Here is a 72089-nt window from a genome sequence, read left to right as displayed (position 1 = left end):
TGGTTTCTGTGTGTATTTGAAGAGAAGTGTTGGAGGTAGACCTCGTGGACCACAGCCAGAGTGCATGGTGAGGGGGTATATATATATATATATATATATATATATATATATATATATATATATATATATATATATATATATATATATATATATATATATATATATATATATATATATATATATATGAAGATGTATTCCTTCTGAATTCCACTCCTTCTGTATTCCACTCCTTCTGAAGATGTATTAATATACGAAAGTACTTAAGGAAATTCCTGTTTCATTTTTCCTCCGTGGGCTGACATTGTCACATTTTTAATCACGTGTTTATTTTCGTGATATACACACACACACACACATATATATATATATATATATATATATATATATATATATATATATATATATATATATATATATATATATATATATATATATATATATATATATATATATATATATATATGAAGACTAGAGACCCAAGAGCGGCCAGTTTTATGTTCCAGCGCCTCAGTGTCGCTGTTCAGAGGGGTAATGCGTGTTGTATCTTGGGTACGCACCCGACCCCCGAGGAACTGGACGAGGTCTTCGAACACTGATTGGTATATTGTTATATAAGTGTGTGCATTGCAATAAAATCAAATAAAAAAAATAATAGGGGTGGTAGGAGAGGAAAAGATTAAAGTATTCAGTGAGAATCCACAAAGTCTTCTCTGAACACTATTTATTTTCTTCTTCGAGGATGTGGGTCCCTTTAATTAAACCAGTGGTGGTACCCCTAAATATATATATATATATATATATATATATATATATATATATATATATATATATATATATATATATATATATATATATATATATACAAATATGAGCGATGTGTTCCTAAGACTCGTTTATGGCAAGAGCGGGAGAGAGTCATAGAGACATAGAGGGGGAGAGAGTAAAAGGGAGAGATAAGATAAAATAGAAGAGGGTGAGAAGGGGGAGAGAGAGACGTAACACAAGCAACGCGTTATCTTTAAATGAGAATTCCGTCTGACCAGGTAATCTCTCGCTTAATTACCGGTGTACGGGGAAGGACCCCTCAGATTAAAATATGGTCCGCATATTCTGGTATATTGCGGGTGTAGTATGCTGTGCTATGCTGCCAGTGTATAACTTTTTTTATATATCGTTGGGTAAGGGATTATTACCCCTCTCCCTGTCTTCTGTCGGCTGCTGGGTGTACAGGCTGGGGCGTGGATGTTGTCTGTCTATGATGTGTGTACTCACCTATTTGTGCTTGCGGGGGTTGAGCTCTGGGTTTTTGGTCCCGCTTCTCAACTGTCAATCAACTGATGTACAGGTTCCTGAGCCTACTTGGCTCTATCGTATCTACACTTGAAACTGTGTATGGAGTCAGCCTCCGCCACATCACTGCCTAATGCATTCCATTTATTAACTACTCTGACACTGAACAAATTCTTTCTAACATCTCTGTGGCTCATCTGGGTACTAAGTTTCCACCTGTGTCCCCGTGTTCGTGTCCCAACCGTGTTGAAGAGTTTGTCTTTGTCCACCCTGTCAATTCCCCTGAGAATTTTGTAGGTGGTTATCATGTCTCCCCTTACTCTTCTGTTTTCCAGGGATGTGAGGTTCAGCTCCTTTAGCCTTTCCTCGTAGCTCAATCCTCTCAGTTCCGGGACGAGCCTGGTGGCATACCGCTGAATCTTCTCTAACTTTGTCTTGTGTTAACTAGGTATGGACTCCAGGCTGGAGCTGCATACTCCAGGATTGGTCTGACATAAGTGGTATACAGGGTCCTGAACGATTCCTTACACAAGTTTCTAAAGGCAGTTCTTATGTTGACCAGTGGAGCATATGCTGCTGATGATATCCTTTTAATGTGGGCCTCTGGGGACAGGTTCGGTGTGATATCAACCCCCAGATCTTTCTCTCTATTTGACTATTGCAAGATTTCACCTCCAAGATGGTACCTTGTGTTCAGCCTCCTGCTTCCTTCGCCTAATTTCATTACCTTACACTTTCCTGAGTGCGGCCTCCTCCTCCTCCTCCTCTTCCTCCTCCTCCTCTTTGTGCAGTTTTGATTACTTTATCATCCACCGATCATCTTCCTGCTAGTGTGGCTATACAGTTGTTTGGGCTGATCCTTGGCCTTAGGGGCTATGTCACTCTCAAACTGTTGCTTATGGGAATTCCTGTGTGTTCATTCCTCACTCTGGCTTGTATGTTGCGGTTCTCTTCTGTTCTGTGCTCCCTGTATTTCCCCCCCCCCATGTTCTTTTACTTATATTTCTTGCCTCTAAGCATTGTCTCGTTAAACCACAGATCAGTTTATTTCGTGGGTCCTTTATCTCTTAAGAGCTGCCACTACGGGCTCACCATAGCCGGTGCTACTTGCCCCGCTCCTGTGCCAGGTAAGTTACGGGCTCACCATAGCCCGTGCTACTTGGAACTTGTTCCGAGTAGCTTAATCTATAACAACAACAACATCTTAAGAGCTGTATATAAAAAAATCAGATTCTTTGCATTTGGTAGTTATGAGAATTTTTTTTCATGGTATTCTCTCTAAGAATTTCCTTAAGATCTAAGAATCTTTAAGATCTTCTGGTACTTAGCTTTGTGGAGATCTGGTCTTCTTGTGCTCCCGCCTCCACTACCCGGTCGCAGGTTAAGGGAGCCGGTCGGCCGAGCGGACAGCACGCTGGCTTGTGATCCTGTGGTCCTGGGTTCGATTCCGGGCGCCGGCGAGAAACAATGGGCAGAGTTTCTTTCACCCTATGCCTCTGTTACCTAGCAGTAAAATAGGTACCTGGGTGTTAGTCAGCTGTCACGGGCTGCTTCCTGGTGGTGGAGGCCTGGTCGAGGACCGGGCCGCGGGGACACTAAAAAAGCCCCAAAATCATCTCAAGATAACCTCAAGATAACCACTCCTTCTCATCTTCCTTCTCAATCACTCTTTTTCCCTTATTTCTGCACCTTCTCTCTGTGCCTCCATCCCATCTCCATCATTCTTTCTCACTATTCCCTCACTGTATCATGGCCTTGTGATCATCATATTGTCTCCCTTGACATATTTATTCCCTCTCACCATCCTCTCTCTCCTCATTCGTCCCTTCCCCCACTCCCTCGTTCCTCACGTCCTCTCTATCCCCCCCTCCTCCCCCTCACCATCCCTCCTCTCCTCACCCTCTTCACGCCCTCACTTCTCCCTCTCTCCCCTCCCTCTCTCTCTCCCCTCCCTCTCTCACTCCCTCCCTATCACTGCTAGGCAGGTCACGATTGTACATTAACATAGAGATAGAGGATTGGAGGGCATGGGTAATCCCTCCCAATCCTCCGTGAATCCTGCCTTAATCCCACATCTCACCGCCTTAATCCCTACACCTCACCACATAAATTAATCTCCACGGTGGGAATGTGCTTACCTTGAGTTCTGAACCCTTCTCTGACGGAAGAGAGGGGTTCGAATCTCTTTAATGACGGTGGATCTGTGTTCGAACCTCTCCAGTGACAGAGCAGCCCATCCTCACAAACAAAGGCCAAAGTCTATTCCATGCACCCGCCAAACCCTTTCTTTATAAATGAAAAACGGTTTACACACGACTCACAACTGATGACGTCCGAACACTTCCGGAACAAGTGCTTCGCTGACGACTTTTGTTCGAACCACAACGCTGTAAATGCTTCACCCACGTACTAGTAATACAAATAATCGCCAACAGAACTTAAACACCTAACCTAATCAATGCCTAAATATGCACAATATGTTAATATATAATAATAATATTAATTTATATTTGAGAAAATTCCTGTTTTGAATGAACAGCATGTTAAAATTGATGAATGTGTCTTTGGGGTTGACCGCTGGATGGAATGGACTTGGTCTGACGACAGGTTTGCCTCAGACCAAGTCTCTTCAGATCCACACCAACACCCATGTGTGGGTGTTGGTGTTGGGGAATGTGTTGGTGAAGGTGTTGGTGAAGGTGTTGGTGAAGATGTTGGAGGTGGTGGTGAGGGTGTTGGTGAAGGTGTTGGTGAAGGTGTTGGTGAAGGTGTTGGTGAAGATGTTGGAGGTGGTGGTGAGGGTGTTGGTGAAGGTGTTGGTGAAGGTGTTGGTGAAGATGTTGGAGGTGGTGGTGAGGGTGTTGGTGAAGGTGTTGGTGAAGGTGTTGGTGAAGATGTTGGAGGTGGTGGTGAGGGTGTTGGTGAAGGTGGTGTGACAGTGGTGGTTGTGTATGTGGCGGGTGTTTATAACGTGTAAGTGTATGAGAGTGAAGAGCATGGAGGCAGGTGTTGGAGGGTGTTGGAGGGTGTTGGCGGGTGTTGGCGGGAAGGACGTCAGTGATGGAGATTGTTGGTGTTGCCTCACTTGTAGGTACTGGTGGAGAAGGTCCTGTGAGGTGTTGGAGTTACTACAACCATCACTAGTGGTGGAGAGAGGCGTGTTGGAGGTACTACAACCTTCACTAGTGGTGGAGAGAGGCGTGTTGGAGGTACCACAACCATCACTAGTGGTGGAGAGAGGCGTGTTGGAGGTACCAGCGACCTAAATAATACCAATACCTTATTATGGTCCCAGGTAACTTAGTATCTATTATCCAGGTCTTATTATTCACCCAGTGGTCAGTGTGTACACGGACCACTCCGCGTTATTATGTAGCTGGTACATGTGTGTGTGTGGAAATATGTAGGGGTGTGTAGCTGTGTATGTAAGTAGGTTTGTAATACGTACTACTCACCTAGTTGTGGTTGCGGGGGTTGAGCTCTGGCTCTCTGGGCCCGCCTGTCAACTGTCAATCAGTCAACTGATTTTTTTTCACACACACACACACACACACACACACACACACACACACACACACACACACACACACACACACACACACACACACACACACACACACACACATACAGGAAGCAGCCCGTAACAGCTGTCTAACTCCCAGGTACCTATTTACTGCTAGCTGAACAGAGGCATCAGAGCTTAAAGAAACTCAGCCCCGTTTGTTTCCGTCTCCGCCAGGGATCGAACCCGGACCCTTAGGGCTACGAATCCCAAGCGTTGTCCACGCAGGCCCCCCCCCCCAGTATGTATGTATCTATGTATCTGTATGAAAATACGTGAGTGGCGGCGGTGTGAGATGAGAAAGTGGAGGCCGTGAGAGGTGGTAACACTCGGGGAGGGGGGGGGGAGAGAAGGGGAAGAGGATCGAACGAGGGTTCCCCAGGTGCTGGAGACGTGTGTTGATCTGATTACCAAGTACTGGCCGGCATCACTCACAAGAAGTCTGGTCCTCATTGCCTCCAGCTTCCTCACTGATACCTCCTACCCCCCCCCCCCTCACCTACCTCACACCCTCCTCTCTACCCCTCACACCCTCCCCTCACCCCACTCACAACACCCATTCCCCCCACAACCGTGCAGTTGAGCCTCGGAAATGGTGATTAGCGGTGCCAGTCATCCTGGTACGGTAACAGCGAAGAAAATTCGAATTCTCGAACCTTGAGGCTTTCATGGGCGTGAAAATGGCTGTGCTGGAGCTCTCTCTGTGGCAATAATAACCTAAATGAGTAAATAAGTTTTTTTTTCGTATTTAGTTAATGTGATTCCCTTGGGTATCTGAAGAGAAGCGTAGGAGGTAGAATTCCTAGACAATAGGCCAGAGCTCATGGGGAAGGGGGGAGGCAGATTGTGTGAAACCCATATTAGGCTTCACTGGAAGCCTCATGAACCCTAGAGAGGATTCAGTTGAAGTCCAGGCTGCAATGCTTTTGACCATGTGGTGATGTAGTGGTCTAGAGCGTGCCTGGGAGTAAACCAACACATAGGTTCGAATCCTCCTCATGGCTCCTACAGATTTCCTCAATAATAATAATAATAGTAACAGCAACAGAGATGAGAAAAAAACAGAAAGAATAGAAACTTCAACGACGCCAGAAATGGTGGCGGCAGCAACGTAAGGTAGAACAAGCAGAACACATTAACCAATCAGGGGCCAGATTCACGAAGCAGTTACGCAAGCACTTACAAACCTGTACATCTTTTCTCCATCTTTGGCGGCTTTGTTTACAAATATTAAGCAGTTCGTGAGCTCCAAAGCACCAGGAGGCTGTTTATAATAATAACAACAGTTGATTGGAAAGTTTTCATGCTTGTAAACTGTTTAATAAATGTAACCAACGCCGTCAAAGATTGAGGAAAGATGTACACGTTCGTAAGTACTTGCGTAACTGCTTCGTGAATCTGGCCCCAGAACGACAGCGACAGTCACAGTATAAACAATGACGGGATCACACAGATACTTTAACCACTAATACCTTACAACCTTCCTCTTGGGTGTACCTTACAACCTTCCTCTTGGGTGTACCTTACAACCTTCCTCTTGGGTGTACCTTACAACCTTCCTCTTGGGTCTACCCTACAACCTTCCTCCTGGGTGTACCTTACAACCTTCCTCTTGGGTCTACCCTACAACCTTCCTCCTGGGTGTACCTTACAACCTTCCTCTTGGGTCTACCCTACAACCTTCCTCCTGGGTGTACCTTACAACCTTCCTCTTGGGTCTACCCTACAACCTTCCTCTTGGGTGTACCTTACAACCTTCCTCCTGGGTGTACCTTACAACCTTCCTCTTGGGTTTTTAAGACAGTGTGAATTACTAAGATGAAGAAATTGTGTTTGTATTTTGATCGGCATCCGCTTCTTACTTACAAGAACGTCAACAAGAGGAGTCGAGTCGCCGGCTGGTACAAAAACGCGGCCGCGCCTCCTGACTGACACTTCTCCCTTGACACCCTAATGAGGGGCCCGCTCCCTTAACACCCTGATGAGGCCCCTTTCTTTCCTTACTGCTGAAAAGAGGGCCCCCTTTCCTTACTGCTGAAGAAAGGGGCCCCCTTCCTTTACTGTTGAAAAGAGGGGCCCGCCTTTCCCATAACATCCTAATTTGGGTCCCCTTTCCCCTAAGACCCTTAATGAGGGGCCCCACAATACCCTAATGAGGGCACGCCCCGCCCTTAGCACACAATAACGCCGCCTCACCCTCCCCCAAGCACCCATATACGCAGCGTTCCACCTGCACCCCAAAATGGCTCCACCCGCCACCAACACAAATCATACGAGCGTTCCTTTAGCTCTGTCATTTACTCGTGACAGTCTCAACGTTCTCTTACGTAAACATTTCAATATTAGTTGAGTATATAAATAGACCAGCCTCTATTGACCAAGGTAATGGTAATTTAGGGTTGTTTAATTTTAACTTTTGTTGCCAGAGAGAGAGAGTGGAAACGAGACTAAACGAATAGGCGGATTATAAATATGGCGCCGTTAGAGAGGAGCCTTGGTGCAGCAGCCAGGCGTGCCCCCTGCCCCATGTCTGTCTGGGGCACACATACACCCACTCCCCGGGCACTCCTCTGTACCCACTTGCTCTATAGTGCACCTCCACCCACAAGTACCCACTGTTTTATTATACCTATGCCCATCCAAGACCCCCACAGCAACCCCACCTGTCTCTACTCATTATATTACCCCTTCCCCCATCACTACCCATACCCCTTCCCCCATTACTACCCATACACCCCCCCCATCACTACCCATACCCCTCCCCCCATCACTACCCATACCCCTTCCCCCATTACTACCCATACCCCTTCCCCCATTACTACCCATACCCCTTCCCCCATTACTACCCATACACCCCCCCATCACTACCTATACCCCTCCCCCCATCACTACCCATACCCCCTCCCCCATCACTACCCATACCCCCTCCCCCATCACTACCCATGCCTCTACCCCACTTCTTCCCTCCCGATATATCCAAGCCATTCGTTACAAGATTATATATAGCCAGATGAGCCACCACTGTTTCTTGGCAACCATGGTTCGATCCCCGGAGACAGACAGGTATGGTAAACCGTCCTCTGGAGTACAGTAAACCGCCCTATGGCCTGGAGTGTGTTGACGTTGAGCTCAACATACTCAAGAGGCGGGGGTTGAGCTCTGGCTCTTTGGGCCCGCCTCTCAGCTGTCAATCAATCAACTAATTTTGGTTTTTTTCCACACACACCCCAGGAAGCAGCCCGCAGCAGCTGTCTAACTCCCAGGTATCTATTTACTGCTTGGTGAACAGGACCATCAGGGTGAAAGAAACTCTTCCCATTTGTTTCCGCCATCACCGGGGATCAATCCCCGGATCTTTGAACTACGAATACGGAGCGCTGTCCACTCAGCCGTCAGGTCCTCGCTCGCTGCTTGTAGTGCGGGATCCTGCACTCTGCGTGGTGTGTACTGTTGTTGTTGTTGTTGTTATAGATTCAGCTACTCGGAACAAGTTCCAAGTAGCACGGGCTATGGTGAACCCCTAGTTTCCTGGCACAGATGTGCCCTCGTCGCTGGCGCTCTTTCTCGGGAAATGGAGATTGATTGATAAAGATTGCCCATGCTCATGCCAACCGAGAGGTGGCATGGGCATGAATAACCCGTAAGGGAAATGGAGTGGGGGGTGGAGTAGCCTTGTGTGTGGAGTCTGCCTCCACCATGTTACTTCCTAGTGCATTCCATTTGTTAATTACTCTGACACTTAAATTCTTTTTTAACGTCTGTGTGGGTCATTTTGGTTAGCACCAGAGTCCCCAATTGTCAGTACCACCCAGGTTAAATAGTCTTCTTTATCTACCTTATTCATTTCCTTGTAATTAGCTAAGTGTAATTACCTAAGTGTAGTTACAGGATTAGAGTGGTGGCTTATGGTGTCCCGTCTTCCAAGTACTCTTTGTCATGTGACGCTTTGAAACTAATGACAGTTTCGGCCTCCACCACCTTGCTTCATGCAGTTTGGCGTTCAATCCCCGACCGTCCAAGTAGTTGGGGCACCATTCCTTCCTCACCCCCCCCTCACCCCCCTCACCCCCCCTCCCCCCCCCTTCCCCCCCCCCCCCCGTCCTATCCCAAATCCTTATCCTGACCCCTTCCAAGTGCTATATAGTCGTAATGGCTGGGCGCTTTCCCCTGATAGTTCCCTTCCCTTCTATTTCTGTAAAAGAACTTTCTAATAACTTTTCGGCACCTTTGTTTAATTAGCTTTTACCCATGAATGTTTGCTTTTGAAGTTGCAGGTTTCACCATCACAACCATGATGGCCATGGTTGTGGTGGTGGTGATGGTGGTGGTGGTGGTGGTGGTGGTGGTGGTGGTGGTGGTGGTGGTGGTGGCTGAAACACCTGAGGTGGTAAACAAGTGACGAGGCTGTGAGACCCAGTCACTGAGGAAGGGCGCGAGATGGCATCCTTTTTGTGTGTGACTATTATTATTACTCCCCTGACGCCCGTGTGTGTGTGTGTGTGTGTGTACTCACCTAATTGTACTCACCTAATTGTGCTTGCGGGGGTTGAGCTCTGGCTCTTTGGTCCCGCCTCTCAACCGTCAATCAACTGGTGTACAGATTCCTGAGCCTATTGGGCTCTATCATATCTACATTTGAAACTGTGTATGGAGTCAGCCTCCACCACATCACTTCCTAATGCATTCCATTTACTAACTACTCTGACACTGAAAAAGTTCTTTCTAACGTCTCTGTGGCTCATTTGGGTACTCAGCTTCCACCTGTGTCCCCTTGTTCGCGTCCCACCAGTGTTGAATAGTTCATCCTTGTTTACCCGGTCGATTCCCCTGAGGATTTTGTAGGTTGTGATCATGTCCCCCCTTACTCTTCTGTCTTCCAGTGTCGTGAGGTGCATTTCCCGCAGCCTTTCCTCATAACTCATGCCTCTTAGTTCTGGGACTAGTCTAGTAGCATACCTTTGGACTTTTTCCAGCTTCGTCTTGTGCTTGGCAAGGTACGGGCTCCATGCTGGGGCCGCATACTCCAGGATTGGTCTTACATATGTGGTGTACAAGATTCTGAATGATTCCTTACACAGGTTCCTGAACGCCGTTCTGATGTTAGCCAGCCTCGCATATGCCGCAGACGTTATTCTCTTTATGTGGGCTTCAGGAGACAGGTTTGGTGTGATATCAACTCCTAGATCTTTCTCTCTGTCTGTTTCATTAAGTACTTCATCTCCTATTCTGTATCCTGTGCCTGGCCTCCTGTTTCCACTGCCTAGTTTCATTACTTTGCATTTACTCGGGTTGAACTTCAACAGCCATTTGTTGGACCATTCACTCAGTCTATCCAGGTCATCTTGTAGCCTCCTACTATCATCCTCTGTTTCAATCCTCCTCATAATTTTTGCATCGTCGGCAAACATTGAGAGGAACGAATCTATACCCTCTGGGAGATCATTTACATATACCAGAAACAGTATAGGTCCAAGGACTGACCCCTGCGGGACTCCACTTGTGACGTCTCGCCAATCTGAGACCTCACCCCTCACACAGACTCGTTGTCTCCTGTTGCTTAGGTATTCCTCTATCCACCGGAGTACCTTCCCTCTCACTCCAGCCTGCATCTCCAACTTTCGCACTAGCCTCTTGTGTGGCACTGTATCACTGTATCACTCTGTGTGTGTGTGTGTGTGTGTGTGTGTGTGTGTGTGTGTGTGTGTGTGTGTGTGTGTGTGTGTGTGTGTGTGTGTGTGTGTGTGTGTGTGTGTGTTTTTCTTCAGACGCCATACTTCGCTTCACACACACACACACACACTCTCTCTCTCTCTCTCTCTCTCTCTCTCTCTCTCTCTCTCTCTCTCTCTCTCTCTCTCTCTCTCTCTCTCTCTCTCTCTCTCTCTCTCTCTCTCTCTCTCCCTCCCTCCCTCCCTCTCTCTCTCTCTCTCTCTCTCTCTCTCTCTCTCTCTCTCTCTCTCTCTCTCTCTCTCTCTCTCTCTCTCTCTCTCTCTCTCTCTCTCTCTCTCTCTCTCTCTCTCTCTCTCTCTCTCTCTCTCTCTCTCTCTCTCCCTCCCTCTCTCTCTCTCTCTCTCTCTCTCTCTCTCTCTCTCTCTCTCTCTCTCTCTCTCTCTCTCTCTCTCTCTCTCTCTCTCTCTCTCTCTCTCTCTCTCTCTCTCTCCCTCCCTCCCTCCCTCCCTCCCTCTCTCTCTCTCTCTCTCTCTCTCTCTCTCTCTCTCTCTCTCTCTCTCTCTCTCTCTCTCTCTCTCTCTCTCTCTCTCTCTCTCTCTCTCTCTCTCTCTCTCTCTCCCTCCCTCCCTCCCTCCCTCTCTCTCTGTCTCTCTGTCTCTCTCTCTCTCTCTCTCTCTCTCTCTCTCTCTCTCTCTCTCTCTCTCTCTCTCTCTCTCTCTCTCTCTCTCTCTCTCTCTCTCCCTCCCTCCCTCCCTCCCTCCCTCCCTCTCTCTCTCTCTCTCTCTCTCTCTCTCTCTCTCTCTCTCTCTCTCTCTCTCTCTCTCTCTCTCTCTCTCTCTCTCTCTCTCTCTCTCTCTCTCTCTCCCTCCCTCCCTCCCTCCCTCCCTCTCTCTCTCTCTCTCTCTCTCTCTCTCTCTCTCTCTCTCTCTCTCTCTCTCTCTCTCTCTCTCTCTCTCTCTCTCTCTCTCTCTCTCTCGCAGAAGAAGAAAAAGAGGAAAAGAAACAAATTTTAGTGAGGAACGAGACAAAAAAACAACAATTCTCAGTGCGATAGGAAGATTTCGTCCCCCCCCCCCCCCAGCTTCCGCTCAACACAACATTCAACACATTTCCCGCAGCACACATCACAACACAACAGCTCCCCGGGGGCCACGCTTCTGGCACATTCAGCAGTATTTACACGCAAGATGGCAAGACTTCCAGGCAAAGTTGTGGTGTGTAACTTTGTGTTTGACCGGTCGGCTACGACGGTGTGTGTGTGTACTTATTACGTGTGCCTGCAGGATCGAGCTGTTAGCTCTTGGGCCCCACCTTTCCAGCTTCTGGTTGCCTAATGTAGCGAATCCAGAGATATTTTCTCTGTGATTTATACTGTACTAGGACAACTACTTATCATACCCCAGGATGCAACACATACACACACGAGTTTAGGATAGATTTAGGATATTTTGGATAGATTTCCTCTCATTTAGGATAGATTTTGTGGCCACGAATGAACCAATCATGAGAGATTACGTGGTGGTGAATGAACCAATCAGCACCCGGGCACTATAAGAGCCTGGAAACACCGACCACCAGAATGGTAAGCCACCGCGCTAACCACTAGGCTACTGAACACACCACAATGAGAAAGGATCTCAGAGATACGCAGCGGATATGCAGTTGGGACTGTGCATCCCCCGGTGAGCCGCTGATGTTGTCACAGCTCGTATAAGACTTGGCTACAAGTATCTCTGGCAGTTCGGCTTGTATAGGGATCTAGATGAAGTAAAGTGTAAAGTGTGTGGACATAGGCAGGGACACACACTCGAACACTATATCTTGGATTGTTGTAAAATTGAGCCTTTTAGAGATAAGTCTAAGCTCACTCTGTATGATATGGCAACCTATCTTATTACCATGGATAAATTACCTGAAATCCTTGCACTGTACTCACATTTTGCTTCCAGTAGATGAACGACATATGAGATTCAGAAACAAGTAGTGTATTGTGAGGACTAATAATAAACAGAAGCTCCCCTATGACTCTGTAATATCCCCATTGGCCAAACTATTATGTATTAACGATAAGACCTACCATTAATGTATGATGACTTACTGTAAATATGTAGCTCTTGTAATAGCACTTTCTCTGTAACTAGCTGACATTGTATCTATAAGGTGTGAAGGATTGAAGAAATTGTTTATGTAATAATCTAAGATGAGGTCTGATAAAGACCTTTTGTGCCCTCTGTAATGCTTTTGCGCTACCGCTCACAGGATGAGTATGGGGTGCACAATAAACTAGCCGCCTTCAGCGGCAACAATAAAAAAACCGGTGAGCCGCCTGAGCACTCAGGTGTTAGGTGATCCACGACCCGGTCATATAAATTGATAACCACAACAAACGTGGATAATAACATGTTTAATGTGTTTTTATCCACAATACATTCATGTATTAACACATACTGTATGGATCAAAGAGCCAGAGCTCATCACCCGCAAGCACAATTAGGTGAGTACATACATCTATGTATATATTATATATATACTTTCACAACGGTGTCTTGCTAACACTCTTTCTTGTTTATAGGTGTTATTGAACACCACCAAATGGGTTTGATTAATGATTTTGGAACTAATCTTGAAAACACTCAACAAATCTTATTTTCCAATGTTATTTGGCTTAACTCATGACGTTGGAGGACACGTTTCGTTGAAGCTCACTTCGGCATCTTCGGAGGCAGGGGTGAAAGTAGACAAATAGCATAATGTTGTTTTAGATTTAACTACTCAGAATGAAGTGTCCATGTAGCACGGACTATAGTGAGCCCGTAATTGAGTTCGGTTATTCAGGATAACCTTGTTACTGTGATATTTGGATCAAAGTTTTAAATGGAGGTGGGGTTTCCTCCTTTTTCCCTGTTTCTTTCTCCTCTTCTGTTTTAGCGCACCGGTTTTAGTCTTGTTTTAATAACATTATCTTGGTGGCGGATATAGATGCACAGTGTTCACTAGTGTGGCCCACTGTTGTGAGCCGTTGTTTGTTGTTGTTATAGATTCAGCTACTCGGAACAAGTTCCCAGTAGCACGGGCTATGGTGAGCCCGTAACTTACCTGGCACAGGAGCGGGGCAAGTAGCACGGGCTATGGTGAGCCCGTAGTGTACTTACCTGGCACAGGAGCGGTGCTGAGCCGATAGCACCAGACTATATGGGACAAGTTTACACCTTGCCCTCTTACGGGGCTACTCATACCCGTGCCACCTCTTGGGTGGCCTAATCTTCATCAATCAATCAATCAATCACCTTGCACTCGCTGTCATGCTGCAGCTCCTCGACTTAGTTGTGACGGGCACCATCCCCTTCCTGGGCTAGGTTCCGTTCCGTCCCCTCAGGTGAGGGAAGTGAGGGAGGGAGGGAGGGAGGGGGATAGCAGTGGAGGCTGACTAAGGGCAGAAGTGAAGGGAGAGGATGAAGAAGAAAGGTGTAGGTAAGTGAAGCGAGTGAAGGGGAGAAATAGGAAGACAAGAAGAAGGGGGAATGTGAGGAGGGAAGGAGAACAAACATGACAAAAGGAGGGAGATAGTGGAGGAAAGTGAGGGAAGGGGGGGGGGAAGATGTGGGGATTTGACCTGTGAGAATTATATTTATTTAATTTATATAGAATTTATATTTTGCGTTAATTTATATTTTCGATGGCAAATTGTATGATGGTTTAAAGTGGACAGCATTTCTTAAAATTCTCACAAACCGCTTGCCTTACACATTATGGGAGGTTTATGGTTAATATGAAGTTAATCAAAATTATTAATTAGCAGACATTCACTACAGTATTAGACTACACATATATATTAACTAAAATGGGGAGACCTTATCTTATTGTTGGTATATCCTAGACAACCAGTATGAACACGAATGAATAAGCCAGTCGATCCACTGTGGGTGTGGCTGGCCTCCAACTAATGCACTGGAGAACTAAGATACTAGTGTTAATTCTTGTTCCTCTTCTGTTCCTGTCAAAGGGCAGTAATACAAATACTAGCAGTAATCCTATATATATATGACAGCTATATCAGAGGAAATATTGGTATATTGATTATGAGATAAGCACCAAGGAATATTTACCTCGGTTATATCGCTGTCTCGTGTCCTAACCGGAAAATATCCTAAATCTAAAAATTCAAAGTCTCTAATAAGCTAGATAACATAGGAATCGGAAGGGAGACTACTCCTTATTGTAGACGAAGTTGGAATTGATAAAGGGACACAATTAGTCCCGTAACTCCGTTGTCCAAGGGAATCCATTGGAGCTGTTCTGCTCCAGCGACTTGTTAAAAACTAACAATAGCTGACTACTGGCCCTCCTCCACTGACGCCCTGGCGCTCTTGTCCATATGTCAAGAAGTGGTAGAAAGGTCACATTTACTCTATTTTAGTACTAATATTTAAGTTAATTCAAGATGTTTTTATGGTGTTAACAGTCCAAAGCCTGCTGTATTAAGAATAATTTCCAACAGAATTAGCTGGTGAAATTAATAGCGACGTGGCAATGATATTCCATTTTCCATGTGAGGAAATCTCGTTTTCTATGAGTCAATTTATTACTTACAAACAGCAGCAATATTATCTGCATATTGTATTGAATATTAGTAAATGGTGTCGGGTTTTTTTCCGACAAAAGAGAAACGGTGAGGGGAGAAAGCAGAGGAGAGTGAGGCAAGTCAGAAGGAGAAGTGAGGAACCAGTGGTTTAGGAAAGGTGAAAAATACAGAAGCGAAGGAGCAAGGAAATAGATACTAGGAGTGAGGGGGAGGTAGAGAGGAAATGGAGGGGAAAGATAGAGGTGAAGGGGGGAAGCTTGGCGGTGAGACACCTCCTCCCCTGAACCCAGTGATGGTGGTCGTTGTCAACACCTGTGAACACAACAGCGTGTGAGGCCGGCGCCATTCACCGCCCCGCCTTCCCTTCTTAAACCTATTAAAGAATTTAATGAACTTCTTATCTTCCCTGCGAGATTCATTATTGTGTCCCCTCTTAAATAAAATCATAATTTGATTTCCCCTTCTTCCCTCCGTCGTCCGCGTCTGTCGAGTCCCTTCCACTCGTCATATTTTCAGTGTCATTATTTTTGTTTTAAAGCTTCGTTAAAAATTGAGATCTCGCGGGTAATGCTCAGGAGCTCTGATTGTGTGTGTGGGAGCTCTAGGCGTACTCTCTGCCAGGAATATTGGATTTGTGCACATGAAAAATTATATTTTGCTGAGATCTGACACCTGCAAGGACGGACAGGATCAGGCTGGGCTGTCATTCGTTACCTGTGACAGCTGGTGACTGCCCGCGACCAGTCTCCCAATACGGAGCGCTCCTGTTTACACTCGGCCAACGGGTACTGGGTCATGATCTCACACTATGTTGTTGAGGTCCAGTCATTAGGCCTTTCAGACCTACCTTGAGATGATTTCGAAGCTTAGCGTCCCCGCGGCTCGGTCCTCGACCAAGCTTCCAAAGGTCGAGGATTTCTAACATGCCGATATCTGGTACCTGGAACTTTGCAATTGCTTCATTCAGTCTTGTGTTCTAGATATCGTAATACATCCACTGGGCTCCTCTTTGGCTAACCATCCTGAGAGATGGGCGCTTTCAGTATCACATAACTAGCTCTTGACACAGAATATGTAACCCTTTATATTTGCCTGAATTTACCCGACAGCCACCATTTCTCTAATGGCTTCGACGAGGACAGAAAGCTGCCGGCTTGTCAAAGGTCCTCCTCATTTATGGATCCAACTGGTTTATGAACTGCAACAATGTTTAAGCCTTTAAGGATTCGGCGGGTAGGCGGTTCCATGGGCTTATAACCCTGTGGGTGTAAAGCATCTGTTTTCTGTCCTACATTGTTCCTTGTTGAGCTTGAAACCCTTGCTCCTTATTTGTGTTACAGCTGACCTTCAGGAGGAGTGGTTTTGATCAATATCCTCAAAATTGTTTTGTGTTTTAAAAGTTTTGATGAGATTGCCCTGGTTTGTAGTATTGTTAGGCCTGTGGCCCTCAACCGTTCCTGGTACGAGAGTCGACAAAGTTCTGGAATAGTCTAGAGCAGCTGTGTAGATGCAGATGTGTCTGAGAATGTTAATAAAAGATGGGGGAGGGGGGTGCGTGTGGGGGTCTGTGAAGGCCTATGGTGTTGACGGCGTGAAGATGGGTGCTGAAGCTGGTCCTGTGATGTAGTTAGTCACGGCCCTTGTGGATTTGTTCATTTGATTCATCACGCTGTTGTGATTTCTGTGTGTAATGGAGTTAGTGTTTGATGCTGCGTACAGAAGCCTCGCGCCCGGGGGACGGGCTGGGGCAAGCCTAGTCTCCCTCACCTCTATATATATCCTCACACATAACCTTACATTTATTACTTATTAATCGGAAAAGGTAAATACTTATAATATTTACGGTGATGCAAATCGTTAAAAAATTATGACATTTTGTCATAATTTAAAATTTGGTGGCTAAATGTGTGTTTTTTTTTTTAACCAGTAAAATGGTTTTTGGAGGTGGGTACGGGTAGTAAGTAGTTTATTTAAATCAGTAATTTACTGTGTTCAAAAATTCAGTATTCAAATTCAGTATTCAAATTCAGTATTCAAAAATTAAATCAGTATTCAAAATGTGTTCAAAATCTCGACATTAAATAAACAATATTTTGATAGCTGAGACGCAAGATTTGGAGCCAAACTTCCTTCAAAAAGGAGCTTCATACAATCTAATCATGGCTCTAAATCTAAATCCCCCCCCCCCCCCAAAAAAAATAAAAAAAAGTTTTGAACTATAATTAAGAAGTTGAGAGAGGTAATTAGGAAATTTTTGGGTACACGTCAGAACTGTTAAAATAAGTCACCTTGAATACATTATAATCTTAATTAATTTATTGTAACCCCACCTCCACTGCCTGTTGTAGTACCAACAAGTTACACCTAAGGTAATACTGGATTGGTTACACCTGAGGTAATGCTGGATTGGTTACACCTGAGGTAATACTGGATTTGTTACACCTGAGGTAATACTGGATTAGTTACACCTGAGGTAATACTGGATTGGTTACACCTGAGGTAATACTGGATTAGTTACACCTGAGGTAATACTGGATTAGTTACACCTGAGGTAATACTGGATTGGTTACACCTGAGGTAATACTGGATTGGTTACACCTGAGGTAATACTGGATTGGTTACACCTAAGATAATACTGGATTGGTTACACCTGAGGTAATACTGGATTGGTTACACCTGAGGTAATACTAGATTAGTTACACCTGAGGTAATACTGGATTGGTTACACCTGAGGTAATACTGGATTGGTTACGCCTGAGGTAATACTGGATTGGTTACACCTGAGGTAATACTGGATTGGTTACACCTGAGGTAATACTGGATTGGTTACACCTGAGGTAATACTGGATTGGTTACACCTGAGGTAATACTGGATTGGTTACACCTGAGGATTTGCATTGCAAATTAGAATACGAGCATCGTCCTTGGATGACCTCGTACCAATAGTTAACTAATAAGTCTCAACGGAAAGGTTAAGTTGAATCAACTGATCAGAATTGTTAACGTTGATTGATGAATCAATCAACGAACATGAAATGTCGTTTTAACGTTGATTCGTGACTATATGAACGTCGATGCAGGGCCGCAGCCCCAGATTAAGAGCGATTCTTAAGCCAACAATGACCTCATCATAGTTACAAGGTCACAGATTGCGTCACCAAAGACTATATGCTCTTAATGATTAGCCCCAAATGATTAAGCAAGCCCTTGCACAGCCTGTTTGCAATCTTCTCACGAGGAGAGAACCAACAAAAATTATTTAGATTAGAGCCATGATTAGATTGTACGATGTTGGGGAGCTTGTGCTGTCCCGCCTTGAGCTCCGGGTCCATGTAACTGACTCTAACTCTCTGTGAATATTATAGTTTGGTCGTAACTCTTGTATGACCATAATATTGCTACTACTACTAATAATAATAATATCAATAATAATAATAAAGATTATATTTACATAAAATATTAGAGTGTGGTTGCAATGATAAAAATTTTTATTTTTGTGTAAATCCACCGGTTGGGTGATAGGCTATTGTGTCGCCTCCTGTGGCTTCGTGACCACTGAAGCTTTACACCTGTTGTGGCTTCGTGATCACTGAAGCTTTACCCCCGTTGTGGCTTCGTGGCCACTGAAACTTTACCCCGTTGTGGCAAATATACTATAAATTATGCGCCATACTTACTCTGAAAAGCTACACTTCCTGCTTGTGTAAGTACCAACCTCTGCAGCGTCACTAACTGCCATAGCTAGACGAGCACTGGGACGCAGGTGCTGCCACTCTCCCGTGACACAACCAGGGTCACCTAACATAACATAATATAACCTAAGCTAACCTAACCTAACCTAGGCGAGGTCTAACTATACCAAAAATTAATTCTATTTGTTGTTATATTTGATAACATACACATTTGTTTTTACATAGTATGGAAGCATTTATGAAAGCATCTTTGGAGTCAGTCACATTTTGGACGAATATAGCTTGAGGATGAGTTGTTCTCAATATCTTACCAACAGCTCAATTGATATAACCAATTGAGTAAATCCAATCGAATACTATATCTTATTTCGACTTTCAGTAATCGAAATTAATGTAAACTTTCCGATTCACAAAATCTAATAAAAAAAACAAATAGGGTAAATTATTGAAAAAAATGGAAAAAACAGTACTGTATAGGAGAGGTGATAAAAATATAGAAAATTAATTAAAAATTAAAAAAATAAATTCCATCTTGGCAGTTTCGATGTTTCCCGCCAATAAAAGGACGGGTGGCGGGAAAATCAAATTACGTGCACAGGTAACGAGATGTTCGGTGGGGGGACGAAGAGGATGGCGTGGGGAGAGGGGGGTTTAGGGCTGTTCATGGGGGGTGTGAGACTTGAGGTATTCTCCCCTCAACCTCACCTGAGGCCCTCTGGTCCCTGAGGGACTCAAGTGGTGGGTGCCTCCCACTTCCCCTTCTGCATCATTAAGGGAGTCGCGGCAACACCGCCCCACTTCTGCCATCACCAGGTTTAACCGAAGTCGACATAGTTATTTTTGTTTGTTATTTGAAGCATATTTAACCGTGCGAGATTACTAGGTTACTTTGTTTGTTGGCGGGTGTGAGTGCAAATCAATCGGATCTCTCTCTCTCGCTCTTTCTCTCTCTCTCTCTCTCTCTCTCTCTCTCTCGCTCTTTCTCTCTCTCTCTCTCTCTCTCTCTCTCTCTCTCTCTCTCTCTCTCTCTCTCTCTCTCTCTCTCTCTCTCTCTCTCTCTCTCTCTCTCTCTCTCTCTATCTCTCTCGCCACCTCTCATTATCCCAAGTAGAGCAAACATTTTATTAGACAGTTTATTAACTAATCACTGCCACTGAAGCTTCTTAATGATCAAGCCTCTGATAACCCAGTTCAAAAGCCCGTTTGAAAAGAGTTGTAAATTACTGCTTTCTGAACTTTAACTGGAGACGCTCTGCGTGTTGATAGCTTCCTAAGTGTATCATTTATGAACCAAAATTTACATACAAAATTAATACTTTTTATTTATTTATTTATAAATATATATGTATTTATTGACCATTGTTTACATATAATTGTGAGGCTAGCATCTTGAGGGGGGAGCAATGGCCACAGCAATAGGCTTCTCGATACATCTAACAAATATTTAGGTTTGTTATAAATGAGCATATCAGAGTTAGAAGGGAAACAAAGTAGCAATTTTTAAAACGACTTAGCATTACCCATCAAAGCTGTTGCATAGTTACACACGAAGGGAAACAACATTAAGAGAGCGTGTGATGAGGCTACACAGACAAAAAATACTTACGGGAGAGGGACAGGGAAGTGTGTGAGGAACTCAAAAGAGGCTCCAGGAGGTCAACACAACATGACAAGACTCAAGACCCGACGATAGGAGATAACAGAGATAGGATTTTTTTTTTTTTGTGCTTGGATATTCCCGCGCGGGCCCTAAGCCTCTGGCTGGCCAACTAAGTGTTTTTTTTTATATTATTTTTATTGTTTTATTATATATTTTTTATATTGTGTATTTTTTTATTATATTATTATTTTTTTATTATTATAATTAATATATTATTTTATTATATTTTTTATAATTTTTTTATTGCTCTGTTTTTAATTACTTCTTAATCTGTAATAGAATCTGTAGTATGAAAATGTCTACATTTACAGGCGATAAGTCACAATAACGTGGCTGAAGTATGTTGACCAGACCACACACTAGAAATTGAAGGGACGACGACGTTTCGGCCCGTCCTGGACCATTCTCAAGTCAAGACAATCGACTTGAGAATGGTCCAGGACGGGCCGAAACGTCGTCGTCCCTTCAATTTCTAGTGTGTGGTCTGGTCAACTGTCTACATTTACATACTACAGAGATTAATTAAAGTGGTTAAGGGACCAGTTGCCAGTTGCATAGTGCCCCTGGCTGTCTGGGTTCGAGTCACTTCTGGGGTGTAGAGTTTTCAGTTCCATATTGACGTTTGAATGTTTGCATTAATATGACATTTGTGATCAGATGGATGTTATCACGTACGCGTTCTTGTTGCAAGGTTTCAATAGCAGTTCTCGAATCTGTATGTATGATAACATGTTGTCGGTGTTCAGCAAGAGCATGTTTCAAAGCCTTTTGAATGGCTAGCGTCTCTGTTTGTAAAGTCGAACACCCATATGAGAATCTCCAACTATTTACAGTTTCCTGCCTTAACTGCAGCTCCGGTTTCTTGTCCCTGCTGATCTACTGATCCATCTGTGAAGTATGTGAAGCTGGCAGATGCCAAGTTTGCTTCTATATGCATCTGTGCAATGTTACGTAGCAGATGGGGATTAGTCTGGGTCTTTTTTCCTTCAAGAGCCATAATGTTAATGTCTGCTGGCTGAGATTCCCAGGGGTCGACGAAATACATGACGACTGTGTTAAGCGATAGGAGACAACAGCGATAGGAAACAACAGCGATAGGAGACAACAGCGATAGGAGACAACAGCCAGAAGCGAACATTTGGAGAGATTAAATTTAATAACGAAAGGCAAACACTGCCCAGAGAGGAAAAGTTGCACCTGGCAAACTTTACAGAATTCAATAACAGCGTCTCCAAGATACGCCAAAAGAAATAAGGTGAGAAAAGCTGAATCTTCCTTATCTGTTGGAAAATCATTGGCAATGATGTTCACAAACAGTGCATGAGAGAGAGAGAGAGAGAGAGAGAGAGAGAGAGAGAGAGAGAGAGAGAGAGAGAGAGAGAGAGAGAGAGAGAGAGAGAGAGAGAGAGAGAGAGAGAGAGAGAGAGAGCCCGTCGAACAAGCAGGATAAAGGGTCACTGTGGGAGAGGTTGAGAGACAGGAGGTGGGGTGGAAGCAGAGTCCTGCGACATTTGTTGCTTTTAATCTATGTCAACGACGTTTTCACGGGGAAATAAACGATTGCTACGATGCAAAGAATCTTCACAGTCTCTAAGAGCAGGAAAAAAAGTTGTTAAAATGAATTCAACCAAAACAAGTGCACTGTGCACCAGGAGGAGGAGGAGGGGACACAAAGGGTGGGGACAGTAGGAGGGGGACACTAGGGGGTGGGACCAGGAAGGTGGGGGAGGGACACAATTGGAAGCTAAACCCCGCATCACGAGTCAAAGTATTTAACAGACTGGAGACCAAACACAACTCTAAATGTAAGTTCGCTAAGCCACGAAGGAGGGGGGAGTGTTGAGGCAACACAGCGACCGATATATATAAGATGCGGGGCCCAGGAGCTGAAATTCGACCCTACCAACACAACTAGGGGGAGGGAAGATCACGCCGCTTGGCACCTGCTCCCAGTCATGTGCGTTTCATGGGAGGAACTTTTCCTGTGTTTACACAAAGGTGGAGTTAGGTCTGAGAAATATATATTTGTAAATTCTTGAAGAAATATAAGTGCTTGGGGGAGCCATATTGATTTCTTTCTTAATTTATTATAAGTGTAAATTTATGACAATTAGCCTACCCATCCTCCTCTTTTGGTAGAACTTTTTATAGCTAGGTGATCGATCTTACCAATATGTAATAATGAAGCCCCCAGTAAGCCACTTTTTCTACTATTTTTAAAGTCCGGAAAAAACTAAAAACCAAACTGAAATATTCCCAGGCCTATTATAGCACATGTATGCACTATATTATATCAATTCAAGTGAAAATAATGTTTCAATTAGTTTTTAATAATTGTAATATCTGCTTTACTTAAAATACAAAATTGGTTGAGTGGTCCAGACGATGATCTGCACCTCGCTTTTGTATGAATCAGTAACGAAGTCCCCCAAGAAATCTGAAAGAAAACCTGGACAGAATTTAAAGAAAATGGACAAAAAATGTAATAGTAAGCTTCTATATAACTGATTGACAATACCTTTACTGTTCTTTATTAATACAGTTCATAGATTTAGAAAAAATATATATATGTTGTGAGAAGAATATTTAGTTACAAAGAAAATTATGTATAAGGGAAGATTTGTTGGTACAGAAACTGGAGGAACAAGGAGACATGGATGGAAAATGTGTCACAGAAGTAATGAGAAGAACTCTTGTCTATCTCCCGAGTTCCTATTTACTGTTAGGTGAACAGACGCATTAGGTGAAAGGAAACATGCCCAACCAGTTCTGTCCCGCCCGGGACTTTCATAATTGTCTCCAGGCGTATTTGTATTCACTCATCAACAAATATTTAGAAATCATGCGTAGGTACTGACATTCCATTTGTTAGGCTTATCGAACTCCCCTCCCCCCCCCCCCCCAAGCTAAAGACGAAACTGTCTACGCAGTCACCCATTCTTTCGCTTTTAAGACCCAACGGTGCTTAACCTAGTGTAGTTAGTTCATCACTCACATGGCAGAAAACTTCATCTTATTGTTGTCTATTTCCATCCTTATTGCATAGAAGGAAACGACTAAATTTGCGTGTCTCTATATAACGTCCAGGAACCACTGGCTTAAATCAAGACGTGAACCACTTAAACTATAATTTAATTTAGGAAAAACAAAACGCAGTTCGTCTGAAAACGGCGCGGAAGTTAGGTTAGTTTCCCGTAAAAACAGTGTTTGAGAGTTTCCCATGTAAGGGTCCGAGATCTGAGAAAAGTATAGGCCCCTCTACGTCATCGCTCCCCTTAAAGAAAAATAACCCGACCCATCCTAACCTAACCTAACGCAACCCAACCTGATCTAACCTCACCCGACCTAACCTAACTCAACCTAATCTAGTCAAACCTAACCTAACTTAATTGACCCTATCTTAGCCTAACCTAACCTAACAAAAATAAGAGATGAAATATGATTTTTGTATGGTGTGTACGAAACAGTTGACGTCACTGTGGCGTCATAATTTGAACGCCGGCACGGGTTTTGGATTCTAGCGGCCACACGCACTCAATGAACACGGCTGACGTCACCAAGAACACGTTGGAGCGGTCGCTGGGGTAAACTATACTGCTGGATGCCAAGAATTGTATCTGGTTATAGCTCCAGTATCACTCTGGCGTTTTCTTGCTAGGACTGCAGTATTCTCAAAACACATGATGTGAAAGCACGTGTTATGGTTTGAGGTCTATTTTAACTGCAAAGATTTATTTATTTATTTATTTATTTATTTATTTATTTATATACAAGAAGGTACATTGGGTTTGTGAGAATACATAGCATAGTATTTACAATCTTGTAAAGCCACTAGTACGCGCAGCGTTTCGGGCAGACAATATATAAGATCATTATATATCAACTGCTAGGGTCATTATATCAACTGCTAGGGTCATTATATCAACTGAAAGTTGCACCAGTGGGGGTGCAGTAAAAAAATCAAACCTTAGGCATTGTCAGGCGAACCTTTGACTGTCAAAACACTGATGAATTTCAAAATTGATAAAATCATCAGGACAAATGGTGGGACCTTTGACAAGCCGCCGGCTTCCTGTTCTCGCTAAGGCCACTATGGTGACTAGAGAGATGGTGGCCTTCGCGTATACGCTCATCAATCAAGTTCTGTGGTCGACTATTCAATAACCAACTGCACTCTATGCCACTCAACACTTGAAGCCTATCCTAATTGTAGATGACGCAACTCTTATTTTCTCTAATGCTAACCCACCTATTGCAAATGACACATTGAATACCGAATTAAAAAAAAAGTCCATCAGTGGCTGACTGCTAACAAACTTTCCTTTAACACTAACAAAACATTTTACATATCGTTTGGTAACAAGTCCATTGATCAAATTTAGCTTCGAATTAACAATTCTCAAATAATGTTCAACGTAGATGGTTAAATTCCTTGGTGTTCACATTGACAACACGCTGAACTTCCATTACCATATACAAAATATAACTAAAAAAAGGTTTCTAAATCAGTAGGCATAATTTCCATGATCAGATACTACATGCTTCACCCTGCATGGTAACTTTATTATTCTCTTCTCTATCCAGATTTTACCTACGGTATCTGTGCCTGTGGATGTACAACCTAAAATTTTCTTCGATCACTAATTGCTCAACATAAATTAGCAATTACAACAAAAAAAGATATTTGAATATGTTAGGATCAATTGTGCTCTACATGTATACAATTCTGCACTGTAATATGCTAATCCTGATCTTAAGCGCTTCAAAGAGGGCTGTAAAAGAACCCACGACCATCACACGAGAAACTAAGTATCATTTAGATACTCCAAGAGTGCGACCTATGTAAGTAAATGTCAGTAAAGTAGAAACGCCCTGGAAATCAAGGGTCCTAAACTGTGGAATGACCTCCCTAATGATATTAAAACTGCCAACGCCGCCACCGGGAGTGGACGAGGTGCTCCTGATGGGAGTTGTCGCAAGGGTGGATTGGCGACTTGGTGTTGTCCGGTTGTTGTTGTGCCCTGCTGGTGTCGGTGTAACGGGGGGTGGGGGGGAAATAGCTCTCTCTTGTCCATTATTCCACCCCCCAGTTAACTAACGAGGCCGGGGGAAACAGCTCTCTCTAGTCCGTTATCCCGTCCTCAGTTAGCTAACTATTCTAGAGCACTCCCAGAGTTCCTACGGCTGCCTCTCTCGTTCAACACCTTGTAACCTAGGTATATGACTACCTAGGTACGGGTACTACAAGGCGCCGTTATCTTTAGATGATTTCGGGGCTTTAGTGTCCCCGCGGCCCGGTCCTCGACCAGGCCTCCACCCCCAGGAAGCAGCCCGTGACAGCTGACTAACACCCAGGTACCTATTTTACTGCTAGGTAACAGGGGCATAGGGTGAAAAAACTCTGCCCATTGTTTCTCGCCGGCGCCTGGGATCGAACCCAGGACCACAGGATCACAAGACCAGTGTGCTGTCCGCTCGGCCGACCGGCTCCCTTGTAACTTGATCAGCTACCCTAAACCCTAGAGAACTCTAGAATACATTTCACTGCCACAAACGTATAAGAGAAACAAAAGGGAAGAAATGAATAATGAAGTAATTAGTGAGGGTCTGGGGTGAGAGAGGTAGAGAGGTGGGAGAAGCTAGGAGGGTCATTAACGCTTAGAGGTGTGAGTCTCAGGCCGACAAACTGGCGCCTCACAAATCCTTGGCTCTGACTCATGTATCTCTATGTATGTAATAAATAAATCTAAACCAAACACGTTTACGGTGTTACATCGGGAGGAGTTGTGGGCTTCCTTGCTGCTACAGTGGAGTAGGCTGCGTCTGCCGGTTTAGAGTTTTCGCAGCCGGCGGACAATATACCCTGCATTATGTCAACGTTTGTTGATACTGCACGTACTGCACGTCTCTTCTATTGGGATCCAAAAGTTGCAGAATCGTCATGTGGTGTTAAAGTTTAAAAATTACACATTTGCAAATATTTTTAAGTGAACAATAATAATAATAATAATAATTTATTTGCAAGTAGGTACAATGGATTGGTGAGATTACATAAGATTGGTATTCTTACTTTTATGCATAGCAACCAACATGCATAGCGTTTCGGGCAGATCTAACACATCTAACACATCAGGTAAGGTGAAAAGGTACATTGTAGCATAGTTTTATATCAACAAATAACTACATTATAAGTTGACAGAGGTGATTACACTGATAAGGATATATGTCTCAAGTACTAATATTGGGGGAGGTTATCTTCTTGAGAAGTGGGTAGTACAAGATACAGTGTGAGTTTGAAGCACAGGGTAGGAAACCATGATGAAATTAGGTACTTTTTGCATAAAGTACCTAATTTAAAGTACAGTATAAACTCTTGTATACTTTTGAACAGGGCATGGGTTGGACACTTTTTTAATTCATCGTGGAGTGCAACACGTTCTCGCACTTTATTAGTCAATATTGACTTATTAAATACGTGCATATGTGACATACTAAACATACTAGTTTACCTTGAAAAGCTTCATAGAAAACACCGACCTTACCTAACCTTAGTATGTTAAGATAAGCATCTTATTGCTTCGTAATTACAATTATTACTTAACTTATACCTATAACAGGTTAAGTAATAATTGTAATTACGAAGCAATAAGATGCTTATCTTAACATACTAAGAAGGTTAGGTAAGGTCGGTGTTTTCTATGAAGCTTTTCAAGGTAAACTAGTATGTTTAGTATGTCACATATGCACGTATTTAATAAGTCAATATTGACTATACGAAAGTGCGAGAACGGGTTGCAACCCAACGTGAGTTCCAAAGACTGGGTTCTTTTATTTGTATGCAGTGTTTGCACAGATTTAGTCTGACTCTGGGGATCTCAAAGATGAGATGAACGGCCGGGGTATGGTAAAGGCTATGCCTGCTAAATACAAGATTTTAGCTGTTAACAGCATTATTTTGTGTTATAAGTGACTAATAATTTACATACGGAACTTAAAATTTTGTGTGCGATATTGTAAAAATATGTGCGCGATCCGTCTTCTGTACTAAATAATAATAATAATAAAAATAATAATAATAATAATAATAATAATAATAATAATAAAATTTATTTACAAGGTACAATGGTTTGTGAGATTACATAATATTGGAATTTTTACATTATTGCAAAGCTACTAACTTTTATTAGCTGACTTGTATTGCGGTTGGGGTGAACGGGAAGCGTATGAGCTCTCCCATGTGGCACAATTCCCGTGGCACAGTGGTAAAGCACTCGCCTGGCGCGAACGCTTTGGCCTAGGTTCGTATCCTGGCCGGGGAGAATTGCAGCCCGTCCTCCAAACAAAGATCCAAAAGTGATTCCATCCACCCGTCAAACCCCCTGTTTATGAATGAAAAACGGTTTACACACGACTCACAACTGATTTCGTTCGAACACTTCCGGAACAAGTGCTTCACTGACGAGTTTTGTTCGAACCACATCGCTATAAATGCTTCACCCACGTACTACAAATACAAATAATCGCCAACCGAACCTAAACACCTAACCTAACCTAACCTATGCCTATATATGCACAATATGCTAATATATTATAATAGTAATTTATATTTGAGAAAATTCCCGTTTTCACTGAACAGCATGTAAAAGTTTATGAATGCGTCTGTGGGGTCGACCGTTGGATGTAATGGACTTGAGTCGAGGACGGGTTGAATGGTTGTTAAACGATTTGGCGCGTCGTATTCCGGGGAAAATTAGGATTAAGGACTTGCCGGAAACGCTATGCGTGCTAGTGGCTTTACAAAAAGATGTAAGAACTCTTGTATAAAAAAAAATAAAAAAATAAAAAAACTGCAGTGAGCTGTAGGAATGCTGGTGTGAACGGCCAGGGAAGGGTAAGGGCTGGTAGGGGGGGGTGTGAACGGCCAGAGGGGGGAGGTAAGGGCTGGGTGGTGAACGGCCGCGGAAGGGTAAGGGCTGGGTGGTGAACGGTCAGGGAAGGGTAAGGGCTGGGTGGTGAACGGTCAGGGAAGGGTAAGGGCTGGGTGGTGAACGGCCAGGGAAGGGTAAGGGCTGGGTGGGGAACGGCCAGGGAAGGGTAAGGGCTGGGGTGTGAACGGACCACGGAAGGGTAAGGGCTGGGAGGGGGAGGTGAACGGCCTTGGAAGGGTAAGGGCTAAGGTGTGAACGGGCCAGGGGAAAGGGTAAGTGCTGGCGAGTGAACGGTCTGGGATGGGTAAGGGTTGGGGGGGTGAAGGGCCAGGGAAGGGTAAGGAGGGGCGAACGGCCAGGGAATGTTAAGGGGCTGGGGGATGAACGGCCTGGGAAGGGTAAGGCCTGGGGGATGAACGGCCTGGGAAGGGTAAGGGCTGGGGGGTGAACGGCCTGGGAAGGTTAAGGGCTGGGGGATGAACGGCCTGGGAAGGGTAAAGGCTGGGGGATGAACGGCCTGGGAAGAGTAAGATTTGGGGGGTGAATGGCCAGGGAAGTTAAGGGGTGAACGGCCAAGGAAGGGTAAGGGCTAGGAGAGGGGGTGGGGGAGAGGTTAACGCGAGGAGGGTTAAGGCCTTGAGGGGAATGATGATTGTTAATTAAGGGGAGGAGCCGTTTCCTGGGATTGAGGAGTTCCCCCTGCGAGCCCTGGCCTGTAAACACGTGACGTCAGAGTGTCTCCGCCAGGGTGGTGATGGCCGCACCAACTCTCGCATTTCTTCCCGTGTAGCAGCACCGCCGTCCTCAGTGAACAGGAGACTAGCCCCGGCCGGGCGCGTACGTCACCACGCTCTTGCTGCTGCTGCCTCGCCATGACTTAATATCACCCGGCAGTTAAATTTGGAGAACGGACAAGCGAGCGGCGGCTTGCAGACGCAGGTTTACCTCCCCCCCACCTCGGGTTATTTTGGTCTCAGTTGGTCCCTGAGAGTTGTTCGACCGAGAGCCTCTGCTCCTCGTCACCTCCACCACCACCACCATGGACGACGATATGGAAGACGAGATCGTGTGCGAGCTCTTCACCGCCCACGCCCACATCACCCTCCGTTACCTTAGGCTCACCACCTCCAGGCTGGTGGAGTTCCTCGTCCCGGGCCCAGGAGAGAGCTTCAAAACAAAGATTTTCCAGCCTGGGCCCTTCATGTTCCTCATGTTCCTGGTGATAGTGGCTAGTGTGATCCTGCAGAGCAGCAGTCACTTGATGCGACAGTGGATGGTCAAGGCCCATTACGTCCTGGGTCTCAACTCCGTCACCAGCACCACCTTCAAGACCATCAGCAGCCTTGACCTGGTGTCCGGGGCTCTCGGAAGTGATAATGTTGGCTGGGAATTTAAAGACGGAATTGTGGGACTGTATGGTATGCAGGGCCGCCGGGGGAACATGGAAGATCGGTTCAGTATAATGCAAGATGTGGACGTTGGGGAGAAGAAAATGTCCTTCTTTGGAGTGTTCGATGGCCACGGAGGTCAGGTAAGAATAAGAAACGTACGGTGGTGATTTATTTTGTGACAAATTATTCTAGATAAAATTGGTTTTGAAACGCAAGTTTATTGGTGAATTTCCTCTCTGAAATTTAGCACAGTGGTCTCGGCAAGGACAGGTCCTTGCCGAGACCACTGAAAATGGTGGCATTCAAGTAAAACGTGCTTTCTTCATACTTGTGTGATTTATATACAATAACTGAACTCTACATTGCCCCTGCTTTTATTCTCACAAGTTACAATCGTGAAGCTAATTTAAAAAGGTTATACAGTAGTGTTATCAGGCAGAGAAAATGTTTCTCTAACAAATATTAAAACATCACAATGAGGAACTGAATGCCACCATTTTCAGTGGTCTCGGCAAGGACAAGAAGCCTGGGGTTATTTGGTTATACAAAAATGTACCATAAATAAATGTGTTAACTTCTGTAATGGCTTTCACTCATCTGGAAGCAGTACAGTATTAAATCAATGAACATTATCCAGCAAACAGTGAAAGCAATAGGTGCAGCAGCTTTACTGCTGACTTTTGTTTTTGAATGGAAATATTAGAGAATTTTACACTAATAATTTGTTTAACTATAATGCAAATTACAGTATTTCTTATTTCTTTGAGCAAATAATTTTTTGTTGTGTTTTTTTTTGTTTTGAGTTGCTCCATTCTCAACTTGCCTCCTACAGTTTGCCATGCTCTTCTAGATAAGTTGGGTTAGGATTAATTTGGGAATGTGGCATGACACTATTCAGCGTCATATGCCATGCCAACAAAAATTTTAATTACTATTCAGTTCATGATTGGAAAGCAAACTATACAGCAACATCAAAAGACATGCACAATATGTGGTTTGGGACTGTTAAATATTGTACAGGCTTACATGGTACTCTGCCATTTAGGTACAGTAAACTGTACTGTACTGTAGTTTACCTGTAGTAAATTTTAGTTCTTCTACTTCCATAGCCCATCCTGGGGCCATGCTCGTCTTGTAATATTGATTTGAAAGGCTATTCCTTGGAGAGGCTTGCAGCCCCACATATCCATAACCCGGCTGATCTGGCACTTCCTGCATGAACTTGCCCAATTTTCTCTTAAAATGACTACTTGTGTTCTACCGTAGCAATACTGTATTCCTTTTATTTGATGGGAAGAGGCTGAAGAACTGTGGACGTCTGGTGTTTATACAATTTATACAATGCTCTCTGTGCCAGTGGCACCTCTATATTTCACTTAGTCTGATTTGCATTTCCTACTCCAGTAATTAATATGTTATCCTTCAGTACAGGATGTTATTTTGTTATGCATATTTGGGACTTGGCCTTCTAGTACTGTATATTCCATGTACTATACTGTATATGTAATGTGATTTCATCTCCTTTCCAGAGTACATTTTGAGTACTTTGAGATGGTCCCAGCAATTTAGGTGCTTTACTGTGTGTGTTCATCTAGTTGTATTAATCTAGTTGTGCTTGCGGGGGTTGAGCTCTGCTCTTTCGGCCCGCCTCTCAACTGTCAATCAATTAACTTTTACTACTAATTTTTTTTTCCATACACACACACACCCCCAGAAAGCAGCCCGTAACCGCTGTCCAACAACCAGGTACCTATTTACTGCTAGGTAACAAGGGCATCAGGGTGAAAGAAACTCTACCCATTTTGTTCCTGCCATCACTGGGAATCAAACCCAGACCTTAGGATTACAAGTTCAGAGCACCCGGACCTTAGAATTACAAGTTCAGAGCACTCTCCACTCGGCTATTAGGCCCCGATTTTTGTGTTCATGCCTTGATGTCCTAGATGGCACTGTACTGTTTAGATACAGTATAACAGGAAAAATAACAGGCCTAATCAGAATTGAGTAACCAATGCAATGAAATTTACTGGAATTTACTTAAGGTCCACTAACACTAGTGGCCTCGATGAGGACAGGAAGTTGGTGGTTTTTCAAAGGTCCCCCCCCCCCATTTGTCCTGATTTTTTTCAAGCTGGATTTTAAAGTTCAGCAGAATTTTGGCAGTTATGGCTTCATTGAATACGCACATGTAGTTCCATGGGTTTATAACCCAGTGGGTGAAAAAGCATCTCCTGTGTTCAGTGCTACACTCGCTTGTTGAGCTTGAAACCGTTACTCCCTGTTTGCATTACATCTGACCTTTTGTAGTAGTTGTCCAGATCAACATCCTTCAAATTGTTTAGTATTTTGAACGTTTCGATGAGATTAGCTCTATATGTCGGGTTTGCAGTGTTCTTCTCCCTGTGGCCCACGACCTGTCCTGGTTAGACAGTTGACTTGGTTCTGGAATTATTTTTGTTGTCCGGTGTTGAACATTCTCTAATGAAGATACAGTATGCCTTTCTGAAGATGCGATGAGAAATGAAATGGAAAATCCTAAAAAAATTGTAATTGTATCAAGACTGATTTTCCCATGGGTCAATATTTTGGTACCTTGCTGTAAACAGAAATGTACTTGATATTTTTTTTTTTTCATTAAATCTGAAAATCATATAGAATGCACAAGCTAGGTTGCTCCTGTTTCCTCCCTTGTTGCCATGCTTCCCAAGTGTAGGATTGTTTTGAGAATTGGGAAGTATGTTGTTGTTGATTGATTGAAGGGAATCGGGAAGTATGTATGTTGGTGGTCCTATTGTGAGCAAGGTGCTGCCCTCTGGTGGCAGTTTGTTTCTGGCCCATAGAATCATTGCTGTGAGTACCTCCATTGGTCACTAGTGATGCCAGGAAGGGCATGGTAAAGTGTCGAGATGTATTTTGACATTTCTGAAGGCCGTATTAAACTGGATATGTATTTTGACATTTCTGAAGGCCGTATTAAACTGGAAAGTTTATTTCTTGTGCTGTATGACCATTTAAGGACCATTTGAAGCATTCCTATTGGCACTTGTCAGAATGTCATATTGTCTGACTTGCCAATCGTGGCCAAATTCCACAGCCATTCTTATTTTAGGCCTAGGGAACAACCAAGTGAATTTTACAGAAAGAAGTTTTTAGTAAAAATGCTATCTTTTTTATATTGTACAATGCACTTTATGATTTTGTATGATCTCTCACCAACTAAAGATTTTAAGAAATTGTCCTTTGTTTTTTTAGTAGAAAAATGTTTTATTATCTAATATCAAGAGTAAGCTAGTCAGGTTAAACCAGATTGAGAAAAAAAAAAGGTTGGGAAAAGTTGCCAATATCCAGCTATTTAAATATTTTGTATTCAAATAATATAAGAATACAAAAAACATGATATGTATAACAATGAGTTGCTTATCTTTAAAGTTATATCACAGTTTGTTATGTGGGTACAATACCTATTGAGATATTGCAACACAGTAACCGAAATATGTTGGCATCTGGATTTATGACAGGCCAAGTGTTCAGTCACTGTTAAGACACTCCGTACTAATTCATTACACATCAACTACCCTATTCAAAACTGGAGAATTGCAAGCACCTTTATTACCCAAATACCTTCAATAAAATATTTAATTTACTGGGACTGCTTAAAATCTTTCAAATTATACTCTTAGAGTGCAGGGGGGGGGGGAGAGAGAGAAAAAGATGATCTACATCTGGAAAATATTAAGAGGGACTAGTTCCAAATCTATGCACTATAAAATTATTCCTTATGAGACCAGTATGCTTGGCAAAGGCACAAAATAGCTTTATTGAAAATGGGATTGCAATACCTGTTAACTACTGTCGGAGCTTGGTAATTTGGATTCCTATAACCCGACTTTGGAAAAATCCAAGTTAATTCATGTTTGTGAAACTAATAAATTCATTGTTAGTGCTTGACTTTAACTTGGATAGAAATTTTGGGTTAGTGATTTCTGTCAAATAAGAAATCTAAATAAATTTAAATTTATAAATTTTAGATACAGTACAGGTATTCTGGGTAAAAAATTTATTAACTTGAATGTTTGGCTAACTCCAATGGGAGTGGGTTCCATGTAATTCAAATTAATGAGCATAGGCAGAACATTTTTAATTCATTTATTATCTATATTATAACCACCTATTTTATTTACCACTATTGAGCACCATTATTAACATTCCTCGTACATACAGGTCCAACCTGTACAATGGGTAGGCACTGGCAGGTCACCAGCACCAGTCACTCTAGTGTTTTGTGCCGTGTTCATTTCTAACCACTTTTGTGTTAATGTGCAATATAGCGTGGTCTCTTGGCATGCATTGGTGGGATTTTCAACTGATTTAGGGACACGGTACAGTACTTAGCCTGGTTGACTGGATACTGGTCCTTAGGTCACTGTGATATTAATGTTTGATCATGTAGTTTATTATCTACAGTGTAATGTACTGTTTTAAGTGTGTACCCCTGTATCATTCTACAGTACTAAGTGTGCGGATTCAAATCCTCCTCCTCATGGCTCCTACTGATTTTCTTACTGAGGAGGGCTTGTGTAATGGGAACATTTTTGCATAAATAAGGTAGGGTATACCCATCAATGATTCTGAGGATCAGTGACCCTGTGGTCCAATCTCTAACCAGACCTTCTGGTTGGTGGTCTGGTCAACCAGGCTGTTTAATGTGGCTGCTTGCAGCCTGACATAAGTCACAGCCTGGTTGAAGTATCATTTTGAAGGTGTTTATCAAGTTCTCTCTTGAACACTGTGAGAAGGCGGCCAGTTATGTCACTTATGTGTAGCGGGAGAGTGTTGAAAAGTCTTGGGCCTTTGATGTTGATTAAATTCTCTCTCAGCATGCCTATTGCACCAATGCTTATCATTGGAGCTATTTTGCACATTGTCATGCTCTCTGGACTCGTGTAGCATTATTTCTTTGTGCAGAACTTTGAACCAGTTCTTCTAGTAAATTCCCAAGTGTAAATTATTGTGGATCTCTCCCACCTGCAATCTAGGTAATACAGATTTAAAATTTTTATGTGGTCCCAATAACTTAGATGTTTTATCAAATAGATTTTAATAGTAAAAGATCTTTGCATGCTCTCAAGGTCAGCAATTTCTCCTGTTTTGAATGGGACTGTCAGTGTGCAACTACTGTATTGCACTCTGAGAGTACTAGTGTCTTAAAAAGTACAGTATCAACGTTGGTGTGGCATCTCGTTTGAAAGATTTGTGTTATCCAACCTGTCATTTTTCTTGCAGTTGTGACACCTAATTTGTATTCTTTAAAAATAAGGTCTTCCAACATGAGTAATCATAAACGGCAACCTTTTGCCGTTTATGAATACTGTAATTATAAATCATTTACATGGCTTCTTCTTTCAATAGTGTGGTTTAACTGCATTTTAGGTGGTTTCTGTTTTTATATTTTTAATTTTTTCCATAGTGCAGTAACTGGAACTTAATCATTAAACATTATTTTCTGTGGCCCATTGAACGACTTATCATCAGATTGGAGGTTTGCCGTGTTCTCTATATTGTCTACTCTCGTGAAAATCCTAGTTCCATCTGCAAAGAATGATTCAGTACTACAGTTTGTATTATTGTTTGTGTGATATGAGGATGAGAATAAGGATCAGAGCAAGCACAATACCTTGGGGGAATAAGCTTTTCATGGTATAATTCTTGATGAATATAGAATTCCAAGAGTCCAGGCCTGGTGAAGAGTGTATGGCCATGCTGTGTAAGGCTACTTCAAAGTTCAGTGAGATTAGGGTGACATCTAATATATGATTCGATGGTGGCATCACGTTCATAAAGAATTCGTTTGGATCATTGATCTTCAATGTGTTAAGTGGTTCGCTGAAAACAAACTCTTACTGTTGCCTCAGCATTTCACTCATTTCTTTGTTGTCATCTGTGAAAATTCCAATACCCTTGTTCAAGAGCCCAATGCTAGATGTAGTTTTTGTTATAGATTTTGCATAGGAGAAAAAGTATTTTGGATTCCTCTTTCACTTATGGCCTTTTGCTCTCGTCTCCAGGATTTTATATACAGTATTTTATATGCTTGTTGCAACTTTAGTTCCATTGTGTTTATTTCTCTGCATAACTTTCTTTGTCAGTCTTGGGATAGAGTGGAGCATTTGAGATACTGTGATTTTTCTTCACTTTTTCCAGGAATGTGGTTCTCGTTACAATTTGAATGTTTTTTCTCCTCTTTCTCCTTAGTGGTATGTGACTTGCAAATATTTCTAGTGCTACTGTGCCTTCTTTCTCAAAACACTAGTTTAAGTTTGCATTATCAAGCTGTCTTTCCCCGCATATTTCTGCAAGGTCTTGGTTTATTTGTTCCCAATTAATCCGTTTGTTATTCAAATTCAATATATATATATATATATATACACAATATTAACACTTTCGCGCACCCCGCGCGCCACCCCTCAACTGTGCGATATGGGACCCAGGGTGTCACGGGAGCGCGCGTAAATTCTGAAAAGTGTATACTCTCTTCAACTTTGTCACCTTAATTCTCGTCCTACGAGATTAAATTTGGTTTCATTGTGTTCGCAATAGAATTCTCTACAGCACTAAATGCATATAGACTCCAAAAGCCCGGCTAATTACCCGCAGCAAACAGAGAAAGTGCGAACGAGTTACCCAGGAGCGCGCAAACGCGATAAAATGTTTTCACTATTTTCACTCTGGTCACCTCAATTTTTGTCCTAGGTCTTTCATTTTGGTCTCAATCGGTTCGCAATAGAATTCTCTAGAGGAACATTAGCATATAAAATATAAAACCTGGTCACGCTCCAACCGCCGACGAGTTGAAGACGGGCCACGCGTTAGCCGCGAGTGAGCGCTCAGACGCCTTCCAGCTACACTCCCAATTCCCTCCCTTTTCAAGCCTTTCTTTCGCAATTTTCTTCCTGGAAGGGCCTTGTTCATGATCACTATCCATCGTGGAGTAAGGGTAGATAGTTTCTAAAGCCGCAGTAAGAAATATAGCCACGGAAAATAGCCGAAATGTTCACACGTTTGAAATGCGAGGGGAGGCGACATTGGTCACAACAGTGGAGCGAAAACAATGGGCCCACGGCGTGTGCCAAGCCACCTGAGGGCCACGAGGCTCAACAAAGAAAATGGGAAGACATCGGCGCACATTTTAAAACCAGTCTCAAAAAAATCGGATAAAAACCTGATTTTTGGCGATTATTTAAAGTGGATGACGCAATGCTGCGTCATCCCCGGTATTACCGACAGTAAACTGATGACGCAATGCTGCATCATGCCCGGGCGAAAGTGTTAAATTTATATCTAATACAATACTCGGAAAGAGTTCAAAGTATGACCCACAATGCAATGTAAGGGTCAAATAAAAATACTAATAAATACAGTACAACTCACATTGTTCAAGGGTTCATTGAAGAAAACACACCATGCAAACATTCTCTCTTACTCTTGGAATGAAAATATTTTGAAGGTAGATTCATTAATCAGGTAACACACATTTTGAATTGAAGAATTGAAACCAACTTGTTTATATTCTCTTTGTGTATTTGCATATGTACTGTTAGGACATTTGCTAAACTCATGAAATAAGCTGACAAATGTGTGTTTATCGCTCAACCCGAATAATTAAAGAACTTTCCATTGCTAGGAGAGTGAACCTAGGGTAAACACCTCACAGCTGGTGCCACGACTTCCTCACTCTCCAGCGGCTTCTCTGAGGAGGGATCGAGAGAGATGATGTGAGACAAAGCTTTAAAATGTCGTTATGTTCTCTTGTAAACAAAAGTGCTTGGAATACATCCAACACACTCGTGCTCTTTTCTCATACACATAAAGCTTGAACGAGGGTTATATTGTATAACAAACATAATGACAATAAAATGAAAACAGTAAAATTAAATTTATATATGTAAAATGCCAGTCATTACATCATAAATATCTGCTTAAAACAACAAAGAAATATAGTACATTATAACCCCTTACATTTGATAATAAATTTATTTTTTGTAGCTTATTCTTGAAACTTAGTCAAAGAAAACTGAATGTTCTAATTTTTATTCTTTTTCATATTACACCAGATACCTCTTGTGTTCCAGTATGGAACATGAGTGAGTATACTGAATATACTCACTGGAGTATATTTAAAGCTTCTGCCATTTTTTGATGCCTGTCTTTGGAGCAAATCCATTACCATGAGCAATCAACTGCCCCTTCAAACTACTTGGATAGTTGTCTAGATATTTGTGATGGTCTGAAAGCATATTATGGTTCTAGTAACAGTCTACTTGTAAACTGGCAAGTGAACCTTTGTCCTAAACAGATATTAATCTCAAATATTATAAATCATTGGTTTAAAATATAAAAAGTGTGCTGAAAATGATTTCTTAGAAATGGTCTGAAGAATTTTGTTTCTGTAAATAATATCCAGGGTACACTTTAAATTTTTTTAATTCCATATTTTACATGTTGGTCACTATTATACCATATTAATTAACATGACCAAATGTATTGAAACCTAACCGAATCTTAACCAAAGTAACCTTAACCTAACCATGGATAGAGTAAATAAGAACTAATTATGTAGTCGTTCTGAATCCATTACCATGAGCGGATTTCCTCCCTGAGGGCAGGTTGCATTTTGTGACAATTCTATCCAACTATGGAGGTCTTGAAGTATGTGGTGTATGTCCTTAGATCATTTAAATTCTGTTTGTATAGTCTCGTATAGATTTTCTACACTGTACAAGTGAACTGGCTTTGCAGATATTGCTCAGAATGTAAGAATGAGTTGCTTGCTTTTCATTTATCCTACCTGTGTGCCTAGACTGCAAGAGAGCCAAGAATAGGGCGCTTGGAGAGAGGTTCATTGTGCTTGCCAAGACTGTCGCTGCATTACTTGCCTATTGGGAAGATGCCTAGCCTATTTAATTTTTTCCATCATTAGTATTTGGAGTGATAGTTTTCCTTGGTTCACCATTCAAGTACAGGTATAACTAGAGTCTAAAACAAAAATATAAGTCAGTGTCACCTGATTGAGCACAAAATTTACCATATTGTTGTTATAGCACTTCTAAGCATGTAGTGTGTCTTCTTTTTTTTTTTTCTTTTTGGGAACCCATTTAGTCTGTTGTAATGACTTAGTTTACATTATATAATACAGTATATTATATTTTTATGTTTTACTGTATCTTTGTCTAATGCATTCTGTTTATACCAGTGCTCCATTTCATTAAAGAAAGTGGGTACTGTGTAGCATATTAATAGTCAGTGGGATGCCCAGGTGTGGGTGCATCTGATGAGAGAACTGAATATATAGGATGTAGACTTTTAGAACACAACTGTAAACTTGCTGACATCAACAATGCTCTCTTCGGTTATGTTAGGGACTCCAGTCATTGTATACTATAGCTTGGTCTTCCAAAATACTCTTTCCTGCCTCTACTCTCCACAAATGCAGGTTTTGTTGAATCGAATCTTGTACTCAACATGAATCTTAGTCCTGGCTTTGTTGCTGTCAACACTTGCCTTTCTCAGTATACTGTATAGTTAAATGCTGTATTTTTCCTAGCAATCATGATCTCGCTTGTCTATCTGTCCCTTGTGGTCTTCTATCTTTTCTGTCCCTAACTCTTAGTGTGTGTGTGTAATTTGGTTTTCCGTTATATATTTCTCTTTCCTTTATTTACTCTTTGCAGTTTTCTCTTTTCCTTCTTTGCTTATTTTTAGTTTTACTTTCATCTTGTAGGAAACTGCCTTTAACATGGTTTTTATGCTTCATTTTTCTGGGGAAAGCCCCATGTGACTCCCTGAAGCTTTATGCAAAGTTTTTTTATCATCTGGGTATGGGTAGGGGAGGGACTCGTTGTGGACCCAGTATTCCGTCCAGGTTCTTTGTTCCAGGGCCCATTTGTCTCGGGGTTGTCTGCAGTATCTTCAAGTTCAGTTAGCCTGTGGTCTACCCTTGGGCCATTGGTGTTTTGTAAGTTGGTTGCTCTATCTGCATTTGTTTTAATGTCTTTGGTAGATATTCAGGCTCGGGGTTTGGCTGTCCAACAGTGCTGGCAGCTTGTTCCTTAGTGAACTTTTTTGGTCTGTGCCAGGCTTGTGTGTCTTGGTGATGATTTAACTGTCCCAAACTCCCTTTTTCTTGAGGGTTACTTTCTGTGGCACTCTTCCACCCCTGGCAAGTACCCCATTTGGTTTTCTCTCTAGTTACATAGCCACTAATCTCAGAAAAAGAGTGAAAAGATCACTCTCAGAAAAGCAGTATTGAATGCACAGTAATGAAATGCTTCTTTCTGGTGAGTCCTTGGTGACTCCTCAAGACACTTTCTTCTGCATTCAGGGGCTTTGGTTTATTGTCTTCCTGGCTAAATGACTGAGGTACAGGGCTAGGGGGATTGAGTAGGAAGGTGTGCAGACATGGAACTAACAACGAAACTGTTTCATGACTGTGTGGTGGTTCTGATTTAAGGGGGGTTCTTGATCTCATTTTCTATTCTTTGTTTACCTTACTGATTGTGTATTTTGGTTAACCCACCTTTCTGGTGGCCTTTTCTTAGGGTGATTCAGGATTCCCCCCTGCTCCTTGTGCCTCATTAGAGGTCGGGGGGGGGGGTTCACCAGTAGGCTTACAATTGCTTGCAAGTGCCTGGCATGGATTGAATTAGGTGGAGCTACAGTATTCAGGTAGTAAGCACAAGGATCCACAAAGGATCCACAGAGGCATTTCATTATAACTCGACAAACTGACCATCTCTCATAAATGCACTTGTTTGATAGCCACAGTCAGCAAGATGATCCAGATAAAATGTTTAGTCTTTTGTAACTTTATAATTAGGGAAGTTTAAACTTTCTTAATATAGCTAATGATTGGAAACCTTGGTAGAAATTGATAGTGTCCCCCCAGGCACATCTTATCTTCAGATTGCAGATAAATACTTCATATATAGAATATTGTAAAGTTTAGGATATCATTGTAAATACTGTACAGCATTAGCTCTTCTAAAAGCTTCTCTTAATCATGTATAAAAGAAAACTTTCTAATTTTGTTGGCACCTTTGTTTCCTTAGCTTGAATCTGTGTTCTCTTGTTTGTAAAGTTACTGGTTTCAGGAATTCCTCCTTGTCAATTGGGTCAATTTCTGTTAGTTTTTTATAAGTGGTGATCATATCTCCTCTTTTCTTCTATCTTCTAGTTTAGGCATGGTTAATGCCTTTAGGCTCTCCTTGTAACTCTTGTTTTTCAGTTCCGAAAGCCATTTTGTAGCGTGCCGTTGCACATTTATTCATGTGCTTCTTGAGATTTGGGCACCATACAACTGCTGCATATTTCAATTTTGGTCTCACAAAAGTCATGAACAGTTTCTTTAGTATTTCACCATCCGTATAATTAAAAGCAAGTTTGAAGTTGGAAAGCGATGCATACACTCCTCTCTCAATGTTCTTTGTGTTCCTCTGGCGACAGCTTACTCTACTAAACTACTCCTAGGTCTCATTCTTTAATAGTTTGTAATTCCGTTCCACATAATGTGTAAGTTTTGTGTAGTCTGTTGTCTCCAATTACACATTCCATAACATTGCATTTATTCACATTGATTTCTATTTGCCACCAGTCGCTCCAAGCACTTACTTTATCTAGATAAATTTGAAGGTCATTACAATCGTCTGCATCTCCTATCTTCCCCAGTATCTTAGCATCATCTGCAAACATGTTCATATAATTTTGTATTCCTTCTGGTAGATTGTTTATGTAGACAATGAACATTACTGGTGTAAGAACTGAACCCTGTGGTACTCCACTAGTAACACTCCTCCAGTCAGATACATTGTCTCTTGATTACTGCCCTCATCTGTCTGTCAGTTAGAAAATTTTTCATCAATGTGAGAAGTCTCCCTGTCACCACTCCATGTTCCAGTTTCCAGAACAGCCTCTTGTGTGGGACTCTGTCAAAAGCCTTTTTTTTAGGTCCAGATAGACGGTCAACCCAACCACCTCTTTCCTGTAGTATCTCTGTGGATCTGTCATAAGAGTTAACTAGATTTACACACACAAATCACAATAGCGTGATGCATCAAATGAACAAATCCACGAGGGCCATGATGAGGTTTCAAACGATCATTACGGCCCTTGTGGATTTGTTCATTTAACCAGATTTGTTACACAGGCTCTTCCTGTTGACCAAACCACACACTAGAAAGTGAAGATACGACGACGTTTCGGTCCGTCCTGGACCATTCTCAAGTCTCGAGTCAACCTTTCAAAACAGGATCTTCCTGTTTTGAAAACCATACTGTCTGTCCATTGTTATGTCATTATTCTCTAGGTGTTCAACCCATTTGGCTTTAACTATTGTTTCTAGTGTTTTGACTACCATGCTTGTTAATGATAAGTGTCTATAATTTAGAGGTTCCTCTCGACTACCATTTTTATAGATTGGAACGATTGTATTTTTCAATATATCTGCTAAGATTCCCGTGTACCGGGATCTGGAATATTAATTGAAGTGGAATGCTCAGCTCGGTTTGCACATTCTTGCAGCACCCAAGGTGAAACTCCATCAGGTCCAACTACTTTATTTCTTCCTAGCTCCTTGAGTAATTGTGTGTGTTTGTTTGGAGGGGGGGGGAGGGGGGAGCTACTTGATTCACTTTGACTGCAGTGATGCAGCAGAGTCTGGAAGTCTCTTGGGGGGAAAGGGGGGAATATCTGATTGGTGTGCATTGCTCGGTGAGCTCTGGGACTTGGCTATGGTTGATTCTAAAGTAGATGTAGTGTGTTTCTTTGTGAAGTGTTGGCATGGGGAACTCTATATTTTAAGACAAAGTATGTCTTGAGAAGATGTGGTTTGTGCAGTATTAATTCGTGTTATAAATTTTTACTGGATGGCAAGTTTCTTATTTTGTTGTGCAATAACATTACACAAAGGAAGTGAAGAATTTATAAATTGTTGCAAGTTAAGAGAAGTGTTGCATCTTGAATTTGTTCATTTTAGTTTTTGAGTAATGATTGGTGATATTCTTGTGTATCACCATAAGTTGCAGCAGTTGACTGCAACTTGTTAAAGAATAATAAATGTAATTACAGTATATATATTTATATATACAGTGGTGCCTTGCATAACGATCGCCCCAAAAGGCGAACATTTTGGGTAATGACCGGCCTGATAGGCAACAAATCGTCCCGTATGGTGAACGTTCGTTTGAGTAACGTCAACATCACATGGTGGGGTCACGTCGCTTCTTGCACATTCTTGGATGCCTCCGACGATGTAAATAAATTATGTTCTTGTTTAAAGATGCTAATGATGCTGGGATATAAAGGGGTGACTGCTGGAATGTTGCAAAGCATTGACGTTTTTGTAGAAAGACAAATGAAATTTCTGAAAAAACAACAAATGTCAAAAAGGTTCGTTCGGTGTTTGGCAGGTAGACTGCTCCATTATTGAGACGTAAGTGAAAAATACAAAACATATGGAACACATTTGAAACAAAGAAAGATTGTTATAATGGAGCAGCCTACCTGCCGAACACCGAACGAACCTTTTGCTATAAGACAAATGAAAAATAAATATTGAACAAATTTGAAGAAAGAAAAATGTCATAAAGGTTTGTGCAGTGTATGTACGGTAGGCTGCCTGACTGATGCCGTACACTTTTACAATGATCTAACCATACATACTTCTTTAAAAGTATAGATGAACAACAGCAATTTTTCACTGTTGGTATGAGAACATTGGTGAAGGTCTTGATTGTGAATGCCAAGGTCTTTGTGCTGGTACACTGAGGTGTCGTGCCAGTGCTAGCCACGAGTAGTGGGTAGTGTTGAACATTCCTGGTTAGTCGCTACCTTTTGATGAGTTGTAAACTACCTGGTGTACGTATGGTGGACATGGAGGAGGATGTTGCTTTAAGGTTAAATATGTTGTTTGTTGTGACTTTCAAAGATTGGAGCCATTTTCCTCCTCTTAGTGTTTATTTGTGTTTCTTTCTCCTGTCAGTTAAACCACATTTAAGCACAGTATTTAACATCACTTTAGTGTTTTACTGTACCAGGATATTGTGGAATGCCATATTTGTGTGTGTGTGTGTGTGTGTATATATATATATATATATATATATATATATATATATATATATATATATATATATATATGTATATATGTATATATGTATATACATACATACATACATACATACATATATACATATATACATATATACATATACATACACATATATATATATATATATATATATATATATATATATATATATATATATATATATATATATATATATATATATATATATATATATATATACATACACAGTACAGTATATATAAAAATATCTTCTCTATGGGGAAGAGGTGTGAAGGGTCTGAAACACATACCTGGGGGTTTACATTTGGCACTCAGCTGGGATGTGGGTAATCATAGCTGGGTAAACACAAGCACTGTAATGAGGAAGTAAGTGATTTGTTTTCTGTTAGTTTTCTTGCGCTATACAAATAATTTTGTGCTTTGAAAGGCTTGTCATGAAGACCATTCCAAGTTAGGAGCAGTGATTAATGTGTAAAATAATTTTCTTGATTTTCTTTTAAATTGTTAACACTCTTAATTCTTAAATCCTGTTCTGTACAATATTTACAACATGCATAGTTACTCCAGTTTATGCTCTTCGTTTCTCAAATGAAAACTGCTGAATTAGTTTGTATTAATTTATCATTGTAAAAAAAATCTTTTGTTTCTACACAACAGTACATAAAGCAGCAAGAACACTTTAGTAAATTTATGGTGAAAATTTAGTGGGTAATTAATTAACAAAAACTGCACAGGCACAGTGCCAAACCCACTGTCAGTTTTGTCTTGATGCAGGGCTCTTGGCACCACAGGCTGGCTGGGAGCCAGACCACATTACCAGGGACAAGTGGAACTCTGTCCCAAGGAAACCTCAAGAAAACAAAAAAGTCTTGAAAGTTGCCACGCCTCCCAGCAAAGTCTTAGGCCGCCAGGCAACTCGGACAACAGGAACTATGCTTGCAGCTTGTGGTTGACCTTGTCAACCACAAGCACATACAAGGAGAGCAAAGTCAGCATGCCACTAAGACTGATAGTTTGGTAGTCAGCAAAAATGGCATTGCGGAAAACTCATGTTGCCTGAGCCAACTCAAGGCAAGAACAGAAATATGCACAGAGTTCATCAGTTCCAATATTTTTAGGGCAAGTTCAGAGGACATTCATCAGTTATATTTACATTTTGCTTTTGAGAGGCTTATAACATAAATTTCCACTTTGGAACACTATAAATTAAAAATTGTATTCATTAATGTCTGTGTAGTACATTTATAGCTGGGTTGATTTACATAAGTTTTCGTTGAATTATTTACCAAAGAGAAAGTCATAATAGTAACAGCATAACATGAATATCTGATGATGAAAATACAGTACAATTTAAAGGATTAATATAATCTAATTCAATGAATTTATACAAAAGATTTCTCACCCTCAGCACTCTGTTAACAGATTTAAGTGGTTAAATCACATTCCCGTCACACTCTTCCTTCATTCTCTTTGCATCAGTGACCCTCAGTTTCTTGATTCTGAATTTTTTTTATGTGAAAATCTTTCTCTCACCTTTCATACCCCTTCCTTTTTATCAACTGTGTCTATTCTCACGCTAAACCTAATTTCTTTCATCCCAAACCTGTTTCTAACACTAGTACCACTGTGCTCTGCCTTCCCTTCAAATCTGAACTTAAAAATTTCACTAATACCCTTCATCATCATGATGTAAAGCTCACCTTTCGACAAACTAACACTCTTTGTAGTACAGTACTCTGGTTCATACTGCTCTTCCTGCTTTTACTGCTGCTGGTGTCTACTTATTTCTTGTTTCCTTTCCAATACTTTGGTGAAACTGGCCGTACACTAAATGACAGACTTAAGGAACACTAAAGAAGTGTTAAGTCTTCAGACATAAACAATGCTCTCTTCTGTCATGTTGGCGACTCTAATCATCCTATAGATTGATCTTCTAAATTAATCTTTCCTGCCTCTACTCTTCAGACACCATCTTTTTGAATCGGCTCTGATAGATACACAACATGCCCAATGTGAACCTTAGTCCTGTCTTTGTTCCTGTTGATTCTCCCTTTCACAGTACATACTTAAATCCTCCATCCAACCTACTTAACAAACATGACCTGACTTGAGCCTTCCCCCTTTTTCTTACCTTCTGCTTATCCTTACCTCATCCCAATCTTCCTTCATCCTTTTCTGACACTCGTCCCATTCGTACCCTTCATCCTATTCTTCCTTTCACCTTTCTCTTACGTTCATCTAGAAAATACATTTTTCTTACCTGCTCCTCACCTCACTCTTTCCTTATATATTTGCCCATTCCTTCCTCTCCTCTACCACGAGACTTGATAATTGTCCAGGACGGACCAAAATGTCATTGTTTCTCCATCTTCTGATGTGTTGTGGCTATCAAATCACAGTAATGTGATTTATCAATGAGAAAATTAGTAGTAGCTGTGAGGATGATTCGAACCTATGTGCTGGGTACCCCTAAGCTGGATATGGGATATTTATCCCATATCCAGCATTACGAAGTGAGCTGGATATGGGGAATAACGTGAATATTGAGGTTAATGTCAACATAATTTCATGATGCCCTCTCTAGACTTCAAGTACAGACTGTAAATACATTCCCTCTTCTTGGCAAGTCACATGTCGGCTACAACATTCGAATGCTTGTTATGTGGCTTGGCGACATGCTTACTGGTATGCCAGGTTTGTGAGATTAGATTTTTTTGTACCTTGCCAGCCAAGCAAGTGTGGGAAGGGACAACTGATCTTCATCCTTGTTTCTTTTCTTTTAATTAAGACAATTTCTTCCTAATTTTTTCCCTCCTATTAAGTCCCTCTCACCCTCCCATGGAATTCTTAGCTCCCTCCTGCCTCCATCCCTCTATGATGTCCCTATGTTTCTCTCCATCTTTTAGAAGGTAAATGTGTTATACAACCCATCTTCTAAAAATGACGGTGCAGTGGTACTTTCGTTTTTAAATTTAATCCGTTCCCAGAGACGGTTCAAACACCGAAAATTCAAAAACAGAAACTTTGAAAACCGAAACAAATTTTTACATAAGAAACAATGTACAGTATATTGAATTAATCTGTTCCAGACCCCCCAAAAATATTAACTTAAAAATACATTTTATACATGCTACAACTGTGCTTATATTTTGTACTACAGTACTGTATGTACAAGTATGTCTTACCTTTATTGAGGGCTCTTGTTGGCATATGGAAGATGGTGAGGAATGGGGGGAGGAGGAGAGGTGTTAAGTGTTTGAAGAGGAGTTCCCTTCCATTATAACAGCAGTGATGACATTTCTGGGGTACTCTCTCTCTTATGTTTTCCAGGCATACCATTAGGATCTGATTGTGGCTCTCTGCTTGCTTGTCTTACTAACAACCTGTCTAGAGACACTTGTTTTTTCCCTATGTTTTAACACTTGTCTGTGGTGAGACATCACATTCTCATTATGAATGCTATCTTGTTTTTTCTCTATCGTTATCCTCGCAACTATTTTCTTAGGTTGAACTTTACCACTGACTTTCTTGGAATCCATGGAGTGATATAGGATAAGAACTTTTATGTTCAGAAACAAAGCACAAACAATGAAATTCGTCACAAAGAATTCAAGCGGGGTTGTCACTAGGTGGGAGACACAGGTAAACTGAAGCGTGCCACACGCTCGGTCGGCCCATACGTGTATCAACAAACTCGAGCACCGAGGCAAACCTCGAATACCAAATCAAATTTTTTTAAGAAATTACGCTCCAGAAGCGAAAAATTTGAGAAAAGGGGCATTCGAAAACTGAGGTTGCACTGTATTGTACTTGTAGAAACTATTGGTCAAACTTACAAAAATGGACCGTTGAACCTAAAATGTTCATATTTTGTACTATTGGAATACTCCAAATGGCATGATAAAAGTCCAAACATTAACTATACAACTTAACCTAGTCTGTCCTAGACCTATATAAGCCATCCTAGACTAATTATACACTATCTTAGGCCTAATTTAGCACTGTTCATGTATGTGTTATGGGAAAGTTTGGATTTGGTTGTTGCCTTCTTTCTCATGCCCTCTACAGAATTATTATTACAATATACCTGTACTGTATTTATATTTTTCTGGGTGCAACAGTCCATATTTGCATGTCAGAACAATATTGACTATTTAAAATGCCATAATTTTTGAATGACAGGATGTGTGGTGATGCAACTCCCATAGGCATTGGCTCATATTATGTGTGTATGTAATTTTATTAGATCTATTTATCAGGGAGCATCTGCCTGTATTATACATTATTTTTCCTCACTGTCCCCCGTCCTTTCTTTCCGTATTCTCTCTTGCAGTGGTACTCTATGGCACCATGAAGTGGGATGTAGAAATCTGTGTGAATCGTTACTAATCTTGTTTTGTTCTGCTTTTTGCAGTATACTGCTGAATATGTCAAGGACAACCTCTTCCTTAACACTGTTGAGAAAATTAAACAACTTCGAAGTCAAATATCAAATAGTCCTGAAGGAAAACCCAAGAATGGTAATAACAATATTGCACGGAACAACAGCAAGAACAGTGGTGGAGGAGGGGAAGGAGTGAGTGGAAATGGTAAGAAGGCACAAAAGCACGGATCGTGTAGCTCAGATAAAACTCAAAACAATGGAGAAAATAAAGAAAAACAAAATGATGAGAAAGTTGCAAACATCTGTGGGAAAGACTTGCCGAGCAGTAGCAGCTCCAACATGAATAGTGAATCCGATTCTCACCTGGAAAATTCAGGCAAGGGAAAAGATGTCTTAGATGATAGCACAGGGGAGTCATGTGTGAGTGAAAATTCTAAATTCAGCAAGAAAGATTCTTCAGATATTTCACAGAAAGGAAGTGGCATTGAAAACATTGCTCAGTGTAGCATGCACAGCTTATCTGATGCTGATGTACCAATGAAGAAAGATGATACCTATAGTAATATAAATCTTATGAAGCGCAACTCGGTCACTACCAGTGGGGGTACAAATATTAGCAAAGAGAAGAATGAAGACACCACTACCTTTGATTCAGGGTATATCGACTCGTATAAAAACATCAACTACACACGCCTACTTACTGACCAGATAATTGCTGTTGATAAACAGGTGGTAGAAAAGTGCAAAGGAAGAACAGATATGTCAGGTGAGTAAGAATGTTTATACTATACTGTAGTTACCTGAAGTATTAGAACTTCAGATTTGTTTCTTTAATTCAAATTCCATTTTAATAAAGCATTAATGCTTGTTTTGTTTAATTATACAAATTAAACATTAATATTTTACTCCTAAGAGCCTATGATATCATTTACAGCTTTAGAGTTATACTAATGCTGGCTGTTTATTATTTGCATAAAATAACTCATAAACCAGATGAAGAAAACCAGCATTGAATGTAATGAAACACCAATTTCTGGGTGATCCCCATTGCCTCCCTGAAGCTATCATACTAGGTGTCATCAGTTGCGGAGTTCTGTTGGCCTACCACAAACCAGAAACTAGCCTCCTCAGAGGTGCAGGGAGCAATGTCCTATGAACACTTTAAATGCAAGGTTCTTTGCCATCATCGAAGGGAAGGTACCCAGAAAGATAGGCAAATCAAAATGGATTACTGCATGGTTAAAATGAAACCAAAGCCCCAAAATTGCAAAAGGAACTCTCCCACAGTGAAAACAAACAACCAAAATTTTGTAAAACTTGTCCCCATCTTGCCTGGGAGGAGGAGGGAGCTTTCCCGGGTCATCCGGGCCCAACCTTCCCAGTTCTATACTGATGTTTGTGCCTGGTAGTCACTGTTGCTCTGACTCCGGTCTCTGGTTTTCGAGTGGTTTTGCCTTTGAGGCTGTTCTCATACATGGGTGTGTGTGAGCCAGAAGTTTAGTGTACTGGAGCTGCATGTGCTCAGGTTTTGTTTTCTGTGCACTCTGTAGGTACTGTACGACTCTTGAGCAGTCAGGGTTGCCTTTCCTGGGGCACTTGGGGAAACATTCCCATCAGGGCGCTTTCTCACTTCGGGGGGTCCTTGCCCTTCAGGTAGAAAGTCCTTCAGAAAGGCCCTTCAGAAAGTAGACAGTCACAGACTGTCCTATCTTTCCTCAGGTTTGGGAGTGTTTTTTAGCTGGTGGGATGCACTGCAGTTTTTGCGATTAGTTATTTAGTTAACACAAGGCACATCAAAATTTCTACCTTGCTGCTCATTCGCCGTGGTTTTGATTTGGGAGGAGGGGGGGGGGGGAAGGCCATTCTTTGCTTTCATTGGCTTTTGCCTGTTTTTGCTTGGGGGTTCTGCCTCTCGCTTTATTAGACTTGCCTAGGGTGTGCACGGTTGAACGCCCTTGCTGTCCACTTTGCTTTTCCTTTGGCTTCAGGTGGCTTGGTTGCCTGGAAACAACCAGAACTCTTTGCTCAGTAGGCATATTTCACTGTGCAACATGATAATTTTAGCTTGTCATATTATAATCAACTACCAGGCATTCCTGTCTGTAGTGTGTTACCACATCTGGCTCATTTCTTATGTCCCAAGCTTGAAACCTCATTTTCAAAGATAGTTGTGCCCATATCCAGATGAACTAAAACCATACAAACTCAAAATGAAAACAAATCCTAAAATAAGTATTGTTTTATATAAAGTATATTCAATGGCTTTCCCAAGGCACAAACTATTTCTCCTAATCAAATTATCTTCTCCCAAAGTAACATTGTGTTTATATACAAAAATGAAAACCACATGATCGAGATCATATTAATCTTCAAAAATTTTTCACACAATGTGAAATAGCCCCACGTACCGATGCTTTTCATTATACAAACGTTATATTTTGTTTTATAAATATTTATAGAAGTTTAGATCTTACAATTGCACATAACATATTTTATGTGCAAATAAATACCCTGTACCTTGATTTCATTGATTTGCTATTTTTAAAAGTTCTGGAGTGTGATAGGCAGTGAAACAGTTAAGTTCAACATGTTACTCTTATTGCACCATGTCATCAGCAATATGCATTTCTGATGTCTACACTATTTGTCCTGTAAATAAAGCATTGCCTTTTGTAACCTGTATCAACTGTAACAGGTAATGGGTAGTCAGTATAGAACAGAGAGAGAGAATAATCACACTGTGATTGACTGCATCAATGAGAAAATTCATAGGAGCCGTGATGAGGGTTCAAACCTATGCTGTGGGTATTCCCATGCACACGCTCTAGCAACTAGACCACGACATGGTAGAGTTCTAGCTCTAGTCGCTAGAGCATGTGGGTGGGAACACCTACTGCATAGGTTTGAACTCACATCACGACTCCTACGGATTTAGTCAATGAAGTGTTACAGACAGTACTGTACTCCTTGCCAAAGACTGCCTGGTAGATATAATGTGCCATGCATGGTACTAGCTGGTGTACTTGTTTGTGCTGGGCCTTGCTTGCACCTCTAATACTTACTCATCAAAGTAATACAAGTGCACTGCTAAAGTTTAGTTTATGCAATGTATTCCCCCTCCCGTTCCAGCCCGTTGCCGTCATGAGGGGGCTTGGTGGGCGGCCGCCGGGGCGTGATGTTCCATGGGACAGCATGTCCTCTGTCATTTTGAAGCCTTATGTTCCTGCTGGTTGCTTTTTCCTCTTCCACCTGTTTCATTTTCCTCCCCAACTCTTCTCCTTTCTGATTGTTCCCTTCCTGCTGACTTTTAGCCATTCTTGAATATTCTTACTGATGTCTTCTATTTTGATGCCGGGTGTTAGGGGATTCACTCTCTCTCACCCGTAGAACTGTGGTATCCGATGTTGTTGAGCAAGGGAACGCTTTTATTGTCATAATTTGCCTTCGTTGCTGAGCCTGATCTTGACAGACTGATGGTTCTTAAGGTGGCAATTGCAGGGTGTGTATCCACGATGCACTCCTGGGGGGATTCTGATCTTGTTGGGTGTTCTATTCTCTAATTGCGGCTCCATGGTGGGTATGAGGGCTTATCCGTGGATGGAATCTTTACATGTTCGTTTTTATGCCATTCTTTGACCCTCATTTAATTTATCAGACTCGTGGGGGTGGGCGACAAGATTCTCGAGTTGGACAGTGAGGAAGACTGGGCTCTGTAGCCCCCGTTACATTGGGCCCTGACCATGCTACTTCTCTGACTCTCCTGACTAACACTCTCTGCTCCCCTCCCACCTCTGTTGCAGGGTTGAGCCCCAAGCCCCCAATAGTGACCATCTCATCACCTGGCATGGCTCCGTCTCTCGTTATAACAAGTGCACCTTTTTCCTGTTCTCTTACTTGGGGTGCTCTGTGCCGTCACCTCTGCACTCACATGCGCATGATTCCTTCCTGATCTAATATATTCCAGGATTTGTTTGATCCTGCTATGTGGACTAACTATTTTGATCTCGGTCATGTTGATCCTACTCGTCCTGATGATTTCTTCCTCCATAAACACCCCATTGATTTGGTGGATCCCTTTCACTTTTAACCCCACCCATACTGGTACACGTGTTGTTGCAGCCCCCTTCCCAGGAAGTGGCTGACTGCTTGACTTCATTGTCCTGCATTGGAGAGAGACCTGTTCAGATCTCCAAAAAGGCCTGGTTAAGTGCCAGATGCTGGCACAGTTCTTCTTCCGTACTATGTTGTGACGAGTGATAGTGAACAGAAAAACTGCCATGAGGATATTAAATATATCCTTGAGGCCCAAGGCCATTCTATCCTCCAGGTAGATACGTTCACTCGACCCCCTTGCAGTCGTCATCAGTCTCTTCGCGTTGTGAAGGTCACTTTTGATAGTAGGTCCTTTCCATCTTCAGTCATTCTTGTTGGCATTAGATGCTCCATTCAGGAGTACATCTGCTCTCCTTGCTTCTACAACAGGTGCTGGAGATTTGGACTTGGTTCCTTCAGGTGCACAAGTGAGGTGTGTGTGTACCCCTTGTGTGGTTTAGCAGTAAATAGGTACCCGGGAGTTACATCTGCTATGGGCTGCTTCCTGGGGGTGTGTAATAAAAAGGAGGCCTGGTCAAAGACCGGGCAGTGGGGACGCTAAGCCCCGAATTCATCTCGAGATAGCTCACAACATCAATTGAAGTGATTCCCACCATGAATTCTCTTGCGCATGTATGCACTACAAATTTAAAGAAGCTATTCTCAATTTGAAACATGCAATCGTTTTTCTTTTCCTGAAGCGATGCCAGATTCGCCACCCTTCTTCTTTCTTTGGCATGTCTGGCATGGTATACAGTCTGTTCCATTTATCTTCCCCCAAATGTCCCACTTTCTCTTCATGATCTTAAACACCTGTTGGACTCCATACCAGAACCTGTGCTCCTTTTGGGTGATTTTTAACTGTTGGCATTCCCTCTAGGAATATGTTTTGACAAGCATCTGTGGCCACCTTATCGAACCATTTGTCCTTTCTTTTTTCTTCTCCATTCTGGTGACCTCACTCATGTTGACTCATGCACTTTCACCATTTCCTGTCTTGATCTTTCTCTCTGCTCATCTAATCTTTCTTTAGACTTCACATGGCGGGTTCTTGATGACTCCACAACGATTACCATTTCCCCCATCCTTGTCACCTTCTCTTTTCACTCTCCCCTCTCCTTCCTTAGGTGGCAGTTTGCCAAGGCTGTCTGGAACATCTTCATCTTGCACACTACTCTTTCCGACCTCTCTGATCTGCCTCTCCCTCGAGCCCTCCTCTTTTTTCCATGACACCATTTTCGACGCTGCCCTTTGCTCTGTTCCTCGCTCTACCTCCAGGGAGAGCAGAAATGCGTTCCCTGGTGGAATGCAGACTGCTCGGGCTGTCTGCTGTTAGCATGCAGCCTGAAAGAAACACTGACACCGACAGACGCCCAATTCCTTTTTGTTTCAGAAGGGGTATGCGGTGGCCCGTACGGCCAAGCATGAGTGTTTGAAATCTTGTGTCTCCATGATTACCACTGACACTCCTCTGCCCCTGATCTGGAAGAAAATCCATAAGATAGTGGGTAATTTTGTTCCAGATATCTTGCCAGTCCTTCATATCCATGATTATGTTGTGGCGGATCCGCTGTCGGTTGCGACCGAACTGGGTTCACACTTTTCGACTGTTAGCTCCGATTCTCATCTACCTTCTTTTCTTATTTGTAAGCCCCTTCTTGAATCTTGTACATTAGATTTTTGCACTTATCTTCAGCTTCTCTATAACGATTCTTTCTTTCTCTCAGAACTCCAGTCTGCCCTGGCCCTCTGCAGTTCTACAGTGGCGGGCTAGAATGATATTCATTATGAGATGCTTTGCCAACTCCCTCCTTGCTCATTTCAGTATTTACTGAATATTTATAACTGTGTCTGGGAGTTGTCATCAGTCTCTGAGGACTGGCTTGAGGAAGTTTTTCTTTCTATTCAGGGACCTGGTTCTCAAGGGTCATCCCTAAAGGCTTCGGCCCCGTTGCTCTAACACGCTCCTTAAATGAGCGTGCGGATGCTGTCTTTAAGGAGGCTATCCACACTTGTTCCATTTCCTGCAAAGGTGTTCCTTATTTCAACTTCTACACCAGTTATTCATTCCTCAATCCGTGCCCATTGGCAGGATCGCTGGTCTTCTGTTACTGGTAACAAACTATGTGCTTTTTAATGGTAGCATGTCCCCTTGGCCTTCCAACTACCACCATAACAGGTAGGAAATGGTTCTGGCGAGGTTACGAATTGGCCATACACGTTTAACTTGCAGGCACTTAATGGAGTGCCACCCCTGCTTCTTATTGTCCAAACTGCATTGTCCTTGTTATTGTTCAAATTGTTCATATTCTTGTTGAATGCCCTGACTTCCAGGATGTGCATGCGTCCTGCTTCCTGTCTGTTCCTCGCGGTCAGCTGTCCCTAGATAGAATCATTGGTGAATTGGATACCTTTGATAGCATTCCCCTTGTGCACTTTTGTTCTTGTCTTGATATCCTTAGTGATATTTAGTGCCTTTTGAATATCCTGCACATTTGATGGTGCTACATAGCCTCCCTGGCCTGGTGCCTTTTCATAATTATTTACGCAATACGGTATGGATTAGTTCTATTGAATTACAATTAACAAAGAAAGTGATTGTAGGCCTTTATACAATAAACAATGTAATACGTTCTCCTATTTTGCACATAAATCTGTTTGTAGCACAGCTCCAAGAAAGTACCTTGCATCTCACTCCTCTGTATTATTCTATCCAGGAACATCTTTCAAAAGTAATCCCAGTTTACTGATACATAATCTCATTGCATAATAAGCCATTAGAAACAATAGCAGAATTTTTTTCATGGGGTCTAGGTTAGCTAATGCATCCATATAGATGTATTATAAGTATAATTTGTAAAAAAAAAAAACTGGGATAATAAATATAATAAACATACTGTGTCATTATCCCATTAACCACATTATTCCAGATCAACATGTAATTCTAACAGCTTTTTAAAGGTTAAAGGTATTAGAGTATTGTTCTGTTTGTACAATATTTGTGTGATTTGAACAAAAGTAACTTGTGTGATGGAATACAGGTTACTCTTTCCTTTGAAAACAAATGTGAATATAATGTACTTTTAACTTCTCAGGAACTACAGCTGTGATTGCAGTCCTAGATGGAGAACTGCTAATCATCGGCAATGTAGGAGACTCTCGAGCAGTCATGGGCGACCTCAAAGGATCAACTATTCCACTTTCATTTGATCATAAACCAAATCAGGTAAATTATAAAGCACTACACTGTACACCAGTTGTGTTTGGAGGTGTAGAGATGTATAGCTGATGCTTATACTGAGCACACTTCATATGAGATAAACATATAGTACTGTATTTAGAAGTAAGCCCACTACTGAAGCATACCTAGAGAGGGTTTCGGGTGTTCTTCTGCTTCCCGAGCCTAGTCTAGGGTCACGCTCGACTACTGTACAGAATGAAAACTACTGTAATGATATCAAGACTACTGTACATGATAAAATACTTATTCTTAAAATATTGTATATACAAGAATTATATAGGAATCGGGAAAAATTTCTCATGTATATAGTAACATTTTTATGAATTTGTTATACCATTTAAATAACATACTTGAAAAGCTAAAGTTTATATGAGATAGACCTAAGAGGGTGAGAAGAGCAAATAAATTTAAAGAAAATGTTTCCCAATGTAAAGTCAGGTTGTAAAGATACTAAACAGGGAACATTTTAGGTCGGTATTTTAAGTCTAGATATACCATACTGTGCTACCTAGTGACATTTTTACCAAAACCTGCATAAAAATTTGTATAGTTGACAGTTATCAAAGACCCCCCAGTCAACCCAGTTCGTTAAATGCAAGACCTTGCATGTGGGGCATAACAATCCATGTCACAACTACCAAATTAATAGCACAACCGTACAACATATTGATGAAGAAAAGGACCCTGGAGTCAGAATCAATCAATCCTTGAAAGTTGCACAACAAGTGGGAGCAGCAGTAAAAAAAAAAAAAAAAAACTTATCAATCCCTAGGAATATTGAAGCGTACCTTTATCTTTTATGGACAGGTAGGTAGTCATTCAGTTGTACAAGTCCCTGGTGCATCCCCACCGGGATTATTGCATCCAGGCATGGAGACCTCATCTTCTGAAATACATAGCTGCTCTGGAGAAAGTGCAACGCCTGGCAACAAAAATCATTCCAGAGCTAAATCATCTCTTGAATCGGGAACGGTTGAGGGCCACAGGGCTAACAATACTGCAAACCAGGCATGACGGTGGATCTCATTGAGATGAGTGTTCTATCCTCTAATTGTGACTACTTGGTGGGTATGGTGGCCTATTTGTGGATAAACTTTGTTTGTTCGTTTTTATGGCTTTTTTTCCTGACCCTCCTTTACCTTCTCAGACTTGTGGGGTAAGCGACCAGGCCCCCGAGTCGGACTGTGCTGGAAACCTGGCTCTGTAGCCCCGGCTACATTCGGCCCTAACCTTGTTCCTTCTCGGACTCTCCCAACTGGCTCTCTGCTCCCCTCCCACTTTTGTGGCAGGGTTGAGTCCCAAGCCCCCAGTGGTGACGACCTTATCACCTGGCATGGCTCCGTCTCTAGTTGTCACATTTGTGCCTTTTACCCCCTCTTACTGGGGGTGCTCGGCGTTGTCACCTCTGCACTCGCACTTGATTCCTTCCCAATCTCCTTCTTTCCAGGCTGTGTGTGGTCCTGCTACATGGTCTAAGTATTTTGATCTTAGTCATGCTGACTATTCATCCTGATGATTTATTTCTCCATGTTGATTCGGTGGATAAGTTGGTCACCTTTAACCTCACCCATACTGGTACCCGTATTGTTGCAGCCCCTTCTTGGGAAGCGGCTGCTCGTTTGACTTCGTTGTCCAGAATTGGGGAGACCCCTGTTCGGAAAAAATGCCCGGTTGAATGCCAGTACTGTATTGGCACAATTCTTCTCCCGCACCATGTTGTGACTGGTGACATGGAACTTAGACTGTCACGAGGATATTAGGTATATCCTAGAGGCCCAAGGCCATTCTATCCTCCAGGTGGATACCTTCATTCGACCCCCTCATGGTCGTCGCTTTCAGCCTCTTCACGTTGTGAAGGTCACGATTGACAGTAGGTCCCTTCCCTCTTCAGTAATTCTTGTTGGTGCCAAATGCTCTGTTCAGGAATACATCCCCCTCTCCTCACCTCTGCAGCATGTGCTGGAGATTTGGGCATGGTCCCTCTAGGTGCACAAGTGAGGTGTCTCTCTGCCCCATGTGTGGAACCTCGGGTCATTCTAAGACGGAGTGGAGTGCCCGTCTTCCCAAACTCTATGCATCAATTGCAGTGGCGCCCACCCTGCCTTTTCCCCTCGCATGTGTGCATTACAAATTTGAGGAAGCCCTCCTCAATTTGAAGCATTGTGTTCATTTACCTTTTCCTGAGGCTAGGCACCAGGTTCGCTGTCTTCCCTCTTTCTCTGGTATGTCTTATGCTCGTGTGTTGCATTCCCCTTCTTCTCGCCCTCTCCCGCTTTTTCGGTTTTGCAACCGTTTTGAGGCCTTGGAACCAGACACCTGCACCACCACCTCGTCTGCTCCTTTGCATTCTGGGCCAGAGGATCCTCCTCCTGGTCTTCCTTGTCTCCTGTGCTCTCCTTCCCTTCTTGTCCCACTCCTCAGCCCCTTTCCTTTGTCTCTTGACCCTCCTTACCGCCTGTCTGTTCAGGCCATTGTCCATCCTCTTCCCTGCGTTCGTCATGTTGACCGTTCCCATTCTCTTTTCAACCAGGCTGATCTGAGGTGTATAATAGTGTGCTTGTTTTATTAACTACAGTACCTCTCTCATTTTCAACAGTTAAAAGAACGACGTAGGATTAAGGAAGCAGGTGGTTTCATCACATTCACGGGAGTGTGGAGAGTTGCAGGAATTCTTGCTACCTCGCGGGCACTTGGGGACTTCCCTCTCAAAGAACCCCGAAAACTAATCACTGCCGAGCCTGATGTTCTGACATTCAGTCTTCGGGACCACAAGGTGAGCTGAGGTGTAACATTACCAATATTGATAACCAAGCTGGTATGAACCATTTCGTTATTCTGTTTGCATTACTTCCAAATTTTATTATATGTTGATTTAAATTTAAGCTAAAGCCTCTACATTCAACCTTAGATTCACTTGTCCGTTTAAGTTTCATCTGTACTTTAAGATTGTATTTACATATTAAGTATTTGCTGTTAGATTCATTTTTGTGAGTACTGTAAGGTTGCCAGTATTCTTCTGCATAAGGCTTTTTGTATTCTTGGTAGAATAAAAATACTTACATTAACTTTTGGACAAACTTAAGGCATGAAGGGATAAGGTCAGGGATAAGTACAGTATAAGGAGTTATGTCGGTGATATAAAAGTGAGAGATGTTAGACTGTTACAATTTATATTTCTTGGGTATTATTTTTAGGAAGTGTTACTGTACCACTAAAATTTTTCTTCATTCTGTTCAGCTGTGTATAGTGTTTGTTTGATGGCTACAGATTCTATATATTGTCTATACACAAGCAGTGTTAATGTTATCGACATGGAAGGCATGATTATATTTGTAAATCATCGTATCTTAGTTTCGGCATGTTTCACCCGAATACTTTGTCACAAATATATTTATACTCCTGCTACGACGACAATTTTTGTTAGTTGTGCTTCTGATGGGAGTACTATATTAATCATAAGGATGTTTTGTGTACAATTTTCATATTGAGTATTACTTTATAAAATATTTCTTCCTTTTGCATTACTGAACTTTATACTCATTTTTATGCTGTAAATGATATATGCTGTAAATGATAACAAGAGTAATAAATGGAATGGATAAAAGAATATGGGTAAAATTATGCCATGTTTGACTAGCATTTTTGTAATATACATCTTCAAAACAAAATTCACATTCTGTATCCAGAAATTGTTCAGCTTCAAGAACTCTGAAATTTGTATACTACATTGTTCCATGTTTCTTAAAATAAACAAAAATTTTCTGTAATATATTTTATGAATTGTGGATTGATATACCTATACTTTTTTTATTTTCAGGCACATTTTGTGATATTGGCCACAGATGGACTTTGGGATGTGTTAACGAACGAGGAAGCAGTAGCATTTGTTCGTGATCATATTCATGAACCTGATTATGGGGCCAAGTCCCTAGCACTTCATGCTTACTATCGTGGGTCACAAGACAATATAACTGTAGCTATTCTCAATATTGACAAGTTGTCTCTGTAAATGTTACGTATGTGAAAATCTTTTTAAGGACTCGAGTTTGTCAATGCAAGGAATTCTTCTATTATCAAGTTTTAATAATCAGAATAACATTAAATTTATTAAAAAAATGTTTTGTGTTCATGATAATTCTTTAGCAGGTTTCAGGAAAATTACATACAGTAAATCATATGATTTTTTTGTTTTCAAATTGCTCTATTGGATTTGAAGAATATTTTATCAGGCTGTGAATAGATACTTATGTAAATTTGATCAAAGAAAATTCCTTATATAGGGAAATTCTGGTAACTTCAGTCTCTATACTACAGTACTTGATGTAAATTTATTTAAATGTGAACAAATTCAGATTCACTGGTCATACTCATGCACACTTAACCTTCACTGGCATTGTACATAAACACACTCATTTTACCTTTATAGCTCTGGTGGTACTGCGGAGACAAATTGAACATGTTCAGTCTGTAATGCTATGGTAAATGAAATGTTGATGCATTCTTGTTCATACAGTTAAGACCTTGCTGGGAACATGGATTGAGGATTATTGTTCTTAGTTACACTAGTCATAAAGCATATTTTGTTTTCTGCTTGAGAATGTGTGTGTGAGATAAAGTTATTGGGAACTATGTAAATAATGAATATTGATAAACTTGAACATACACAATAATTATATAGAATGTCTTTATTGGTCAGTCTTGTATGTGAAGAGTGGAAATTCAAGTTTTTATGAAGAGTAATATTCAAACTATTTCGGATAGTACCATTATGCGTTCTTTGTCTAAAAATCGTGGTACTGTATTGGCATAAAGTTTTATTTTGGTTCACACTATACACTTGGAATATGGTGTCCTAGCTTTGACCAGAAAGTTATTTTTATACTTTTCGTCTTATTTACTTTGGATATTTCATATCTATATATATATAGAAATAAAAAAAAAGAGAGAACGAAAATCTGTGCAAGTACCTCCTAACCAGCCATGGTAGAGTTCCGTCCTCTAGGCGTGTTTTCCGAGCACCTGAGAGAAGCCTACAGTTCCGAGTAGTGTACCTGGTAAACTGTTTGTTTCTTAACATGTTTAGGCTTGGAGAAGCACCAAGACCCAGTGAACTTCTTTACAATGTATATTGTCAGTTAATATCACTAAAGTGATCTCATTACATCCCCTCATTAGTATCACTGTTGTCATTTATAAGAATGGACATTCAAGTTGAAATGTTTCATTCAAGTTTCAGTACTTTGACTTATCAAGAAGAGAGATTAACACACTTAAGTATGATCGAGATGTGCAGTTCATTGATTATATTTTTCGCTTGTACTTCTGGAAGATCTTCCCTTAATTGTTAATACTGTTTCTCCTTATTATCTATGTTACTCCATGGTATGCCTTCTGTATACAATACATTTCGGTACTTTTCATGCATTTACTTTGATTTTCCAGATTTTGTTTTTTTATAAATATTCTGACTGGATAATATTTATGTCCAAGTTTTAGCAAGACTTGACACTTTTTAAATGCCGTTTGTTCTAAACTTTAACGTCATTGATTTGGTATGTTTTTATACTATATATGCCAAAATCAGGAGCTTTATTACATTCTGGATATTAAAGATATTTTTTTTTTTTTTCAATAGTTTTTCTCTTGATCACTTGATTGCAAAAAAATTTTCTCAGTGATTCAGTTATACTTATTCAGTGAATAAACAAAATTGGTGTCCAAACTTGGTTATTCTGTGCAAACTTGTGGCACTTATTGATATGATATCTAAACTAGTCATATGCAAATTAGAATCAGTTAAAATGTGCAGTAAGCATTTTGATGACCAGTGTCTGGAGGAGTTTCCAAGCATACATGAACAGTACTTGGAAGATATCATGATTGCTACATTCACTAGGTCCTAGATGTGGCATGTCTGTCATGTGTCCTAGTGCATATACTTCTTGACAAGGGGAAACTGGCAAGTTTTCATTAATTTGATATGGTTTGTAAAACAAACAATGTATGTATACTGGTATGAGAACTACACGTGCCCACATCTTATGGGCAAAGTAGTGCTGTAGGAGAGAGTTCAAGTGTGGATTTTTTTTGTTATAATTTGTACAAAACTTTTTATGCAGAGGAATTGACTATGATTGGCAGGAAAATTTATAACGGCAGTTGGGAAAAGCTGCTAACCATTCCAATCTGCATCTGTCTAATGTTTTGTCCATCAAGGTATTACAGAAACAAAATAAATGTTCAGTAAGCAGAAACCTGCATTTGATATACCAGTTATAGAACAGGCTTTTAAAAATTCTTGGCAGGCTTGAACTAGTATGTTTGCAATAAATACAGCATATGAGAGGAACCAAAAATAGAACTGGTTTGCATTACTGATAAATGAGGAAAGAGTAACTGAGAGCCTTGAAGGACTTTTTATTTTAAGTTACATTGAAGTCCTAAAGAAGCCTAACCCTTCTTGCCTATTAGGTACCATCTGTAATAGTGGGAGAAAAACAAACATGTTAAATGTTGGTGAAATTTACTTATTAGGGGACATGTTTATTATAGGATTTAACTGCCAATTATCATAATCATATCCACAATGCCTTAGTCCAGTGCTTGACTAATGTACTAATCAGTTTTTGGCTTTGCAAAATTTAGTAAAGCAGTATTATGTCGTGTAGTTCTGGAGACTGTCCAATAGATCCATCAAAGTGATGGCATATGTTTTATCTTCTCTTGTCTCTAGGTAATTGAAATGTATGAAATCCAAGATAAAAAAAAATTGCGTATTGAGTACAGTGTATATGAACTAAATGAGAGCCAACATCTAAGTTTGATGTCGTTGTTACAGTGTCAATACAGTATTCAGATTTTTCATCCTAGGATATGAACTGAGGAAGTAATAGTACTTGTCCCCTGCACCAGCAAGCTTACATTATTGTTTAGAGTATTTAATCTACATGTTTACAGCATTGATTTGTTATTTGACTGTTTGGTGATTAGCAAAACAATTGAAGTATTTCAACTGAATTCCTGAGAAGAAAATACAGTTTGACACACTTGTTGAATGAGTCCCATCAGATGTTGAATACTTCAACCATATTTGGGTGAAAGTCAGCCATCTACTTGTATTTTCCTCTTATGTTTAAATAATATAAACACACTGCTCATGGTATCTATAATTTATATTGTAAACAATAGGTCATAATACTCTGGCTATTAGAAATAACAAACCTCACACATTAGAAATATGAAAATAAGCTTAATTTTGGTCCAGATCAAACTGTCAAGTCTGCTTTAAAATGGGGTGAAATGTTCTCATTTAATGTGTGGCTTTAGTGTTTGTCATGTTTATTTTTTTTTTCTAAAAACCGTTTTGATCAGTTAATAGCACCTCTCGAGAGCACTTTCTCGAGAAGAGAATGTGAGCAACACAAGCCAAGTGAAGAAGATCTTAAAGTTCTTGTGCATGGAGTTTCCAGGCAAGAGCACCACACTTATGTTTTGCCTTTGTCTGTTCATGTTCCATGTGTTACTACTACTGCTAGCACTGGCTAGCAAAGTAGAAAATTAAGTTAGTCGATTAAAAAATTGCAGTACTCGTGTGCACAATTTTCATAAGACTAAACATTTAACTACAGATAAAATTCCTGTGGTTCTAAATAAAATCTGTATAGGGCAAAAGGTGGACATGAAGTTGTGTACAGAACTCATTTTATTGCACAGAATGCAGTCGATGGTTCAGTATATTTAATGTCAATACCATACATGTGCTCGGTTACTGATGTGTTATCTGCTAATGTTGTACCTTCTGTCAAACATCAAATAAAATGTTGGCTCTCACTTCCTTTCCTATACTCTATTGTGCATCATATAGCTACAAGTCATTGCTGCAATATGTACAATGACTGCAACTGTCATGGCATCATTCCTAGATGTAGATATTTTGTTCAGTTTTCAATGTTAATCACATGGAAATGGTTCTAATAGGGTATTTGATTTTGTATTTTTTTTTCACATGTTTCATGGAAAGTACTTGACCTGTATTAAATATATTATTGGGCATGTGTGTCTTATTTGTCCTGGTAAATTGAAATAAACTTATTGAATAATAAGTCGGTGTATATATCATGGGATAAGTATTTTTTCGTTGCCATTTCATTGATGATAATCCTGCATGAGTCATCCTCCTAGGGAGGTAACCTCTCTACAGGCATGAGCTCACGGGCCTGCTCAAGCAGGTGAAGTTCTTTGAGGTAGTAGACTGATCTGTGATGCCATTTTTTGCTTCTCCTGTTTCCCCTTGAAAGTAACACAGAACTCAGTTTTTTCTTAGCAATATCATTGTAATGGGGATCTCTGGCTATCCTAATTGCAAGCTTAGCATTCAGTTCCTTAATTCTGCATTTAACACTGGGGAGGGACAACTCCCCTCGTAGATTAGACGTTTTGGCAGTTCTTGGAACTCCAAGAAGGATTGTCATGGCTTCATTCTGAATGCTTTCAAGCCTTTTCATATCGCTTTGGGAGTAGGTGCACAAAACTGGTGCGGCATAGTCTGTGACGGAGCGCACATAGGCTGTGTACATCATTGTAAGCTCGGCAATAGAGGCTCCATGTCCATTCCAGGTCATAGCTTTCAGTGCCCTGAGTCGACTTTTGCATGTTCCTATGAGTTGATGGAGCTCTTTCTTCCCCTTGTTAGAGCCAATAGTGGTCAACCTATTCAAGTGTTACACCATTAATTTGCAGTTCTTCATTTGCTCCCCGCTTGTGATGGAAGTGTGCCTTTGTCTTGTTTGTGGAGAGAGTGAAACTGAGCTCAATACATTTTCTTCCAAGGAGTTCAATGGACTGTTTAATTTTTAATGTACTGGTGATAATGTGTACACTGGTGTTACTGTGTGTACTGGTGTTACTGTGTGCGCTGATGTGCTGGTGTCCTGGTTGTGTCTGCTAACTTACCTCGGCAGCATGTGTTGCATCATCTTGCACCCGGCTCTGGCTTGCAGGACCTCCACTTGATGGACTCAGCTGGTGCAGGATTTTGAGGATTTGTTCCTGAGCCGTCTTAATCTGGCAGAGGGCTTTCTCAAGTTCCGTTTGCTTTTGCAATATTTGGTGGACGACTGGGTGAGCTTGTATCATTTGGTCTAATATTGCTTTGAGACAATCTGGAGTGACGTCCTCCTAGGGGTCAGGAGTGCCTGGAGGGGGGAGGCAGATGGGAGACAGTGGAGGGGTCTGATTCATTGGTATGGGTTTGGGGGGGGGGTGGTGGTGTGACACCGTGGGTAGAGATTGATTTTAGTTTAGATTGATTGATTTAGTACTGATTTAATTAATTTAGTACTGATTTAGATTTTAGTTTAGAATGATTTTAGTGTACCCCATAGACATTCCAATGTAACATCGTTTTCTGTTGACGTTCCCACACTCCACTCTTTTTTTTTCTTTTCAAAGATTTTCAAAGCATACACTATTGTATGTATTGTTGATTTGGAAAGCACCATTATTATATGTAATAACTTTATTTATTTATTTATTTATTTATTTATTTATTTATATATATATACAAGAAGGTACATTGGGATTGTGAGGATACATAGCATAGTGATTACATTCTTATAAAGCCACTAGTACGCGCAGCGTTTCGGGCAGGTCCTTAATCTAACAGAAAATGCTAAGGTCTTAACTACACTACGGGCTCACCATAGCCCGTGCTACTTGGAACTTTGTTCCAGGAAGCGAATCTTTAACAACAACATCTTAACTATAGTAATTCAGGTAGTGGATCCTGGTTTAACTAGCAAAAGTTATAAAATGATAACAGGTACATTGCAAGAAAAAAAATGAGATGGGAGAGATTTGTATGTATATTTAAAGCACATAGGTAGCTCAGATGGATTGCATTGACAGCTTGAATGATAATTTAACAAAGATTCCCAGTCTCCGTGGTGTAATGGTAAGACACTCGCCTGGCGTTCCGCGAGCGCTTTAATTGTCATGGGTTCGTATCCTGGCTGGGAGGATTTACTGGGCGCAAATCCTTAACTTTAGCCTCTGTTTAACGCAACAGTAAAATGTGTACTTGGTTGTAACGATTCTTCGCGGCGGGGATCGTATTCCAGGGACCTGCCCGAAACGCTACGCGTACTAGTGGCTGTACAAGAATGTAACAACTCTTGTATATATCTATAAAAAAAATAATGGGCACAATACAGCATATTGCTAGCACATATAAGAAGACAGCAATGATCACAATGGTAAAGCTGGTTGGATAAGTACATAAAGATTGGGAGACTGGGTAACACTAGATATAGAGCAATTTTAAAGCACAGAGTAGGAAACTATGAATATGAAATTAGGTACTTAATCATAATAATTAAGTAGTAATAATAAACTTAATAAGTAATAATAAACTAATAGTGTTTATTATAATTATAAATCGCATACCCATCCTGTGGGCAGTAATGGACCCCATACCAATCCTGTGGGCGGTATTGGACCCAATACCCATTCTGTGGGCGGTATTGGACCCAATACCCATCCTGTGGGCGGAATTGGACCCTATACACATCCTGTAGTTGGTAGTGACCCCATAGCTATCCTGTAGGCAGTAGTGGACCCCATACCAATCCTGTGGGCAGCAGTGGACCCCATGCCCATCCTGTGGGCGGTATAGTGGACGCCACACACACATCCTGTGGGCGGAAATGGAACATATACCCATCCAGTGGGAAGTAGTGAACCCCATACTCACCCTGTAGATGATAGTGGTCACCAAACTCATCCTGTGTAAAATGTGATAAATTACCGTTTTCAATTGGCATTTTTTCCTTAAAAAGTCGTAATTTCAAACTCCAAATATGTGCAAACAGCCAGAATTCGGTTCAAAATTCAGGCTCAGGCATCAGAGTTGCAATATTTCCGATATTGTGAAAACTGCAAGGGGGGTTTGGGAAGGATGTGATAAATCGCCGTTTTTACTAATTGGCATTTTTTCGGTTATAAAAAGTCATAATTTGAAACAAAAAATAGGTGCAGAGAGTTAGAATTCGGCTTAAAAATCACGCTCAGGAGTCAAATTTCCGACATTTCAGATATTTTGGAAACTGCAGAGGGTTTGGTCAAAATATAACCCATCGCCGTTTTCAGTAATTGGCATATTTTCTGTATTAAAAGTCGTAATTTGAAACAGAAAATAGGTGCTGAGAGTCAGAATCCGGCTAAAAAATCACGCTCAAGAATCAAATTTCCGACATTTCAGATATTTTGAAAACTACATGGGGGTTTGGGCAAAATATGACCCACTGCCGTTTTCAGTAATTGGCATATTTTCGGTATAAAAAGTCGTAATTTGAAACGAAAAATAGGTGCAGAGAGTCAGAATTCGGCTCAAAAATCTCGCTCAGGAGTCAAATTTCCGACATTTCATATATTTTGAAAATTGCAGGGGGGTTTGGGCTAAATATGACCCATCGCCGTTTTCAGTAATTGGCATATTTTCGGTATAAAAAGTCGTAATTTGAAACTGAAAATAGGGGCAGAGAGTCAGATTTCGGCTCAAAAATGACGCTCAGGAGTAAAATTTCCGACATTTCAGATATTTTGAAAACCACAGGAGGGTTTAGACAAAATATGACAAATCGCCGTTTTCAGTAAATGGCATATTTTCTGTATAAAAAGTCGTAATTCGAAACTGAAAATAGGTGCAGTGAGTCAGAATTCGGCTCAAAAATCACTCTCAGGAGTCAAATTTCCGACATTTCAGATATTTTGAAAACTGCAGGGGGGTGTTTGGGCAAAATATGACCCATCGCCGTTTTCAGTAATTGGAATATTTTCGGTATAAAAAAGTAGTAATTTGAAACTGAAAATAGGTGCAGGGAGTCAGAATTCGGTTCAGAAATCACCCTCATGAGTCAAATTTTCGACATTTCAGAAATTTTGAAAACTGCAGGGGGATTTGGGCAAAATATGACCCATCGCCGTTTTCAGTAATTGGCATATTTTTTGGTATAAAAATTCGTAATTTGAAACTGAAAACAGGTGCAGAGTCAAAATTCGGCTCAAAAATCACTTTCAGGAGTCAAATTTCCGACATTTCATATATTTTGAAAACTGCAGGGGGGGTTTGGGCAAAACATAACCCATCGACGTTTTCAGTAATTGACATATTTTCGGTATAAAAATTCGAAATTTGAAACTGAAAAAGGTGCAGAGAGTCCGAATTCGACTCAAAAATCGTGCTCAGGAGTCAAATTTTCGTCATTTCAGATATTTTGAAAACTGCAGGGGGGTTTGGGCAAAATATGACACATCGCTGTTTTCAGTAATTGGCATATTTTCGGTATATAAAGTCGTAATTTGAAACTGAAAGTAGGTGCAGGGAGTCAGAATTCAGTTAAAAAATCACCCTCATGAGTCAAATTTCCGACATTTCAGAAATTTTGAAAACTGCAGGGGGGTTTGGGCAAAATATGACCCATCGCCGTTTTTAGTAATTGGCATATTTTCGGTATAAAAAGTCGTAATTTGAAACTGAAAATAGGTGCAGAGAGTCAGTATTCGGCTAAATAGTCACGCTCAGGAGTCAAATTTCCGATATTTCAGATATTTTGAAAACTGCAGGGGGGTTTGGGGAAAATATGACCCATCGCCCTTTTCAGTAATTGTCATATTTTCGGTATAAAAATTCGTAATTTGAAACTGAAAATAGGTGCAGAGAGTCATAATTCGGCTCAAAAATCATGCTCAGGGGTCAAATTTTCGACATTTCAGATATTTTGAAAACTGCAGGGGGGTTTGGGCAAAATATGACCCATCGCTGTTTTCAGTAATTGGGATATTTTTGGTATAAAAATTCGTAATTTGAAACTGAAAATAGGCGCAAAGAGTCAGAATTCGGCTCGAAAATCAAGCTCAGGAGTCAAATTACCGACATTTCAAATATTTTGAAAACTGCAGGGGGGTTTGGGCAAAATATGACCCATCGCCGTTTTCAGTAATTGGCATACTTTCGGTATAAAAATTCGTAATTTGAAACTGAAAATAGGTACAGAGAGTGAGAATTTGGCTCAAAAATCACGCTCAGCAGTAAAATTTCCGACATTTCAAATATTTTGGAAACTGCAGGGGGGGTTTCGGCAAAATATGACCCATCGCCGTTTTCAGTAATTGTCATATTTTCCGTATAAAAATTCGTAATTTGAAACTAAAAATAGGTGCAGAGAGTCATAATTCGGCTCAAAAATCATGCTCAGGAGTCAAATTTTCGACATTTCAGATATTTTGAAAACTGCAGGGGGGTTTGGGCAAAATATGACCCATCGCTGTTTTCAGTAATTGGGATATTTTTGGTATAAAAATTCGTAATTTGAAACAGAAAATAGGTGCTGAGAGTCAGAATTCGGCTAAAAAATCACGCTCAAGAATCAAATTTCCGACATTTCAGATATTTTGAAAACTACATGGGGGTTTGGGCAAAATATGACCCATCGCCGTTTTCAGTAATTGGCATATTTTCGGTATAAAAAGTCGTAATTTGAAACTGAAAATAGGGGCAGAGAGTCAGATTTCGGCTCAAAAATGACGCTCAGGAGTAAAATTTCCGACATTTCAGATATTTTGAGAACCACAGGAGGGTTTAGACAAAATATGACAAATCGCCGTTTTCAGTAAATGGCATATTTTCTGTATAAAAAGTCGTAATTCGAAACTGAAAATAGGTGCAGTGAGTCAGAATTCGGCTCAAAAATCACTCTCAGGAGTCAAATTTCCGACATTTCAGATATTTTGAAAACTGCAGGGGGGTGTTTGGGCAAAATATGACCCATCGCCGTTTTCAGTAATTGGAATATTTTCGGTATAAAAAAGTAGTAATTTGAAACTGAAAATAGGTGCAGGGAGTCAGAATTCGGTTCAGAAATCACCCTCATGAGTCAAATTTTCGACATTTCAGAAATTTTGAAAACTGCAGGGGGATTTGGGCAAAATATGACCCATCGCCGTTTTCAGTAATTGGCATATTTTTTGGTATAAAAATTCGTAATTTGAAACTGAAAACAGGTGCAGAGTCAAAATTCGGCTCAAAAATCACTTTCAGGAGTCAAATTTCCGACATTTCATATATTTTGAAAACTGCAGGGGGGGTTTGGGCAAAACATAACCCATCGACGTTTTCAGTAATTGACATATTTTCGGTATAAAAATTCGAAATTTGAAACTGAAAAAGGTGCAGAGAGTCCGAATTCGACTCAAAAATCGTGCTCAGGAGTCAAATTTTCGTCATTTCAGATATTTTGAAAACTGCAGGGGGGTTTGTGCAAAATATGACACATCGCTGTTTTCAGTAATTGGCATATTTTCGGTATATAAAGTCGTAATTTGAAACTGAAAATAGGTGCAGGGAGTCAGAATTCAGTTAAAAAATCACCCTCATGAGTCAAATTTCCGACATTTCAGAAATTTTGAAAACTGCAGGGGGGTTTGGGCAAAATATGACCCATCGCCGTTTTCAGTAATTGGCATATTTTCGGTATAAAAAGTCGTAATTTGAAACTGAAAATAGGTGCAGAGAGTCAGTATTCGGCTAAATAGTCACGCTCAGGAGTCAAATTTCCGATATTTCAGATATTTTGAAAACTGCAGGGGGGTTTGGGGAAAATATGACCCATCGCCCTTTTCAGTAATTGTCATATTTTCGGTATAAAAATTCGTAATTTGAAACTGAAAATAGGTGCAGAGAGTCATAATTCGGCTCAAAAATCATGCTCAGGGGTCAAATTTTCGACATTTCAGATATTTTGAAAACTGCAGGGGGGTTTGGGCAAAATATGACCCATCGCTGTTTTCAGTAATTGGGATATTTTTGGTATAAAAATTCGTAATTTGAAACTGAAAATAGGTGCAAAGAGTCAGAATTCGGCTAAAAAATCACGGTCAGGAGTCAAATTTCAGACATTTCAGATATTTTGAAAACTGCAGGGGGGTTTGGGCAAAATATGACCCATCGCCGTTTTTAGTAATTGGCATAATTTCGGTATAAAAATTCATAATTTGAAACTGAAAAAAGGTGCAGAGAATCAAAATTCGGCTCAAAAATCACGCCCAGGAGTCAAATTTCCGGCATATCAGATATTTTGAAAACTGCAGGGGGGTTTTGGGCAAAATATGACCCATCGCCGTTTTTTTCGTAGTAACGATTTCTACTTACTAATTGTCCATTACGTCATATATACTATGGTTCTCATCGTAACTATAAGATCTAACTAAACAGGAGGATGGGCTGGAGAGCTGCCTATACGCCGCCATCAAAACCAAGCCTGCTTGTCTTATCTCGCCTTTCACCATTGTCTAAGATGTCAAATTGGTCATTATCCGCCCCCCCCCCTCCTTCCTACTCCTCCTCCTACTAGTGACTAAGCTAAATGACCTTTCCACCACTGTTCATGTGGACTGGCCAGTATATGTCCGTAGATGGTACCGGACATAAGGTAGGGAAGCGGTAAGTGTCCATAGTCCGGCCCTGATGCTACACGCTGGCCTGGCCAGACAGAACTGGCACCGAGGGCTATGTGGCCCGGACAAATTTAATTTGATAATTACTATTAAACTAACACAAACTATAAATCAGATTTAGTTCAGTGTTAATTGAGTTAACTTGGTTAAGAATAAACTTCATAGCCTTTAAACTGATAACAAAACGTCAAGGATACGAGTTTATTGTTCAACTCAAAATGAAATAATCAGTGAATGGTTTATATGTAAATCATTAAATGAAAACTAACCGCCCAGACTTCTTGTGGGAAGCCAAATGAAGTTATAAGCATAGAGTCCAATGATCTACCACGAACAGGGAACAAACTTACCCACAACGTTGAAGTTATGGGTAATGGGAATTACGTACTTATTACTTATTATTTATTACTTATTAAACCTCACGTCCCTATAAGACAGAAGAGTAAGGGGAGACATGATCACCCCACACAAAATTCTCAGAGGAATTGATAGGGTGGACAAAGACAAACTGTTCAACACGGGTGGAACACGCACAAGGGGACACAGGTGAAAACTTAGTATCCGAAATGAGGCTCAGAGACATAAGAAATCATTTTGTCAAGTGTCAGAGTAGTTAACAAATAGAATGTATTAAGCAGTGATGTGGTGGAGGCTGACTCCATACACAGTTTCAAATCTAGATATGATAGAGCCCAGTAGGCTCAGGAACCTGTACACCAGTTGATTGACTGTTGAGAGGATGGACCAAAGAGCCGAAGTTCAACCCCAGCAAGCACAACTAGGCGAGTACAACCCCCACCTCACTCCTCCCCACAACACCCCACCACACCCCCCACCACAACACCCCACACCCCCCCACCACACCCCACCACAACACACTCCACTTGTTCTGGTGAAGGAGAAAGTCCTCAGTATTTATACAATGTATTACACTGTTGTTATCACACCGA

At 41.1% G+C, this 72089-nt stretch overlaps 1 protein-coding gene across 1 annotated transcript; it reads left to right on the top strand.

Moving 5' to 3' along the window:
• Positions 1 to 29115: 29115 nt before the first annotated feature.
• Positions 29116 to 63679, top strand: LOC123768765 (uncharacterized). The gene is made up of 5 exons (XM_045759578.2): positions 29116 to 29915; positions 48327 to 49062; positions 55484 to 55614; positions 58226 to 58402; positions 59447 to 63679. The coding sequence occupies exons 1-5, from the start codon at positions 29424 to 29426 to the stop codon at positions 59636 to 59638; spliced, it is 1728 nt and encodes a 575-aa protein (XP_045615534.1). The 5' UTR covers positions 29116 to 29423; the 3' UTR covers positions 59639 to 63679.
• The last annotated feature ends 8410 nt before the right edge of the window (positions 63680 to 72089 follow it).

Source organism: Procambarus clarkii, chromosome 1 (assembly GCF_040958095.1).
Source record: "Procambarus clarkii isolate CNS0578487 chromosome 1, FALCON_Pclarkii_2.0, whole genome shotgun sequence".
NCBI classification, from domain to species: domain Eukaryota; kingdom Metazoa; phylum Arthropoda; class Malacostraca; order Decapoda; family Cambaridae; genus Procambarus; species Procambarus clarkii.
The sequence above is the reverse complement of the archived record's forward strand: the minus strand, read 5'-3'. Positions and strand labels throughout refer to the sequence as shown.

Excerpts from the sequence above, each read along its gene's own strand:
- LOC123768765 (XM_045759578.2), top strand. The coding sequence starts at position 29,424 with ATGGACGACGATATGGAAGACGAGATCGTGTGCGAGCTCTTCACCGCC. Across the intron at positions 49,063-55,483 it reads AGGAAGAACAGATATGTCAG|GAACTACAGCTGTGATTGCA; the intron begins GTGAGTAAGAAT and ends TTAACTTCTCAG. Across the intron at positions 58,403-59,446 it reads TCAGTCTTCGGGACCACAAG|GCACATTTTGTGATATTGGC; the intron begins GTGAGCTGAGGT and ends TTTTATTTTCAG.